Source organism: Limanda limanda, chromosome 7 (assembly GCF_963576545.1).
Source record: "Limanda limanda chromosome 7, fLimLim1.1, whole genome shotgun sequence".
Lineage (NCBI taxonomy): Eukaryota > Metazoa > Chordata > Actinopteri > Pleuronectiformes > Pleuronectidae > Limanda > Limanda limanda.
Window position 1 is genome coordinate 29004471 of NC_083642.1, and position 67400 is coordinate 29071870.

General features: G+C 40.3%; 3 protein-coding genes across 6 annotated transcripts; 2 read left to right on the top strand and 1 right to left on the bottom strand.

Annotated features, from left to right (window-relative positions):
* The first annotated feature begins 5669 nt into the window (after positions 1–5669).
* phc2a (polyhomeotic homolog 2a (Drosophila)) lies at positions 5670–12633 on the top strand. Its single transcript, XM_061074686.1, has 7 exons — positions 5670–5703; positions 6889–7051; positions 8347–8425; positions 9530–9641; positions 9805–9931; positions 11089–11320; positions 12479–12633. Exons 2-7 carry the CDS (start codon positions 6914–6916, stop codon positions 12631–12633), a joined length of 843 nt encoding a protein of 280 aa, XP_060930669.1. The 5' UTR covers positions 5670–5703; positions 6889–6913.
* A 2714-nt stretch (positions 12634–15347) lies between these two features.
* On the bottom strand, positions 15348–32702 carry kiaa2013 (KIAA2013 ortholog). Of its 3 annotated transcripts, XM_061073979.1 has the most exons (4): positions 31392–32702; positions 22012–22865; positions 21834–21920; positions 15348–19580 (listed from the first exon to the last, which is right to left on the bottom strand). In XM_061073979.1, the coding sequence occupies exons 1-4, from the start codon at positions 32338–32340 to the stop codon at positions 19530–19532; spliced, it is 1941 nt and encodes a 646-aa protein (XP_060929962.1). In that variant the 5' UTR covers positions 32341–32702; the 3' UTR covers positions 15348–19529. The 3 variants fall into 3 exon arrangements, with proteins under 3 accessions (XP_060929962.1, XP_060929964.1, XP_060929961.1); XM_061073981.1 differs by lacking the exon at positions 21834–21920; XM_061073978.1 differs by having other exon boundaries at positions 15348–21920.
* Positions 32703–36325: 3623 nt separating this feature from the next.
* On the top strand, positions 36326–59012 carry plod1a (procollagen-lysine, 2-oxoglutarate 5-dioxygenase 1a). Of its 2 annotated transcripts, XM_061074465.1 has the most exons (19): positions 36328–36718; positions 40173–40264; positions 40498–40631; positions 41697–41860; positions 43018–43130; positions 43924–43987; positions 46695–46792; positions 47986–48087; positions 48226–48357; positions 48891–49012; positions 49870–49974; positions 50155–50280; positions 50842–50983; positions 51212–51325; positions 52304–52369; positions 52534–52638; positions 53101–53247; positions 55443–55568; positions 58181–59012. In XM_061074465.1, the coding sequence occupies exons 1-19, from the start codon at positions 36628–36630 to the stop codon at positions 58334–58336; spliced, it is 2199 nt and encodes a 732-aa protein (XP_060930448.1). In that variant the 5' UTR covers positions 36328–36627; the 3' UTR covers positions 58337–59012. The 2 variants fall into 2 exon arrangements, with proteins under 2 accessions (XP_060930449.1, XP_060930448.1); XM_061074466.1 differs by lacking the exons at positions 55443–55568; positions 58181–59012 and adding an exon at positions 55067–55436 and having other exon boundaries at positions 36326–36718.
* The last annotated feature ends 8388 nt before the right edge of the window (positions 59013–67400 follow it).

Sequence of the window (67400 nt, forward strand, 5' to 3'; positions counted from 1 at the left end):
GCCGAGGTAGCTCAGTACGTAAGTCCACTTGTACTGGAAGTCAGTGTTTCCTGCCATATGGGGAAACTCCATCAGCTGGTGGTTGAGCTCTATAAATGTTACCAGAAGTCTTGCAGACAGAACATCTATCCAGTTAGAACTCTGTTTGACTTTGACTAAAGTATCTTCTACAGTACCCCAGATGTCCAGAAGTCGACCAATGACCACGGTAAAAGCAGAAGTACCTTTTTCACTTGTGCTGTTAGCATACATTGAAGTATTTAGAAATCCTTGAATGCTACTCTTCATCTCCTGGCAAAATCCAACCAACTCCACGCTGCAAGAAAGCCCGTAGCTGTTACTGTAACCTGCCATCTCACCACAGAGATGACCAAACACTGGAAACAGAACCTCGGAAAAACTGGCTTCCAATGTCTCATTGCCTGTGTGTTTGGCAAATAAATGTCTCATCTTTTGCAGCTTACTGACAAGTTGCAGGATAGCTATCGTCCTGCATGAAGTCAGCTCGGTGTAGGCGGCCTCTGTACTGTGCAGCAATTCAAAGTGGGAGCTAAGATCAATGGATACAGAACCAAGAAGGGCCAGCAGAGAGAGGAGGCAGGCTGTCAGAATTCGACGAACAGTGCGACTACTGCCAGACAGGGGAAATATGGAACACCTGGAACACAAGAACACAACATTGAAAAGCTGAAGAAGGGGTGTGGGTTCAGTGAGCTCCAAAGCAACTAATTCAAGACACATTCACATATGAGGTTGGTATGCTTTTTGCATTGTTGGTTTTGAACAGTTACAGTATACAATATCAACGTTAGTCAAGTATATGAGAAATAGGGGGTAGGATGTTCTTCAGACTGACACATTGAAGTACGGGCCCTAATCAATACATGAATTGCAATTACTTATTAGTACTACTTTTATTAGCCTCTCTCTCTCTCTCTCTCTCTCTCTCTCTCTCTCTCTCTCTCTCTCTCGTTCGCTCGCTCGCTCATTGTACAGGTATCTCGGACTCCACAGAGCAGCAGGATCCAGATCCACTACTCAACGATTATGATTGATTATTAATTAATAATAATAATAATAATAATAACAATAATAATAACCAGTGCTTATATCATTATTAACATCATAACCTCATATTATTTTCAACAACTGTTAATGGTCTCTTTCTCCTCTCTCCCCTCTTTATCACCCACCTGTTCTTTCTGCCTCATTTTTCTCCTCATCCCAACTGGTTTAGGCAGATGTTCAATTAAAGTCCAATTTTATTTGAATAGCGCGAAATCACAATATACATTATCTCAAAGCAATTTACATAAAAGGGCAATGTACTGCTCTTGCCGTTTAGAGGGACTTTTTCCTCTTCAGAGTTATCAGTGTTGGCTAGTGGGAACTGTTAGGTTTCTGTATAATTGTATAATATAAAGGGTGTTGACCCTACTGTTCAAAGTGCCCTGAGATAATGCATGTTGTGATTTGGCACTTAAATAAAATTGTCTAAAAGTTTATTTGAAAATGACAACACAGTGCTTTCCATTATGTGATTGAAGTCATAGGGATGAAGATGGATGTGAGAAGCATCCTGACCACTGACACAAATCCAATCTCAAGCAGCATCTGAATCAAAACATGACAATGTAAAAACTCTCTGGGGAGTTTAGTTCACCTGCAAAGCTGACGGTCACTGTCGGCATCCTGCTGCGTCCCCGGAGCGACCCTCCTCTTCTTTATGAATCTTCTGGTGAGAGAGGCCGAGGACCTGGTCCCAGATGTGAAACACTGTTCTTTCATCAAGTCCAGCGATGACATGAGACTGATGCTGCAGAGAGACTGTCTCACACAGTCTCTGCAGCGCCGCACTCAACACACGGCAACAAGTCAGCGGTAACAGCTTCACAACTTCCGCTTAGAAACGTCAAAATAAAGTTTTCAAAAGTTGATACAGTAGATTTTGTGTGGATAGGGTTGTACGGCAACATGGTTGAAACTGTGCCAGGGAATCGACCAACGTGTCACCAACACACGGGGATAACGGACTTTCCTGGTGATTCCCATTTTAAAACCATTCATCCAGCCTTTAACATTTAGATTTCACATCTATCATTTAGATTTCACATTTAGATTAATATTTAATATTTAGATTCAAAATTTCACAATTAGTTTTGAAATTCAACATTATATTTAACATTTAACATTTAACATTTAACATTTGGATTAAGATTTAACATTTAACATTTGGATTAAGATTTAAATTAAACATTTAGGTTGAACATTCAACATTTAAAATTTGGATTTAACATTTACATTTAAGTTTAACATTTAGATTTGACATACAGATTTAGATTTAACATTTAGAATAACATTTAACATTGAGGTTGAACATTTAACATTTAGAATTAACATATAACATTTACACATTCGGGAGGGCTGACAACTAGCTGACGTTGAGGGGAAGGTATTGGTGGAATGTCTGATGGGAGGGTGATCTTAATTATACTAATAATAATCATGATAGTAATAATGTGTAACACCTTTCAAAACTTAGCTACAAGGTACTTTACTGGGGGGATGCCTCTCCCAGGACAAAGACAAGTGCTGTAGATGCTGTGACTAATGTACACCTACAATATTGCTTGTAGAGAAATGTACTTGAGTAAATTGCAGTGGCACAGGATGATTGCACAAGGAAGTATATGGGATTTGTGCTTATGTACAAAGAAAATATTGAAATAAACGTTTCCATATACACACATGGACAAAATTGATGGTACCCTTCCGTTAAAGAAAGAAAACCCACAATGGTCACTGAAATGACTTGAAACTCACAAAAGTAATAATAAATAAAAATTTAATGAAAATTAATTAATGAAAATCAGACATTGCTTTTGAAATTGTGGTTCAACAGAATCATTGAAAAAAACAAACTAATGAAAATGGCCTTGAAAAAAATGATGGTACCTCTAGAAAAGATTGAAAATAATTTGACCGTAGGGTGTGTCCTCTAATTAGCATCGCAGGTGTCTTCAAACTTGTAATGAGTCAGTCTGCCTATTTAGGGTTAGGGTTAGTCAAGGGTTAGAAAAGTTGTCACTGTGCTGTTTGGTATCATGTTGTATAACACACTTCACATTGACCACAGAAAGCTAAGGAGAGAGTTGTCTCAGGAGATTACAAAGAAAATTATAGACAAGCAAGTTAAAGGTAAAGGCTATAAGACCATCTCCAAGCAGCTTGATGTTCATGTGACTACAGTTGCACATACTATTCAGAAGTTTAAGTTCCACGGGACTGTAGCCAACCTCCCTGGATGTGGCCGCAAGAGGAACATTTATGACAAAATGAAGAGACGGATAATACGAATTGTAACAAAAGAACCCAGAACAACTTCCAAAGAGATTAGAGGTGAACTCGAAGGTCAAGGTCCATCAGTGTCAGATCGCACCATCCGTCGCTGTTTGAGCCAAAGTGGACTTCATGGCAGACGACCAAGGAGGACACCACTGTTGAAAGCAAGTCATAAAAAACGAGATTGGAATTTGCCAAAATTGACAAGCCACAAAGCTTCTGAGAGAATGTCCTTTGGACAGATAATAAAAACACTGGAACCTTTTGGCAACTCACATCAGCTCTATGTTCACAGACGCAAAAATTAAGCATACAAAGAAAAAAACACTGTACGTACTGTGAAACATGGAGGAGGCTCGGTTATCTTCTGGGGCTGCTTTGCTGCATCTGGCACAGGGTGTCTTGAATCTGTGCAGGGTACAATGAAATCTCTAGACTATCAAGGCATTCTGGAGCGAAATGTGCTGCCCAGTGTCAGAAAGCTTGGCCTCAGTCGCAGGTCATGGGTCCTCCAACAGGATAAACCCAAACACACAGCTAAAAACACCCAACAATGGTTAAGAGCAAAACATTGGACTATTCTGAAGTTGCCTTCTATGAGCACTGATCTCAATCATATTGAACATCTGTGGAAGGAGCTGAAACATGCAGTCTGTAGAAGACACTCTTCAAACCTTAGACAGCTGGAGCAGTTTGCTCACGAGGAGTGGGCCAAAATACCTGTTGACAGGTGCAGAAGTCCCATTGAGAGTAACAGAAATCGCTTTATTGCAGTGATTGCCTCTAAAGGTTGTGCAACAAAATATTAGGTTAAGGGTACCATCATTTTTTGTAGGCCATTTCCATTAGTTTGTTTTTTTAAATGATTCTGTTGAACCACAATTCAAAAGCAATGTCTGATTTTCATTAGTTAATTTTCAGTACATTTTTAATTATTATTACTTTTGTCAGTGTCAAGTTATTCCAGTGACCTTGTGGGTTTTTATTTCTTTAACTGAAGGGTACCAACAATTTTGTCCACATGTGTATGTGCATATTCTGACTGTTATAATGATAATAACAAAATGCTATATATACATATGGCTCAATTTATACACACACCCAAAAGTATATATTACACACACACACACACACACACACACACACACACACACACACACACACACACACACACACACACACACACACACACACACACACACACACACACACACACACACACACACACACACACACTGTAGTCCAAACACCATAATATACAAATATAATACAAATAAAGAGTGAATATAAAATATTGTTTATGCAGTGAAAATTATCCATGTGGAAACGAAGTCAAGGTTTGAGCTTTTCCAGGGCTTTAAACTGTATTTCAGTCCTCTTCAGCAAATACAATTAAAGTGAAAGGTATTTTCTGACACGAAAAGTGTCAAAATCAAAATTTAAAATAGAAAATAAAAAATATATATATTATATGTATATAAATCTATATACATAAAGAAGAAAAAAACAATAGTGCAATTATGTGCAATAGTGCAAATATGCTAAGGTGCTGTTTTAGTGGAGTTATTGCAGATTGGAGGAGTTTCAAAGTCTTATGCCCTGGGGGATGAAACTGTCTCTGAGCCTGGTGGTGCGGGCCCGGATGCTGCGATACTGTCGGCCAGACGGCAGCAGGCAGAACAGTTTATAGCAGGGGTGAAGGGGGTCTTTAATGATCTGGTCGGCCTTCTTCCTATACAGCTGGGTGTAGAGGTCCTCCATGGATGGTAGCTCCAGCCAGTCAGGATAAACTCTATGGTGAACCTGTAGAAATTGCAGAGAATCCTGGCATCCATGTTGAGCCTCCGCAGCCTGTGGAGGAAGAAGAGCCGCTGTCTGGCCGTCTTCCTGATGGAGTCTGTGTGGTGGGTCCAGGTCAGGTTCACTGATGTGGACCCCGAGGAAGCTGCTGAAGCTCTGGGACTGTTGTCGTATTTTGTGTATGCTTCAACTTGGCTTTAATTTTGATGGTTGTTGCCGGAAGTCCTGCATTTGACTCGGGAGCGCGCGCGCACACACACAGACGCAGTGTGTGTATTTGAAATGAGGAGAGAGCTCAAACACAGCGTGGATATGAAAGCATCGCTAACTTGGCGGGTCCTGGTGTGACGGGGTGTCCGGGTCCTGCGCTCCGTGCAGCGGACACACTAGAGTCGGGTCGCCGGAGGCAGTGGGAGTCAATGAACGCGTTGTTTGGAGCCGTTGAACAAAGAGCGCTTGTTCCTCTGCCATTGTTACCGAGCGGAGCTTCTCTCCCGGAGCTGGCTTCACTCTGTGAAACTAACACAACTACTCCTGAGGGAGCGTGTTCTTTAAAAGCAGGTATGGAAACGTGTCTTTTTAAAACCCATTGTAGTTGAATATATCCACACAAGCGGCTAACACTTTGACTACCGGCTGAATGGGTTTGAAACGATGTTAGCGGTAAGTTCATGAAAGGCTGATATTCACAGAAAACTAGGGTCCTGAGCAGGCTGCATGTCCGTAAACTCCACATACATGTACTATACACCATTTAATGTGAAACTATGGACATCTGTATTGTGTTTAGCTCGGTGTGGAGTATAAAAGCAGATAGCTAGCTCTAACTATTCCTCTGTAAACCAGTCAACTTCATTCAAAGCTCTGCAGCCATTAAAGTCTTAATATTATTTCTTGGTATGACTGAATCAGTCGTTTCTACTTCAATAGGCTCAGTACTAAGCTGATGTGTCTCCATCCACAGCCCACTCTCTAAGTCCTGGTATCTGGTACCAGTGTGTCCTCCCTGTCATTCACTAATCTGCCAGTGCACTCTTTCTTATTAAGACTAACAGAGAAGGGATAAGAAAACATGTCAGATGTACTGTGACGCATTGAGAGCAACTCTTAACAACGCACATCTTAAATACGCTGTCGCCCAAAAGCTACAGCGTATCTAAGATTGGCTACTGCGTGTTTGAAATTGGCTTTGCGTGTATTCAAATTTTGCTACTGGTATACTTAAAATTGGCAACTGGCATAAAGATTGGCTACTGGCTTATTTGACATTGGCTATTGACGTATTTAAAATGGCTGTATATAAAATTGTCTACTGCCGTATTTAAAATGTTGTTATTTGGGCATTTAGAATATGTTGCTGGTGTATTTTAAGTTGGCTTTTGGCATATTTAAAATTGGTTACCAGTTTAAATAAGATTGGCTAATGGTGAACATGGTCTTGAGTCGCATTTAAAAAAGTCCCGGTCCATATCAACTCTCAGGATTTGTTTTACTTTAATAGTTAAAGTAATACAAATGTTTTATCCATTTTATGATACATGTTCTGCTAAATTCAAAGTGGCTCTCAAAGTGTCAGATTAAAACCTGCCATATTCCACATATAGTGACTGTGACAGTGTGAACCTTTGTGAAAACACTGGGAAATATCTAACTGGTGCATTATTACTCATGGCTGTTACTTGGGGCCAGGTACCAGGACTCTGTGTCCATTACATGTTTAGTTCACTTTGCTGCTTGTGTTGACAGGTGAGGGAAGGCCTGTGCACCAGTCATGACCTCTGGGAATGGGAAAACTAACAGCAGCCAACATAATGGAGAGCGCAAACCAGCCCAGGCCCTGGTCACGTCCCAGATCCTCACCCATCTGATAGAAGGCTTTGTTATCCAGGAGGGTGCTGAGCCTTTCCCGGTAAGTACTGGATCTCTGCATGTTTGTATCCTTTGGGGTTTATGTTCTCTCTGTATGTTGCTCAAAAACCCGCTGTAGTTATTTTCATCTGAATACTTCCATAAAGTATGGCACCAAAGAAACTAAGACTAATACTTGAGCCTGACTTGTGAAATCTGCCGATATGAGCCATTCATGAATGAATGAATACTAATGTTATTTTACAGAGTTATCAATTCGGAAGTTTTATTTGAAAGAATATATGTTTTTTTAATTTATTCAAGCATCCCAGTTTATATATTGGGTTTTAGTTTCAAGTATTATTTGTCATATGTAAATTAACACAGGGTCAACAGCACAGTGACATTTGTTGGACAAGGACAGGTCAGCTCAGCAGTTAAAAAACCTAACATGAAAAAAGTGAAATACCATTCACTGTGTTTGTGCAAAAAGAGCCTGTAAGAAAAAATAAATAAGCAAAATTTGCTGAACTGACTCAGACATCTCGTCAGTGCTGCCATCTTACAGCACAACCGCATCTCTTTTATAAAGTGCCTGAGAGACTGATTGACCAGGATGATTGAGAGGTCAATCTTGACAAGGTTTAGTGGAAGGTGGCGTCCCTTTATCCATGTGGATATGTTTTGAGACCATGACTGTGGGGTCATCTTGTAGGAGTTACGGGTGTAGTTGAGTTTCATCTGCACTGATGAGAAGCCACCCAAGTAGATACCTGGACTCAAGGTTGAGATGTATATTCAAATTGAGAGGGAATCCTAGCACCAACCCTTTAGGCACTCCTGTGGATGTGATAAGGATGCTTCTTCATGCCATGACACATTAAAGAAACACCAAGTGATGTGGGTTTCAAACCAAGAAAGCTCTTTGCCTGAACTGACCATATATATGAGAGAGTGCAGATAGCAGGATGGGGCTGCTTGCTAAACTGATCTGCAGCTCCAGCTGCTTTAGGGTTGCATTTAATTAAAGGGTTTACTAGAACAGGTTAACATACTGTGTTATCAAAATGAACGTGCCTATTTTGGTATGAAACGCTTTGTTTTAGCTTTTGGCCCACCGTGGGGTGGGACTCCCTATGCTGCTGACTAGTCGTCGTATCTTTGCAGAACTTTCACATATGGCACAGTACAGGATAGGACAATCCTGAAGGCAAAAATATGGGCACTTGAAAGCATGACTGATCTTGATCACACAAACAAACAAGAAGCCAGAGCACATGTTCATCTTTCTGCAAGTGTTCTGGTAATTTGCAGCACTATCAGCTGCTTTAGTAATGTTTTATTTTCTGTCTGCAGGTGGAACATCCATCGTTCTCTATTGAAAGCCTAAGGAGAAACACAGCGGACTCAAAGATGGACAATCTCTCTCCAAAGGGTAAAGTCCTTGGACTAGTAGAACAGCATAATTACTTATTTCACAGTATAGTATATACAGAGAGGTGCAGTCCACATTTCTCTTGTGCGTGTGTGAATACAATACTATACAAAACATGATGTTGTCTCAAGGCTGCACCTTCTCCCAGTATCAGGATATCTGGTATTTCTTTGGTTGGTTCATCATATTCAAGTGTATAGTTGTAATTACAAGACTAGCATAGGTTGGGTGCCAAGACCAATCCATAGTTTTCCAACACATAAAGGTATCTCAGATGTCCTCTCTAGAAATGTCTTCTGGGGGATTCTAAGGCATTCCCACACTAGATAGAATATAATATTTCTTCGGTGTGTCCTTGGCCTGCTCTGAGGTCGGATGACATATTCATTTCACTGGTCTTTTAACGGCGAGAGTCAGCGTGTTCAGACTACATTTGAATGTGGGTCATTGGTGTATTTTATCATGTATTAGTAAAGCTAACTCTTGATTATGAAAATGTTATTGCAATTATATTACACCTCATTATGTCGGTGTGTCTATAATATATATATGTTACTTGTTCTCATTGGAAATTTAATTTGTTTCATCACTCTTTCATTATTAATCTAAAGAATTGAGATGTTCGAAACATCTTCATGATGATCAAGTGAACTGTGAGGACGATGTTTGCAAGTTCGATTTTAAGGACTTACTCATAAACAGATGGATTTGAAGAAGTTCGAAAGAAACAAAAATCCGGACTCTTTACATCACCCTTTTAAAGCGGAAGTAAATGGTAAATGGATTTGTATTTATATAGCGCTTTTCTAGTCTGATGATGACCACTCAAAGCGCTTTACAGTACAGTTTCAAATTCACCCATTCACACACACATTCATACAGTGCATCTACTTGCAGCACTTTGTTATTCTATGGGGGGCCATTCAGGGTTCAGCATCTTGCCCAAGGACACTTCGGCATGCAGATGGTTCAGACTGGGGCTCGAACCGCCGACCTTCAGGTTGGAGGACGACCACTCTACCCCCTCAGCCACAGCCGCCACAGTACACTGTTGTTGTTGATTGTGTGTCCAGCTTACTGTGTGTTTTGACTTTTTTCACTCAGAGTTAAAGTCCCAGCAGGAGCCTATGCTAACCTGTGAGCTGTGTGGCAGGGTGGATTTTGCCTACATCTTCAAAAGGTCTAAGAGGTTCTGCTCTACCGTGTGTGCCAAACGGTAAGGAGGACAACAAAGACATTACCATCTTTTCTTTTGCTACATTTCCGCTATTCTCCGCCTGTGGTAGAAATAAGGGATGTTCTGATCAAGTTTGATAGTCGCCAACTTAGAAAAATAATCAATAATGCTGTGCTGCTCACCATGTTAACTTCATTTGTAGTTACAACGTGGGATGCACAAAGAGAGTGGGTCTCTTTCCAAACCGCAAAACCACCCTAGGGAACATGAAGAAACAAAGAGAACAGAACGGACAACACAAAATCTCCAGTTTAGAATCTAAAAAGAAGGTGAGACAGTTTTTGTAATGTAATGTATAATATAAGGAGAAATTATGTCCTCTGTATGGACCACCTGCACCTTTTTAAAATTATTTCAGCACCGGTCTAATACAGGTTGTCCTCTGTATCTGATCTTTAGGCCACCTCTACATCGGATCATGTCAGAGGCAAACATTTAAGTCAAATTTGTATGACTCCACCCTGGCTATACCCTTGCCTCTTAAACGATATATCTCAGGAACACCTCTAGGGAATCCTTTCAGCTTCAGTACAAACTGCCACTTGGACTCAAAAATGAACTGGTTAGATTTTGGTGGTCGAAGGTTAAAGGTCAAGGTCATGGTGACCTCACAAAAACCTTTTCTGCCTTGTGAATGTGTTATCTTCAAAAAATGCTTTGAGGAATTAAATGATTCCAGAAATCTGTCTGTATGTGGAATGCATATCTCGAGAACCCTTCATATTATCAGCTTCTCACCTGGAATGTGTATTGTAAATGGCCCAAGGAAGTGCAATGTTGCATTTGATACGATTTGGACATGTGGTATGTTAAATATTAATCAACTTTGAATATACAGACAACCAGCACCCTGTATCAGCAGAGCCTGGGAATCATCAACGTAAGCGATATTGTCGATCAAAACAAGAGTGTGTTCACGACAGACGACTCTACAGCTCACGGTTCTGTTTACAGACTCGAGCTTCACCGAACTTTGAATAAAGGTTGAACAGCTGTTTGTGCAGCAGCGCTGGCTTCAGGGTTCTGGGGATTGAGTTCCACAGCTGGTCTTTAGTTGCCACGACTCAATTTCTGCAGGGTCATTTTACAGCTTCAGAAAGAATGCTGATGGATGCAGCTTTCTTTCTGCTCACATAGATTTGGGTGGTCAAGGGTCTCAGGGACCTCACAAAACATGTTTTAGCCTCTATCTCAAGTCTGTCTATAGGAAATGTCTTCAAATTTTGAGCAGTGGTCACTTGGACTCTAGGATGAAGTGATTATATTTCAGGGGTCAAAGTTTACTGTGACCTCATATTAGAGTGGAAGGAAAATGTATGTAGACTGAAATTGTACTGGATAGTGGAGGCAAACAACCACTGTGTGGTATTTCAAGTTTCCTCTTGTTGTGAAGTGCTGTATTAAATCCCTCTGACTCTCTGTGCAGAAGCCTGCTGCTACTCTGTCCACTGGTCACTCTGTTCGACCTGCGCCAGGAGAGTCCAGCCAATGTTCAGACTTGTCTTGCTACAAAAAAACATCACCTCCCCTGTCAGCCACCCAGCGGGTGCCTGAGGTGCAAGGCTCTGAGCTGCCCCTGCTGCCACACAGCTTCCTGCCCAGTGTTCCCGACCAGTGGAACATTGAGGACGTCTACGAGTTCATCTCCTCTCGACCAGGTGGGCGCTACCTCAGCTGTCACAGGGCTACTTTAGGCTACATCCAAAACTCAGCTACCTTGAGTTACATGAGATTTCTGGATTAGTATTTTTTCTGTAATCGCCTAACTGGTTTGAAGTGGATGAGACGGTGGAAGAGACAGTGAATGTTAGAATCAAAAATAGAAAATTGTTTGCTGATGTTTGCACGTAACTTTATAACTATTCAGGGCTGTAACATGTCTGACAGTCAATTTGATGGCAAATAAAAGCCAAGTAGTTGGAAGAAGGTGAAAGCTGTGAGTCACGTTGAAGCAGGGCTAGCTTGCATATGGTGATTTCCTGGAGCCACGATATACCAGTGTCAACTCGATTTATATCTATCTAACTAATCCCATTGGAGAACTTTCATGTGTCTGTTTTTGTCCAACTCTCACTGTGAAAGACACAAAGAGGGAGAGGTTTTCCATGAGGGTCCACTTTATCAAAATCTCTGTAATTGAAATTGGGGCATGACTTGGATGTTAGGGAGTTATGTGGTGGTGATAGATGAGAATGTTTCAGTCTATATTAGGTGGTGTTATTATGTGGTTACAGCTGCGCATGACACTAGACAAACCTTTTCTGTGCTCAATACATCAGTAAATATGTAAAATCTAAAAAAAATTGCAAAACTGTTGTTAACTTAGCCCAAATGATGATGATACGGTGGACAGAATATTGCGTTTGCAGTAATTTTATATATATTTAAGTTTATTTTAGTCAAATCAATTTTCAGATTTTTCCAATGCTGACAATCAGAGATGTACTATCTGGTTGTCTATACCACTGATGGTTGTTTTATTTTGGTTTTCTTTGTGACAATTGGTTAACAAATCACTAATGGGTTTAATGTGTCTCCTCCCAGCTTAGTACATGACATTGGCCTGCCCACTCAGAGGTTAAAGGACATTTCTGATTTCCGATACAAGATCTGATTCAAGATCTGTATCTTTATTCCTTTCATTAATACGAATCTTCAAACACTGATACATTTTGTGATTCTATTAGCAACCATGGAAGTAAGGAAGGAAAAATGATGTAGATGGACATCATGCTGATGATACTGAGACATGAATCCAGTGGGGTTTGTGTGCATGGCCGTGGTGTAAACTGACTGTTGTTGGGTTGTGGCTGCAGGTTGTCTGGAGATTGCTGAGGAGTTCCGCTCACAGGAGATCGATGGACAGGCTCTGCTGCTGCTGAAGGAGGATCATCTCATGGCAACCATGAACATCAAACTGGGCCCTGCACTCAAGATCTTTGCAGAGATTAGCATGCTCAAAGACTCATAGCCTACTCCATGCACACGCACAGACGTACACAGCTCTGGACAATGTGCTCAGGATCCCACACGCTAACTACCTGAGTTGAGTTCAGGTTCTGGGTCGGAGTTGTTTGTTGGGTTGTTTTGTCAAGGCCTGCTGAGCACAAGGACACTAGCTTGAAAGGGTGGACTGACCTTTTACACTGATGACTTCACCCTGGCACTCCATCAAGTTCACTAAACTGTGACAAGAACAGGGTTTCATTGAGTACGTGATTCTTTCTTGTTAAGTATTCCTGTGCTCCTGCTGGAGACATTTAAGGTTAGCACCTGATTTGTTCTGGTATTTTCCACAGATGCACTGCTGCGGTCTCTTTGAACTCTGGACAGTTCATTCACTAAGTTGCTCATAGAAAAGACTACCGGGATACTATTGAAAATACAGACTACCTGCTTAAAGTGATACATCTTGTTTGCTTCTCAAAAGGTGGGTAAGATGACAGGCATGCAAGTGCAAGGTTAACAAAAACATTTACATTTTTTACTCTGAACAAAGTAAAAAGCTGACGCCCTTTGACCCATCACACTTTCATATAGAACCAAAGTATTTTAACACTTCTCAGTGTTTCAAATTATTTTGTATTTGTGACCACTGCCACAATGTTAACACTGACTGCCAAATATAGATTTTTTTTCTTTAAATTTAATGTCATATAGTTCAGTCTTATTTCACATAAAGCTGTGCGCAGAGCATTCCGTCAGTATCTTCTTGTCTCATGCTCTCTCTCACTCAACAAAATTGACCCAGCTGTATTGTCAGACAGGGTAAAAACAACATTATTTAGTGATAATGAACAGAAAAGTTCATGGGAGAAGTCAGATCTAATCACAGCTGTCACAGAATACCTTCAAATGTCAAGAGGGAAGTAAAGAACCTGGAGCTTTCCACTTGTGATCGGATCACCTGAGACCGATGTAAGTGTGAACAGGGCCAATGTTTTTATTCAGCAATATTGTGGCAGTATATCTTCCAGCCACCAGTGGCAGCACTGAGGTCAGCGGTGCTGAGCAGCTCCCCAGTCAGTGAGAGAAACCTGAATCTTACTTAGTGTGTGTTGTTTTCTATTTGATTGTTTAATGAGGTGCTCAGTGACTAAACAGTGTCAAGACTGTGTTTAGCACAGCGACTGGAGGCAGAGGGACCCTGACTAACCCCAACAGCAGTTGGAAAAAAGGACATCAAACAACTACAACACTGAATAATGACCCTGACACAGATCTGCAGATTGAGCCCCTTAGTGCTGTGTGTAAACAGAATTAACCACTCGGTACAGCGTTATCTCTGCTTCCAGTCCTTGTGATAAGCTAGACTAACGATGTCTGCACTGGGCACCCAGAAATGAAGCCTACGAGAAGGTTGGTTGGTTAGCAAATTCACCTCAGGAGTATTTCCCTCAATACAGCACCATCAGAAAATGCCTTGATTGGTCAGTTACTCAGTTTATTCTGGTCAAGAAGTAACTGAAGAATCACTCGGCTGAACACCGATCATGATTATTTGAATTTGTTTTTTGACAACGACTCAAATATTCCTCATCTAACAAAAAAATTATGTTTCATAGTCGAGGATGAATTATACTTCTGTTTCACTGTGCCTCTGTACGGAGACACCATACACATATGAAAAGAAATGTGACCACAACTGTTTTCATTAAACATTTCATTCATATCTTAATAGATAAGTTATTCTACGTTTTATCCAAGGGATCTGTTCATTCATTTAAGCCACTTGTATATTCATGTATGTATTGATAGAATGTATATTTGTATCAGCCATTTGAATGCAGATTACCTTTTGACTCTAATATGTCAAGCTCTCTGTCAGAACAAGTGAACTTGGATAAACTTAAATTTTCTTCTTCTTCCACAATGATCAGGAGTCTATGCACACGGAAACAGGCTGCCATAAGTGCCTGTGATGACATGTTGACGCAGAAGTATAATTCAGACTTGAAAAACAAGACCGCTGTGGATTGTTTGGAGTTCACTTTTATAAAACGTTTACCAAAGTCAAGTGAATATTACTGCTGAATTGGTGTCTTGAATAAAAGTGTTAAGCTGAGGTGGCCATTTGTGAGCCACAGTAATGTTGGACAGGGTTCTTACCACAGATGACAGACGATGCTTGAAAAGTTGTTGTCTGAAGTTTGTCATATTTCATTTAAATCTGCATCGAATTCATCAGGATCATAAGAACAGAGACCCATTTCATTTTAGATACCATCATTACTTAGTAATGTTATTAAAACAATTCCAAGATCTGTTTGACATGTGTGAACATAGTATTTGTTTGTTTAAACTATGTTATTTTGGAATCAATCCAGTTTTTTTAGTGGGAGCTGGACTGTAACAGTACTGGGGCCATGACTGTGAAAAATATTAACCTAAAACTAAAGGTGTCATGGAAACGAGATGTTTGGTGTGGTTAGTGATAGACACTCTTTTTGTCATTCTAAAGTTTATTTTTTTCACCTTTTTTTACAGAAATCCAGATTATTTTGATTAAAAAATAAAACCATTAGACATTGGTCTGCCTGCTTCCACTTTCAAAGTTAAACTATATTTGTCCATCAATGTTTTAATCGATAAGACCCTATAGAGGACAGGAGCATTACACCAGTGATGTCCCCTTTACATTAGTAATCAGAACACCATACACATAGTTCTCAGACAACATAATCATACATTCCTTCACAATAATGTGATTTATTTTCCAGAAAAAAAATCAATTTGACAAAATCATACACCAAACCTATCAAGTACAATCTATTCCTATAATGCCTCTGGCCATGAGCTCAATAAATTAACTTCTTACTTAATTTCTTCATTAAGGCAGACTCAGTAGTTTACAGATTAATCAGATAACCCACAGACAAAAAAGCTGAACAACCCCCAGTTATCCACAATCAGAAATCACATCAAATCAAATCATTAACTGACATGCCAGTGATTTCAATGGACAAAAGAAATTCTAACACAATTTCTATTTCTTATTAATATTTACCAATTGTACCCGCGTAACTTCGAAATAACTCAACGTTTTACAATATAAATGGTGTAGTTTTAATCCAGAGGGACAGCCAATATGTGGGAACTAATGCAGTTAAACTTTCTAGCCATTTTCCTGCCTGTATCGCAGCCAGTGATGTCACAGCAGATGTGTTGTGGAGGACTTAACACCCACTGTAACTTCACTGATAAGTACACAAGTGCAACAGGCTTGAATGTTTGAACCATAAATGGATTAATGTATCAAGTCAATGCTCAGCCTTACGGCCAATTTGTGGTACTCATATCCTGCCCACTCTTTGTATTATTTCCTTATTATTAATGTTTTCATAAGCATGTTGGGTTATGTGATTTGTAACCCAGCACGTCATGTTGGGTTATGTGATTTGTAACCCAGCATGTCATGTTGGGTTATGCAAAGTATCACTGACACAGTTTCAACAGTCAAGAAGTATGGGCAGTCAGACAGTTTTCAGTGAATGCTTAGCAAAGATATTTGTGTTCTTGGGCGTTAAATTAATTAACTTCCCAAGACAAAAGTAAGAGAGGAAGGAGAAACTCGATCTGTACACTGATGTTTCGTGATGTTTGGTTCACCTGGGGGTTTGTTTCCAGCCTCAGATCATCTGACTTCTGAAGCGGCGTCACCTGTTGGACTTCCGTTTACATAACCAAGGATATCCCTTTGGTCTTTACAGTATTATTTTAACCAATAAAATGTACAGACATTTAAAAAACAAAGCTGTAATAAATCGGCTTCCCTTGTCTGGCTAATCAAGCTTCTGCCAGTGGAGAATAGTGTTTGTGGAAGAGCTGTTCCAAAGCTGTTTTGTTCCTTTTGGGGATTTAGTGATGAGTGAAGTCATCTAGAAAAATACTTTCATATAATTGATGACAGGGAAAATTCAATGAACAAGATGTCAGGAAAAAAAATCTAAAGATCTGATTAAATGAGTGTCGAGGCAAAATAACTTTATTACAGAACAAGAGGGCTCACTGACTGTCTTGATGACAAGTTCGCTGACTGGTTTGATGTGTATGCAATTGGCCTTCACAGTCACCACATCTCAACTGAACACCAACGTTCAGCTGGGTTCCATTTAACAGCCTATATATATACTATCCATACCTCTATGTGTAGCAGGTCTCCAGCTAGACGTACTATCTAATGCTGTGCAATTCATATTAAAATTCCATGAGTAGAAACAAACCTGACATACCTTCAATCACAACCAAAGCACTATGTTAGCAGAGGAAAAAAACGTAGGGATCAGCCTTTGAACATCTTTTTCTCTTTTCATGCCATCAACCAACTACAACACACCATGAAGCCACGTCTTGTCTGAACAAATACTTTGGCCTTCAGACTTGTGCAATCTTGTTTACTTCAAACATACTGAATTCTTAAAGGCACTGAAAGCAACCCAGACTGCACCAATGGTCAATAAGGAACAAACAAAAATGTAGGAATTGGTAGGATGTTGCATGCGAGGCACATTGCAACAAACTGAATAGCACTCACAAATTTTTTCCAACCATGTAGGAGAACCTATGGTGACCTTCAGGTAAAGGCCCTCTTGAGAGTCAGTCTCTTTGGAAGTTCTGGGCTGTTGTCAGACAAGCACAGTTCCTGTGAGACTTTCTCCGCCTGACCTCCAAGTACAAACTTCGTAGAAGTCCAGGACTAATTTCATGTGTGAACACTAGGGGTTCCCCCGGTGAATTCACTGCGAACGAGTGGGGGGTGATGACTTTTCTAACCTGCAACAGATGCAATAAAAACCCTTCAAAAAGTAAAACAAATTTCCCGTCAAAAAAGCTGTGTCATACACGTAGAAGACACAGACGAAGATGTTGGCTACACCAACTCTCATCTAAATACGTTGCTGTTGTGAGGGTATCTGTGCAAAGAACCTCCCGCTGCATTGTGCTGGTGTGAAAGGCAAACTGCAGGTAAACTCTGTAGCTAATTGTCTGGATTTCAACCACAGGTGAAGGCTTAAGAGAGCAAACTCCGGAGAGCAGTAAATCTGAGGTCTGTTAAGCCAGCGACAGGTAAACTGCATGCAATCTGTGACTATCAAAGGTGAAATTAGTCAAAATTATTTCAACAAAAAAGTTGTTTCATTTTACCAGCAGTAAACTTTCACCATTCCCAGCCAGAGTTTTACGTTTTCTGGGTTGCATCAACACATTGTTGTCACACAATGATTAACATAGTGCTAATCTACAGGTGTTAGCATACTGACATAGCATAGTAAAGACTACTACTATGTTAACATCATGTTAGCTCGTTAGCAAGCTTAAGTACAGGCTGCTTACAGAGCTGCTAGCTGTTTACCATTTCATATCAAAATGTCTGCCATGAAAAAGGTGTAGGTATAGTTTCCAAGAATTTGGACTAACTGTTGAGTTGCTTTCTTGAAATGCTTTTCAAACATCAGGAAGAGATCTGCTTTCATTGTCATAGTCTATGTTCAATTTGAAACATTTGCTGGTTCCAGTTTCTCAAATATGAATATTGGCTGTTTTTCCATCTTTCCTGATATTAGACTCAATATTCTGAGGGGTTAAAAATATCTAGTTCAGGTTCTGAAGAATTCAGGACATTCAGTTTCATTTTAATCCTACATGAAAGTGTAAAGTCTCAGCATTAACTTGAGGTTTAAAAGAAACAAAAAAGAATATTTTGGGTGTGGAGATACAACCCTTTACAAACATGGAGCCCAAAGTTTAGGGGTTCAAAAGTAATTGGACAAAAACACATTAAACCAATTTTCGTTATTACTTTGATCAAGAAAAATTTTGGTCACAAGGTCACAGCGTGGGATCATGGGAGTTTTGGATTGTTTGCTTACAGTTTTATCTCGATTAGCTTTCCCTTAGTGATCATGGCTCAGGAGGTTTGTCTTGGGAGAATAATCCACTAATGGCCCTTGAAAATCACTGAACACTCAGTAATTTAATGTCAAAAATTATCTTTGGAGGAGCTGCCAGCTGAGCAGTGCCTTGATTGTCGAACCCAGTCCAGGATATTCTACCTCTTTGTTTCTTAGGTTGTTTTTTTAGTATTGTAGTCCTGTTTAATGACGACTTGTGACTGTTCACCCTTTTTATCAGTAGCCTAAATGTTAGTGTGTCACTTCCAGTGGACAGAATCAGCGCTATGTGGGACAGTTGAGGTGTAGGCTTTACGTCAAGAACTGTTCCCGTTCGCTCTCTTCACTGTCCTCTTTCCACCACTTGGAGGTTGATAACTTCTTATTTCATCATGCTGGTCTCTTCATGTGCGTTTGCATGGATTTATGAAGTCTTGTGCTCCCCGGTCAAACTGTATCTTTGACATTTTGGTTATTTTTTAGGAAGTGTCCAAAAAAACCTTTGATATTTGTGACAGATTTTTGCTTTCTTAGACCTCTTTATTTTTTCCTGACTTGCATAGTCGCCTCTTTACTTTTCACACTGACAATAAATCCATCTCAATAACCTGTAGGGTTGACACTGTAACAACAGCGGCCCAAGAAACATTAAGTAAACAAGTGTCTAATTACTTTTGTACCCCAGAAATTTGGGCAAAAGTTAACGCTGAAGCACAGAACCTTAAAAAACAAAACAAATCCAACTGTCAAAATACTTGGTGTAGATTGTACTAGGCCAGTTTTAACCTCCATGCCTCTGCAGCCTCTCACCAGCCGATTTGGAGGAGTATCTCTCCACACATCGCGGGCCCAAACAAAGAAAATGTCAGACCGTTTCAGATTCAGCACCAGCACACCCATGTTAACATCTTGCATGCTGCCAAAGCTTAAGCAGAACCACCGCTGCATGATGTATGTGTGCACAGCACTGCAGCATTCAAGCGGCGCTTGTGGTGTTGCAGCAACCATCCTCACTTTTGCTGGCGACCTGGTGAAGTCAGAAAAGGGGTGAAGGGTTAGAATGATTTATGAGCTGGGAACCTGACTAATAATATCCAACCCATCCACACTGCTTCTCAGGAGAGGAGAATACATAGACATGCTGAGGATGAGAAAAGTGTGAGTGTGCCAGAGAAAGGTGACAGGTCAATAGTGAAGAGCCAAAGCCAACCCATAGATTTCTTGTTAATTTAATTGAGTGGTTCAATATAAAACATCATCAAAAGGCAGGAAGAAAAAGGAATAGCAGAAAAGGTTCCTGAAAAGTGAGCACATGGTCCACGCTGATCAGAAAAGAACGTTTACCCTTCAGCACAATCTGCCCTAACGGTCCATCATGTCAACATGTTTTTTAAAAGGACATCTGTAAACAAGTAATCGTTTCACATGACAACAGACATTAAGGACTGTTAGGTAGCAACACCTCACTACAATGAGTTCCAATTGAGTCTTCTGTCGTTTGCAGGATTAATTTGATTTGGGTTGATCCATGACAACAATCTCACATGAACAGTAAAATGTATTGTAGCTCACAAGGAAACGGACAGGGAGGAAACAAAGCTGCAGGTTATCTAAACCACTTAATTTGGTGGTCAATTGAGTACATGTGAATACTACTCTCTTCCTGCACAGCAACAACTGTGTGCAGACAGTTTGGGTGATAAACTTGAGCCTCTCAGTTTTTCCCAATGTCGTTGTGAGTACTCTATCATTACTGATGGTACTGTTGATCAGACCTATAAAAAGCAAAGTAGATAATCAGGGAAAGGACCATACCAATGTTAAATATAATGTACTATAAATCATGATCATGTGTCTTCACTGCAAACCAGTGATGTAAGCAGATTTAAGGGTTTCCCTGACCATCAGCGAGTCAGTGCTCCCCATTGTGTCAGTTCCAGTGTGAGGGTCAGCATTAAAGCTGCTCTTACCTCTGCCAAAGTCAAAGGTACTATGTGGGGGTTTCTTATAAACAAACTAAAGCTCTGATTTTGCTCTTTAGTACATATTTGTTAAGTTACATCCATGTTTACAGTGGCCCGCAGTCTTCTTTTTCCTGACACCACCAAAAAAATTGTTGCATCCAGTGACTCAATATAAATAAAGACAACATGACTCCCAACAGTAAAGCCAGAACATATGCATTGACCCCCTGGTGGCTGGCTGCAGTCAAAAACCCCAGCCACTCCTTGTTAGCACATCGGAAATGGATCAAACTAAAAAGTACGCCATCCATCCATAAATTATTCTGCTTAGCCTTTAAAGGGGGGGCTGGTGTCAATCCCATCTGACATTGGGCGAGAGGGGGGTACTACAGGTCGCCAGTGAATCACAGGGTCAACACTCACATTTACATCTATGGTCTATTCTGAGTCTCTAATTGTCCTAACCCGATCTGCATGTTTTTGGACTGTGGGAGGAAGCTGGAGAATGTGCAAACTCCACAAGCCCCTGGCTGAACTGGGTCAGGTGTATCAGCAGGACCATGGTGCCATGGAATACTGCACAGACTCTATCTCCACATGATGTCCCCTATACAAGATGGCAGCACCCATATCCAGGGTAATTTAGCTTAATTTTTGTACAGTGGGGGGAAGTGGTGCAATACATTTTTAAACGCAATCTCTGGTTGCATTTAGTTTCAATGTCATGTCCTTGTATGTGAACAAGATGTAGACCCTAACAACATTACTCAACAGATCACCTTCAACGTGCAGCTTTTAACAGTCTTACAACCCTCAGCTTGTTCTGAAAAGTCCCTGTAATATGTGTATTTTTGTGTAAATGGAAAACACTGGTATGTTCCCTTAAGAATGCTCAGACAGGACAATGGGAATGCTGTCACAAAGTGGCATTAACGCGGTAAAATAATCACCTACTGACGTGAAAGAAAAAAATGACTCTTGTGCTTGTTTTTCTTCCATTGCAATCAGCAATTTTTTTACATTCCAAACATGGAACAGATGCTGTGCTAAGGTGATGCCATACATCAGATGGTTCATTGAAACTGTGAAGTCTCTGACTCTGACTGGAGGTTGCTACTCTACTGTCTTCAACTTCGTTCACATTTTTCATTGCTCAATCTTCCTTTTAGAGAACAGCTGTGGTGAAAAACTTTATCAGCCCCACCATTGAACAAGACCTGTGGAATCATGTTTTGTGATAGGGGGAAGGCGAGGTTTGTAAGGCTACTGTGCCAACCCACTCCAAGAGTAAACCACATGAGATAGGAAGTACTCACCGAGAGGGAGAAAGTAAAAACCAAGAAACCAACCAACAGAGAGTGCACTGAGAGAGAGAAAGAAGAATCTTTGCCAACACACGCAATCTCAAAAAAAGAGAAAAAACAAACAAATGGAAAAATATGAGCATAGTAGATCAGTTTGCAGTTTTTTTGTTTCCGTTGCCACAGTTTATACCTTGCTCCTGAAGAGGGGCTTAGCGCCAGGGCCACAGTACTCGTTGTATATGAGCTTGAAGAGGAAAAGATGGAAGAGAGTTATGAGAGAGGCCACGCTGAACCAGAAAAGGAAGGGAAGGCCTGGGTATCTTATGGCCATGTGCTCCTCATGGGCCAGGATGGCCTTAAGGTGGAGGGTGTGGCGCAGGTCTTGCAGGTGGCGCAGGTCTGTGGAGATGTAAAGCAGCGGTGTTATTGGCTGAGTGACCATCACTGGGAAGGTGTGACCTTTGATCTCTGATGTCAGCTCCACAGGCTCATTGAGGCAGCCCGCCTCGCAGGCATACAGCTTTACTGGTTTATCCTGCTGCTTCACTGACACATGAAGAAAAGGCTTCCCCTCCACATCCAGCAGCACTGCCAGGTTGATGAGGTCCTGGTTGTAGTGGATTCCTCTCAAGGCGTAGCTGTTGTGCAGCACGTCTGGATCGGCCTGAAACTGAAGGTGGTTCTCTGTGAACTGAAGGCCACCAAAGCTGAGCACCATGCCCTGCATTGTTCCGTGGGCCCCAGCTGCAATGAGTACCTTGCAGCCTCTCTTCTGCAGAGTCAAGGTCCATAGCGTGACCAGTTGCAGGATCTGGGCTGTACTGCTCACCCGCTCAGGCCACAGGTTCTCTGCATGCATGGTGGCATGGCCACTGAAGCAGTGGTCAGCGTAGTTGAGGCTGGACTCCAGCCGGGCACTCTCCTCGGTGCTCAGCCTACGGTCCAGCAGGGGAGCCATGGAGGATGAGAGGATGTAGTAGAGGGTGGTGTTCACCGTGCGGCTCGATGGCGTGTGGGAGTCTGTGATCTTCCTCATTTCAACACCTGAATGAACGAAGAAGCAAATGCAATGATTTATTACTGTGCGCGTAAGATGATGCAATAAGAAAAAAACACCATCTTAACACATCCTCCACTTACTGGCTTTTCTAGAGCTTTTGGCTATTTTATACAGATACATTGTCCATAAGATTTTTATTGTATACCTTCATTGATGTACTTGGGGAAGGGGATCAATCAATCAATCAATCAAGTTTTATTTGTATAGCCCATATTCACAAATCACAATTCGTCTCATAGGGCTTTAACATGGTGTGACATCCTCTGTCCTTAACCCTCAACAAGAGTAAGGAAAAACTACTAAAAACCTTTTTAACAGGTAAAAATATGTAGAAACCTCAGAGAGAGCCACATGTGAGGGATCCCTCTCCCAGGACGGACAGAAGTGCAATAGATGTCAAGACTCAAGTGTTAAGAAAACATCATCAGGATTAAAGTTTTTAGCAGCATCGATGAGGGTAAACATTTTTTCAATACTATATGTGAAGCAGTCCTGCTGCAATCATAGTCTCTGGTCAGCAGCAAGATCACGATCCAGCATCAGGATGGGATCCACTATAGTCCACAGTTATTGTCCACTGCCGCCAGTTAGAATCCATTATCAGCTGCTGCCTCGGTCGTGGTCCACCATCAGCCGATGCCAGCGCGACAAAGGATCCTCCATTACCACTACGATCAGCAGGCACGATACAGAATCCACCGAACTGGATCCACCATTGCGACCTCTGACGCGCGATCCATAATCATATCCATGGTGCAGCCACAGCTGTGGCCCTGCATTCGCGGGCGCTAAGGCACAGAAACTCCGGGAAAGGGGTCAAGTTAGTAACATGTACTGATGAGATAAGAATTACCTTGATGTGTTAGGGATGGAGAAAAGGAAGGAGAAGCAGGAAAGAGAAGCTCTGTGTGTCTTGTGTCATAAATTCCACTAATTAGCTCTAACTATAAGCTTTATCAAAAAGGAAGGTTTTGAGTCTACTTTTAAACGAACAGAGCGTGTCTGCTTCCCTAACTGAAAGTGAGAGATTATTCCACAGCAGTGGGGCTTGATGGCTAAAAGCTCTGGCTCCTACTCTACTTTTAGAGACTTTAGGGACGATAAGTAAACCTGAATTCTGGGATCGGAGTGCTCTAGTAGGTTGATATGGTATTAACATCTCTTTAAGGTAAAAAGGTGCCATATCATTAAGGGCCTTGAAGGTGAGGAGGAGAATTTTAAATTCTATTCTTGATTTAACAGGAAGCCAGTGTAGCGATGCTAATACTGGGGAAATGTGCTCTCTTTTCTTAGTTCTTGTCAGGACACGTGCTGCGGCATTTTGGACCAGCTGCAGAGTCTTTAACGACTTACTGCTGGAGCCTGATAATAGTGAATTACAGTAGTCCAGTCTCGATGTAACAAAGGCGTGGACTAGTTTTTCTGCATCTTTTTGCAAAAGGACATGTCTGATTTTTGAGATATTACGCAAGTGGAAAAAGGCGGTCCTAGAAATTTGTTTTAAGTGACTATTAAAGGACAAATCAGGATCGAAGATCACTCCCAAGTTCCTGACTGTTTCATTGGAAGCAAGGGCAATGTCATCTAGCGCAGCTATATCATTAGATAATGTTTCTCTAAGGTGTTTAGGGCCGAGTATTATAACCTCAGTTTTATCTGAGTTTAATAAGAGAAAATTGCGGGTCATCCAGGTTTTTATGTCCTTGAGACATGCTCGAAGTTTAGTTAATTGATTACTTTGATCAGGTTTTATTGACAAATATAACTGGGTGTCATCCGCATAACAGTGAAAATTTACCGAGTGTGTCCTGATAATGTTTCCTAGTGGAAGCATATATAATGAGAATAAAATTGGGCCGAGCACAGCCCCCTGTGGAACACCATGGTTAACTTTGGTGCGCACAGATGACTCATCATTAATTTGTATGAATTGGGAGCGATCCGAAAAATATGATTTAAACCAGTTTAGGGCCGTTCCTTTAATGTTAATTAACTGTTTTAGTCTTTGTAATAAAATGTGACGGTCAATTGTGTCGAATGCTGCACTGAGATCTAACAGAACAAGGACAGACACAAGTCCCTGATCTGAAGCTATTAGAAAGTCATTAATGACTTTTGCCAGGGCTGTCTCTGTGCTGTGATTGGTTCTAAACCCAGACTGAAAGTCTCCATATATATTATTTTCCTGGAGAAACTCACACAGCTGATTGGCTACAACTTTTTCTAAGATTTTAGAGAGGAAGGGGAGATTGGATATTGGCCTGTAATTTGCTAAAACCTCTGGGTCTAGGGTGGGTTTTTTGAGTAGGGGTTTGATTACAGCTATTTTAAAAGACTGTGGTACATAACCTGATGATAATGACAGATTTATTGTGTTAAGTAACAAACTATCTATTAGAGGCAGAATTTCTTTAAGTCATTTAGTTGGAATCGGATCTAAGATACAGGTTGTTGGTTTAGAACCTGAGATTATTTTGGTAAACTGATCACGGGTGATCAGAGAGAAGCTGTCTAAGTAATGGGAAGGATTCTCAGCCGTTTCTGAGATCTCTGTTGTTGGGAGGGTATTAGTGCCAATTGAGGGCAGGAGATGGTTGATTTTATTTCTAATAGTTAGAATTTTATCATTAAAAAAGGTCATAAAGATATTGCTACTTAGGGATCGAGGAATACTGGGTTCGGTGGAGGTGTGACTCTCTGTCAGCCTGGCTACAGTGCTGAAGAGAAACCTTGGGTTGTTTTTATTCTCTTCTATTAGTTTTGAATAATAGGCAGCTCTTGCTTTGTGGAGAGCCTTTTTATATTCTTTAACACTACTCTTCCAGTCTAGGAGATTTTCAACACTGTTGCTGGAGCGCCACTTCCTTTCTAATTTTCTTGATATTTGTTTCAACTCATGTGTCTTGGAATTATACCACGGAGCTAATTGACTATGTTTTACACATTTCTTTTTTAGAGGCGCTATTGAGTCTAATGTTAATCGTAACGAGTCTGCAGAGCTATCTACAAGGTGGTCAATCTCAATAGAGCTCTGGTTTTTAAAGAATTTGTTGTTTATGTCGACGGATAATACGGGTTTAAATGTAATCGGAATTATTTCCTTAAATTTAGCTATAGCACTATCAGGTAGACATCTAGAAAATGAGTTTTTTATTAGGGGCATATATTCAGATAATGAAAAATCGAAGGTTATTAAATTATGGTCTGATAGTACTGGATTGCGCGGAAGTACTGTTAAATGTTCAATTTTGACACCGTATGATAATACAAGGTCAAGTGCGTGGTTACAACAATGAGTAGGTTGATGTACACACTGACTAAAACCAATTGAGTCTAGTATTGAAATAAATGCTACGCTCAGGCTATCTTTATTATTGTCAACATGAATATTAAAGTCACCAACAATAATCATTTTATCGGTCTTTAGGACTAGGTTTGATAAAAACTCAGGGAATTCTGTTAGAAATTCAGTATAAGCCCCAGGAGCACGATAAACTACAGCAAATATGATAGGCTGTTGGTGTTTCCTGGATTGACGTGGAAGATTAAGAACAAGACATTCAAATGAGTTGTAGCTGAGTTTAGGTTTAGGATTAATTGATAGACTGGTGTTAAAAATAGCAGCAACTCCACCTCCTCGCCCGAGTTCCCTGGGAACGTGTGAATTTATATGACTGGGGGGAGTAGATTCATTTAAACTGACATATTCATCAGGATGCAGCCACGTCTCAGTAAGGGACAATACATCTATATTGTAGTCTGAGACTAGTTCATTAACTAAAATAGCCTTTGAGGACAGTGATCTTATGTTTAAAAGACCACATTTGAAAGTCTTAGTTTCCTGTGTTGTTCCAGAGGTTGTGTTAATTTGTATAAGATTATTGTGAGTTCTCGCTCTGTTATTGTGTAATTTAAATAATTGAATTGGACGGTAGACAGAGACAGTCTCTATGCGGTTGGGTGACTGATCCAGAGGGAGCGCAGAGAAGTGTTTAGCACTGCAGCTCTGCATCCTGGTCCCAACTCTGGGTTGTCATGTAATAGACTGGGTAATATTCCTAGATAAGAGAGCTGCTCCATCCCAAGTGGGATGAACGCCGTCTCTCCTAACAAGACCAGGTTTACTCCAAAAAGTTTGCCAATTATCTACAAAGCCCACACCGTTTACAGGACACCACCTCGACAGCCAGCGGTTAAAAGACAGCATGCCACTAAACATGTCATCACCTGTTGTGTTAGGGAGAGGGCCAGAGAAAATTACTGTGTCCGACATCGTTTTTGCAAAAGCACACACAGACTCAACATTAACTTTAGTGATCTCCGACATACGAAGCCGGGAGTCGTTGCTGCCGACGTGAATTACGATTTTACTGTATTTGCGATTAGTTTTAGCCAGCAGCTTCAATTTGGATTCGATGTCGCCGGCTCTGGCCCCCGGGATACAATTGACTATGGTCGCTGGTGCTGCTAACCTCATGTTTCGTCAATAACCAGAGTTTGTTTCTCAGCGGGTGCGTCGCTGAGTGGAGAAAATCTATTTGAAACGTGAGCTGGTGGGTCTTTAATCGTGGGCTTTCTAAGGGTAGCACTATGCCCCCTTCGGACCGTCACCCAGCCACCCTGGGCTCCCGGCTGCCCGGGGCAGGTCGAGGGACTGCTAGCTGAAGCTAAACTACGGGCTGAGCTACGTGGCTTCGCTGCGGCTAGCACGGGCCGGCTAACTACAGCTAACGGGGGTTCTAAGCTGAGGAGCCGAGCTTCTAAGTCGCTAAGCCTCGCCTCCATCGCTACCAACATACTACATTTATTACATTTACCACTACTGTTAATGGAGGCGGAGGAGTAAGTAAACATGAGACACTCGGAGCAAGAGAGAGCGGTGGAGCGAGAGGGAGAGAGAGAACACATCGCTGCTAAAACTACGAGGGTGAGATTTAAACAGAACACAGACTCACAAAGCACCAGAGTGTAGGGGCTGGTATGTGAGGGTGCTTAACTATATACCGGTGATTTTAGCCGTAGTAGAACAGAAAGACAGTTGTGTTTTAGCGGAGGAGCTAATTCAGATAGCGACTACACCACCCATGGCAATAACAGGAAGTGACGCAGCACGCTTACCGTAATGACGTCCGTCTCCGTCAGTCCCTTCAACTAACACAGCCCAATGTGTTGATGATTTGATTTAATCGATCTGTGAATTCTGAGTATGATCTTGTCAGCAGACCCCTCAACTATTAACAAATGAACACGACTTCAACAACACAGATCTTTTACATGACTCTGTATCTACAGTCATTAGAGGCCTCTCCTTTTTTGTGAACAGCAAACTCCCTATATGTGTTTCTTTAAATCTGTAATAAGTAGGGGTGGGAATTGGCAAAAATGTGACGATTCAATAGTATTGCGATATTTGGGCCACGATTCAATATTATTGCGATTCTTAACATATTGCGATACAGCAACTATTGCGATTCGATTCTGCGATATATTGCGATTCATGTCCCCCATATTATTCAAAGGCATTACAAAAAATGAGGAAAATAAGACTGCTCCACTTCAAATGTCACATTTAATTCTGTGAAGACCATTGTTTTCTACACATTAACTGAAGTGCAAAAACTAAGAAAGGGTAGTGCAAAAACGTTGTCCTTGAACATTCAGGACACAGGACCTTTGTAATTATTTTCTGAATAGGAGACCTCTCACATGAACGCTGAGCTTAAAATTATTTAAATACAATACAATAACATAAAGCAGACATAATAGAGTAACATAAACCTGAGAATAATCATATAAATAAGAGTAGCTTAGAGCTTCAATCAAATTGAGAAAAATAAACAAAAATGTGTACTACTAGAGTCGTCCAGTTGACTGCAAGGTCATGACCCAAAATGTTAAATTCATTTGGGAATATTGGCCTTTTTGTTCAGAAAAATGAGTTGGTCAACATGCTCAGATGTTAAAGTGCTCTTCTGGGCCGTTACTATATCTCCTGCGCCGTTACTATATCTCCTGCAGTGGAGAAACCCTTTCAGCAGACACACTAGTGCCTGGAATGCTCAGGTATCTTTTAAACTCTGAACTCTCCTCGTCATGCTTTGCCAGCCAGAGGCTGTTATATATATAATTAAATATTGCAAAAATTGTAAATAAATTATTAAAAATGGAAAAAAATTGCAATTATTTGTGCTACTGTATTCATATAGTCTCTAACACATTTGAATGTTATATATTGACCATAGCAATTGAATGGTTTGTGTTAGGTTTTTTAAACTCTAGAGCGAAACAAACAAACAAATTAAACTTCTTGTACAGGTCCTTATAAGTCATGATTACTGTTGGTGTTTATTCTTAATGTGTAAAGTGACTGCTGGCCAGCGTGGAAAAGGGGGGATGACCAGTTTTGATACATTTGTGGTTAATTTCCCAGCCCTAGTCGATGGAGATAATTAGTCTTGCAGGTGTCTGTAATTTTCTGTGTATTTGTGTGTGTGGTGCAATGAACCAGATTCTGAGTCTGACAGGTTGACGGGGTAAATGTGAGATTCTTGGTTTCTGTTGCATTTTCTTCATTACCAGTAATAAGTAAAAGTATTGTGTGATAATCATCAACATTCATACATGGTAAACTGTGGCACTGGGTTACCACTAAAATCCTATTCAGGACTGAGGTGAATAAAATCGGGGAAGAAAATACTACAGATATAAATATTACAATACAACACTAAAAAGACTGAAGGACATTTTGGATTGACATTTTTTTTATATCTTGTGACAAACTACTGTGACCTCATCCCTGGAGAGCAACAAACGATTTCTTTCAAAAATACAAAAAGGTTACTGTGCTGTATTAATCAGGTTTATATGTTTGCCAAATGACTTGGCCTTGAGTCAGAACTGTGGAGTTAGAGGCAGGAAGTAACATATTAATTCTGCTGCTGAGATCTCGTGTTTTTGTTTAAAGCACACAGATTCGTATTGAAACTTATAAAAAAGCAACCAAGTGAAATCCTCCTTTGTCAATGGACCATCAAAACCACTATACAGTTATCACCATGCCTGCTGAGGATACCATCCCATACAGAGCCAGTCATAAAATTGGTAATATTCCCTTTAAGTCTGTCTCAACAGGAAGAGTGTGCATGTGCTAAAAGCCAATTACAATAATCAAAGATATTTTGGGCTTTGGTTTCCGACTCGTTGCTGAGATCAGTATTTATCTGATATAACATCACATCACTAATTCTTCTTGTTGAACAGCACTTAGTGATTAGTGAATGTTCAGGCACATGCAATATAGTGGATAGTGTATTCGAAGAAATTCAACATGTGTGGAATGAATCAGAATTCTAAGCTAAATGTTTATTCTATTGAGGTGGCAATGAGCCTCTACATAGCAGTGGCCATTCTTAATTTCTGCTCCTTCCAGACTTTGATGCTGCCATTTTGTCTCTGCTTCTAAAAAAAGGAAGATATTTTGTAATTTTACCACTTGACCCATGTTTGACCATATTGGAATCAATAAGAGCTGAAATCAATTAGCAGAATTGGACCAGTCTTTCTAAAAAAGTTTAAACTTTGTTCACACACACTATCTTAGAAACCTAAGATATGTTCCATGTTTCTCATATTGCAAACTCTGCATGTTAAATTTCATTAAGATCTTTGATGGTGCGGCCCAAAAGTGTGACCTGTGAACAATATGATCACAGGATTTAATAGAACAGAAACACTAGAGATAATGTCCAGTTATTAGGTTGTGTCAGGCTGACGATAAACTGTAAATGGTCAGAAGAATTTTATTGAGTGTATGGCAATTTTCGGGGGGGTGGGGGGGTAGTTTGTTTGATGATTGACAAATGAACATGTGATGCAGATAAACACGTAGAGGGTTTGTCAGACAGAAGACTATATGTAGTTAATGTTTGATGAGCTCAGTTTGATTGAAAAGTTCATTTATAATCAAGAGAAATATTGAACAATGTGAACAATATATTCATAAAAAGACATCAAATCTTTAGTATATATTTCTCTTTGTGTTGTTCTGAGCTGAACTGATAGAACAAGAGTAAAATCATCAACACTGTCAGGTGTTCTGTGACAATCACAGAATCTTAGATGAATAAAATTCTCTTTTCTGTAAGAATATCTGCTGCTCTCTCATGTTTCTCACTTTACTGTCCCTGTCAGGATCATGCAGGAATGAGGAGTCGTTTTCCAGTGATCAGATTGGTCAGTAGTAGATGGGCTGTTGCCAGGATTTTATTTGATCCTTTAAACCGTTTTACAGGCTTTTTGATTGCCCTTCCACACATTTCAGGCAAGTTTGAAGTATTTCACATTGTCTGAACATTTTTGATTTTTCTACCACAATCGTCTCATTATAGCATGGTAATATACTTTAGTAGTGTGTAGTATGTAGGGTTCGTAATAGATGGATTAGAATCTAATGGAACTTCAGTGTGGCCCTTTAAAGCACAGCACCAGCTGCTGCTACTGCTTCAGCTCACCTGAAATGAAGAGATCCATCCACGCTTGCTGGTGATCTACAACCAGCTCATCCACACTGGCTCTAAGCAGCTCCCCCAGTTCCTTTTTGGCTCCTTCTCTGAGGCTGATGAAGGTCTCCTCCAGCTTGGAGGGCTCGATCGGCTCTGAGGTCCACACCACTGACACAATGTTGTCTGTGAACTCTGACTTAGCAGGGACTTGAATCCTGCTGTTCAGCTTCTTGGTGACCACCACCACCAGAACCATGTGATTATTCTCCACAGGCACTTTGCCAGAGGAGAGCAGTATTTCCTTGTCCTCCAGTTTCTCCACACTGGTGGAGAACTTGCTACCGTAGGAGGGATTGTCAGAGGAAACGTCCAGGGAGGTGGGCCTGTCAGACAGGTTGTTGATGTGGATTCGCTGAAGATAGACGTTGGGTCTGCTTCTGTGGGCGATGAACTCCTCTCTGATGCTGACACAGTCCCGGGATGACTGCAGGGAGGCACAGCGCACCGACAGCACGGAACCTTTCCGGAACCACAGCATGCTGGCCTGAGCCTCGGCCCGCTTCCCCTCCAGGTGCACGCCGACTCTCGGTGAATATTCAGTTGGGTGGACCGGGGCTGAGCCGGGCTGCGAGGACGACGCCACCCACAGTTTGTTAGAGTCAATGTCAATCAAAATGTGGCCGTTACCTGATACAAACGGCGTGTCAAGTTGTTCCTGAGGTGTGCTGTATAGTCCCTCTCCTCGGTCTACGAGCGACTTCCACCGGTGGATTTCCGCCTGTAGACACTGTCCTGCCGCCCCGCCAGGCATGGTCGAGCTGCTGAAGAACCTCCACCTGCGCTCCGCTCCCAGGTACCAGTAGAATATGAGGAAGAGCAGCAGTCCTATCAGCAGTCTTCTCGCCCAGCTGCTTGACAACAAGCCCGGTAGCCCCTTTAGTCTCTGCTGGAGCCACATTTTGTGTTAGAATGATGGATGCCCAGCCACGAGTGGAAACGCTACCCACGGGGTGTAAATGTCAGGGTGTCACATTGAATTCGTCTCCCGCTCACAACATGTTCCGGGCTCAAAGCTGACAAACTGGCTTCGCTAGCATCCGGGTAGGTTAGCTTAGCTAGGTGGCTAGGGCCGTGAAGGAAAGCTGTCGGAAATCAACTGTTATTTCTCGCATCGTGGTTGCAGTCCTCTCACTCGCCGGGTGTGTATGACCGTCAGCACAGGGTCACATCTCAGCGAGTTTCGTTGCTGACTTTGCCTTCAGCTTGGAGAAAGCCACCTGTCGCTCCTCGCTGCAGCGACTGACACTTCTGGTCATATCTGTGCTTCTGGTATCATGTCACAAGTGTCGTAAAGCAAACCTGCACAGCTGTGACCGGAAATGTCGCAAACACCAGTTTGGGTTTCTGAGTACATAGTTTTATTGAATAATGTGTATTTGAGTAGAAAAATACACTGCATGAAAATAAAAACCCAGCACTTTTTTGTATTAAGTCAAACTATGTCTTCAAGCACTTTGAAATTAGTAAATATTTTGTTGTAGATTTTGTTGGAAGTGAACTATATTATTGTTTAAATCTACATGAATATGGACATCCCTTCTATTGCTTTACTTTTACTTCCTATTTCTGACATTCAAAGTTAGAAAACATTTCACATAGAATTTTATTTTAAATGGCCTTTTTCATACCATTTAATTTCCACATGATAGTAATTGAAAAGTAATATGAGTGCGGTTTATTTAAAACTATTTTGGTGCACCTGAGTAGAAACCTACACTGTAGTACAAAGGCGAACGTCAATTATACACACAGTGAGACAATGGTCTGATGAGAAACTGACTCTGGAATGTTCTCTTCGAGCTGAATAGGGAGGACAGGGATGGTGCCCCACACTCTATCACAGAGAACGTCAAGTACAACAATACAGTTGTTTGCTAACTAGGGGGGGGGGGGGCAATTGTTGGGATGATGACTAAGGTAAATTAATAGGTAGCAAAACAATTGTCTATTTCTGGTGAACTCACAGAGCATTACCACCTATAACCACTAGAAGGCAATACAGTACAAAGATTTCCCCTTCAGCTACATACGCCACAAACTCTGCAAGGCCTATTTGTGGAACGTTACTTCCAGGGGTCTTCATAGACAATATTATGTTGGCTCTACGATGAATGTGATCAATCCACTTTGGTCATCAACAGTTAAATTGTCATCAATTTACCTTCAAATACCTTTGAACATGGAGAGAGATATCTGCTTTACCATTAATAAAGAAGTGGACTACATATAAGTAAAACACATTAGAAGTATTTATTTACATTATTGTTGTAGTTTTTTCAGTACAAGCACTAGCACAATAATAAGAAACTATGTAGTATCTAGTGCTAGTAACTTGCATGAAGTAAAAATTCATATAACAGTAACTATAACTGAAACATGACAATATAATGGTATAATGCAAATAATAAAAGGGCTGTGTATTAAAATTCTTCAACATTGCACAAACAATAATCTGCCTGCAAAAACAAACAGTAAATACAAAATCTGTCTATTTATACAGATAAACTGAACATTATAACATTAACATAAAGATGTTGTGCAGATTAATTTTCTTTAAGTGCAAATGAAAGTGCGCACATTCACCAATGAACTATGAATAGCGATAGAATGGCAATAGCAAGAGGAAGAATAGAAAACGAAAATGGACATTTTTCCTGTCTCTCTTTTAAACCAGCAAAGTGATCAATATCCCTTTTATTCAAATCAGGCATATTCCTGAATAGTTCCCTCTCCATGGAAAGCATGCCCGAGCATTCAGACATTGCAGGCCCATTTAATTTCGCAAGAATGTCTTAATTATTTTTAATAGAGTATTTTAGAGCAATCTGGGCAATTTTCACCCTGACTGAAATCGCACAAAAGGGACGCTACTTCATGGAGCGCTACTCCAGGGAGGACAACCTTACACTAATTGGACAATGACATTTGGAGGAAGGTCAAATGGTCTAGAGCAGTCACTACTAGTGTAACACATGTGGTAGAATATGATAGAAAAAATTCCCTCCTTCTTCCCCTTTGTCGGTGCATCACCATATCACTCTTATGAACAGAACACACATGCTTAGGATATGGAATGAGGAAGAGCTGCAGAGTGTGCAGAGAACAATAGCGTGAAAAGATGAAAGACCAGCCGCAGCAGAACAATGTGAGGGGAGTCTCCAGGAACTATATCAGGGCATACGCAATGGAGTGGACATTTAAAGCCATACTCAGCCATATAGCTGCTGAGAAGTATTGGAGACTTATCCACACAGTGAAGTGGGTACCACTGTCACCGCACAGCAAGAGGGCTACTTGTTTTGCACGTGATGGCTAACCATGGCTTTTGTGTGGGGAGTTTCCATGTTCTCCCTGTGCCTGCATGGGGCCACAATGGAAGACGGAAAAAAGTGGTCAAAAGGGTGGGCTCTGTTCTTGGATTCCCCCTTGATACAGAGGAGATGGAACGAGAGAGGGGTGATGGCCGAGCTTTGCTCCTTAATGCAACACTTCTCATATCCCCTGCAACATCTTGCATCAGCAGTAGCCCCTTATCTTATCTTATTCTATCTTATCTGATCCTATCTTATGAAATGACCAGACGCCAGGCTGGAGTAAAATGAGCAAAAGTTCCAGGAGTCCCATGAAACCCCAACACCATATTTCACCTGCTTATATATTTCACTGCCAATTTAACTAATGGAAAAATTGGTTTGGATTCGTGCCACATAAGTACACCAATTTTAAGCAGGTCTTCCATTATTAGCTAAATGTATGGCTTTGTCTTGCAGAGGGACACTGTGTAAAATTTAGTTTTAAAGGGCAGTGGAAGTGTATACTGAACCAAACACATAAAAGGAGCCCAATAGTAAAATATCAGGGCTTATCAGTAATTGGTTAGTTTGGCCCTGATCAAAAGGAAAGAAGGAATGCTGTGGCCTGTCCTTTGTGAAGAAATGAGGCTATCATCTCAGCCAGAGCTCTAAAACAAGATAATCCTGACATATAGCCTGCAGGGAGCAAGCTGGGACATGATTCAACGATTCAGTCTACAAAATCAGGGGGTGAGCATCTAGTAGGGTGGTACAGTGGAATTCCCCCATGTTTACACACTGTTCTTTATGATTCAACCCCTCACTATTGGTCTCTAAGCGAATTGTGAGCTGTAGTTTGTTATACATAAATCCCCAGTCAATCATTTAATAGGTGAGTAGTTGATGCATGAATGTGTGTCATTCACCTGCACATGTTCATGTTGTACATTAAAAGACATCACTTAAAGGGGTATTTCCTTACTAACACAGAGTCCTCACTAACACAGAGAAAGTGAAACATATAACTTAAGTTCCAAGATGGTTAAACTTACTCCCTGTCACTTACTAACTTCAAAATCCTGCTGTTTTGTAATGGCATATATTTGTTTTACAATTTGGGTTTCATATCTTATGTAAAGCACTTTGAAATGACTTGTTGAATAAATGTGTTAAAGGGTTCAGTGTGTAGAATGTACGAGATCCAATGGTGGAGTTGTATGTTGCAGCTGAATACCCCTCACCTCAACCTCCCCTTTCTAAACATGAAAGAGAACCTCTGGTAGCCTTCAAAAGGTGTTTAGTTTGTTCAGTCTGGGCTACTGTAAAATAAAAACGAGGCGGCCTCCATAGAGGACCTGCTACTGATGTAAGCATAAAGGGCTAATTTTATGATAAATAAAACAACAATTCATACAATTTAGATGAAACCCACTAGTGAAAACATCACTAGAATTATATGGTATTCAATGTCCTATTGGAGAGGAGTGTGAGAGCACAGTAGTGTGGTGGAGGGAGCAGACTACAGGCTACGTGCAAGTGATCATGTTCACAGAACAGCTGGATCATCTGTCTGTAACAGAGCAGGGTTTTTCCATCTGGGCAGTGGGCGTTGGGAATGTATGCAGCCCTTGCCTTCGGGGCTTCGGGCATTCCAAATAAGCGAATGATAAAAAACACAAAATATAGAAGTCAAACTACTGTTTTATACTAGTGTTGTTTTACTGAAGCTGTAGTTTGTTTGAACAACTGTACGATAGAGAGGGGGAGGGAGAGACAGACGGACACAGAAGGCGGTCCCGGCAGACCACACTTCTGTAGAGTTCCCCTCCACAGACTGGAGCAGAAGGAAAAGTGCTTCTCCTCAACGGGACTCCAGCTTTCACTTGGCAGAAATGACACTCTGGTCGTTGCTGTTGTTTCCAGGAGTTATTCTCTGTGCTCTTCTCCCTCTGACACAGTGTGAGGAGCAGCGGTTCCCCGAAGGTAAGTCAGCAGCACCCAGCCGACACAGCATGTGTGGGCTCGGAGCAGCGCTGCGGGACCGGGGCTGGCTCCCCGGCTCATGTGGAAAGAAACGCTCTCCCTCTCAAATGACAAACATGTCCGCTAGAAGATTCCAGCAGAGTTGTTAGCTGATGCACAGTATATGAGACAGTTTTCACCCTTGGCCTAAACAACAGTAGCCTGGAAGGGAAAGCTGAGATTCAGTAGTCAGCCCTCCCCTGCGCTCGGAGCGTGTAGTGCTAATGCTAATTTAGTTTGTAAAAGTCCTGAACTGCGTTATCTGTGAACCTGTGTGTTTCCCATGTAAACGAGTGCAGTGGTGAATGGAGTCGAACATGGTGCTGTATAGATATGTGGTGCTGTACAGGGAGCTGTGGATGAGCTCAATGCCTCCATGCCGCTGACGTGGACGGGGCTGGTGTTGGTGCAGACGGGTCAGCTCTGCTAATGACATTAACGTTAGGTTAGCTCCGGGCTAGACTAGCCATGCTACTGCTGCCAATCTCATGGGTGAGATTGGCAGCAGTTTGTTATGGACCGAGTGTGAAGAGTTTATTTTAACAGGTGACCTGGTTCCTGAGGAGAAGTTGATCAGGGCAGTCTCCCTCCGGGCTCTCCTGCAGCCACAATCCAGTTGTTAGGTAAAAAATAGAGTAAAGTTGAGGAAACATTTAATCAAACGATTTGAGTAGGGAGTCATTCAGTGAAATGTCCTGAGTTCTTACAGAGAGAGATGGTTTGAGTGACCAGGATATCATCTTGTAGTTTCTTCATAGATGGAACAATGAATGAGTACCACGAGCCAGGTCCTTGCATATTAGGAGGATATTGTTCTTTATCAGCCGTTATAAAGCACTCAGTAATGACAGGATTCTGCAAGTCAATCTTCTACAGCCACCAGGACTAGTTTTCCGTGATTACCTCACAAGAACCGCTCATTCCCCCGTCCATGCAAGTGTAAGTTAACACTTTATTCAGATAGGCTATTGTTTCCTGTAAACTACTTTAAGCAGCGATGTAAATTTGCTTATCGGGCTAAACACTGTCATCGGATTGCAAACCACAACTTTGAAACTTTGGAAATAAACTCTTAATATATAACATTATATCAGTATGGGTTGAGATTGTGTAGGCCTACATCATTTAAAGCAAATATTCAAAAAGTAGATTTAGTAAATTCAGACCCAGTCACAATGTAAGCACCAGTTTGGACAGTGTCACATGAAAACGTGGAAAGGATATGACTCTTGTCGGCGTGTTTGTTTATCCCAAAGATGAGAAGAGTCTGGTCTAATTAAAGTATTTATTAAGAAACAATGAAAAGTTGAACAAACATAGCTATGAACAATTATCACAGCCTAGGCTAAATCAGTTAGCAATAGGTAGTCAATAATGGCCCCGAACAGAAGGGGTTTGATATAATTATAACAGTAGATTTAATGTGATTGGTTATAAAATATTGGAGGGTTGTCACCGCAAATAACTTTGGATCTCCCTTATTGGTCCAGCCGCAGTCCCACGCCTCTTGTCACTGGGATCCAGGAAGTGACAAGGAGCCACTCTCAGTGATGCTCCTACTACTCTGATAGTTGCTAGGCAACTCTCTCTACCCTGATAGTTCGATGTTGTGTTCCATAAAGTAGCCTTGAGTAGAATGTGGTGTTTCTGCTCTCTCGGCTGTACCAACTAAATCATAACATTGTCACTCCTGCTCTCTTATCAAGACAGGTGTGAGACTGACCATCGTTTGACCCACACACCTTTCTACCTAGTTTCAAGATTGAACATTCTGAGAACCAGAAAAAGGTTATTGCTAATAATCTGTATGAAGGCCTTAATCTGGCTCAAACTGTTCATGCCTCCCCTCCTGCCTTTTTTGCAAAGAGTGAGTGCCGGTGGTGTTGTCATTGGAGAAAAGATTATTGTGTTCCTGCTTTATCTAAACAATGTCAACAATGTCTATGGCCCAGATGGGACAACTCCTTGAACTCTGTCTGATGTCGAATGCAGCTAAGGAGATTATGCTTTAATATCAAAAGTTAAGTATGAGAACAAGTAAAAGATTCATGATTAACACCAAGCAGCAACGGTTATTAAAATAATTTGTATGAAGGCATAATATCAAGCTAAAACTGTTCCTGTCCCAACCTATCTTTATTTGTTAAGAGTTCAGTCGGACACAGAGAGAAACTAAAATATTGAATCCTGACACTCTGCATCTTTTTTAACAAATCTTTTATGACTGGATTATACGAGCTCTGTAATCGAACTTAAAGAACGATTGGGTTACTTCTATTAATGCAACCACAATGAAACGTTTGTCTCCTGAGGGACAACTCAGTCAGCCAACTTCAGCCCTATGCTGTGCATGTCCATGGTGAGGAAGTTGCTGTGTAGATTACAATGTTAATATGCTTAGTACCCCAAGAATAGTCATTCTACCCCAATAACGCCTAATTGAAATTGTATATTCTTATGTAACTACAACTGTTACAAAGTTCCACATCAGATTTAACTCTGCGTATGCTACTCACTTTAAAGTGAAATCAATAGTTGGGCTCTTATTAATTCACACTCCCGTTCACACTTAGGGCAGAGCTTGTGATAAGTGCTTTGTTATGGAATATAAGGAGCCATTTTGCTCCAAATATGCATGCTAATAAGTAACTAGTTTATGGTGAATAAGTGTAACCAAGAAAATCTGCAGATACACAAACTACGTTAAAGCCAGTGTTTCCTTTGAGGTGATGGTTCACCTGACCGTTACCAGTGGCAGCAGTAACAATGGTATCATGTCAAAAGATTTGTAAAGTTATGTGTTTCTTAAAGGCTGTGTCGCAGTTAAGAAAGAACAAAATACAGGAAGGTTTCCTTGTTGGATTTTAACAAGGATGCTACAGCCCAGCTCATTCATTGAATTGAACTGAAGATATTATGGACTTATCTTCAGATGTAGCAAAACAGCAGTTGAAAGAAGAAAAAAAGGCCTCCATACTGCTCCTTTGGTGTCATCCAAGTGGCCCTAAATCCCGACCTTCATATTTTCAACTCGAAATGGGGTCATATAGGCTGTGTTTTAAAGCCTAAATGTCTGCTGATATCTTCTGTTTCGAGTTGAATATTAATGTTGGATGACACCACACGAGCAGTATGGAGACATGTTATTTGCTTTATGTGTTTTTGTTTTTTTTACATATGAAGATAAGTCCCTTATATCTCCAGTTGTATTTGATTCAGCTGCTACTTGGTTTACCCCTGAAACTCCAGAAGTGTTTTGTGGTCTCAAACTCCTTACCCAAACCCCTATGGGCATAGGGGTGAGTAGATAATGAGCGAATTATAATTTTTGGGTGAACTATTCCTTTAAGGCAAAAGGAAAAAAGAGGTGCACAGAGCCTTTTCTTGAATTCCTCTTTGATATTATGTTTTCCAGAGAAACTTCTTGTCGTGACAGTTGCAACCAAAGAGACAGATGGCTTCAGGCGTTTCTTGAGGTCGGCTAAACACTTCAACTACACTGTTCAGGTAGGAACCCCTACAGCAAGTTCCTCTACTACTGTCTAGACATGAAAGCCCCTCTCTATGCTTTAAAAGGAAACATATTAGTTTGGGATCGACATAGTTTTATACTGAGTATAACTTATTAAGAAATGTAAGGTATTTTTATTTTAGTAGCAGAAAAGAAGATAAATTAATGATAAATACAGTATATTAATTTTTTTCCAAATCTCAGTGAATATTTATATGAATGTTTTAAGGTTCTTGGTCGGGGTCAGAAATGGAAAGGAGGCAACTACACATCCGCTCCGGGAGGAGGCCAGAAAGTGCGACTTTTAAAAGCAGCTGTGGAGGAAATGAAGAATGAGGACAGAGTCATCCTTTTTATTGACAGGTACACTTTTACATTGTACTGGACCTCACTGATGCGATGGACTGAGTAGCACCCAGTTACTTAAAGAAGATTTTGCTGAACATTCTCCAAACCATACCAGACAAGAGGTTTCATGGTGTTTAATCTATCCTTCAGGCAGCCATGATTTACATTTATTTCCACTACAACATCACGAAAGCTGTGTCTGAAATGTGTCATATCTTACTTTACATGCAGTTTTTGCAAAAGCTGTTTGTAAACCAGTGTTTTTGGAGTTGGGGTTGTTGTTTCTCTGTGTCCTCAAAAATCATTTCAAGAAATAGTTTTGTATATTTCCATTGAGACTGACATCCATAATCTATAGGTGGAATTTACGAATTAGTTTATTGATATCAATCATTTTGTTTAACTTAATCCAAACATTTGTTTTCAATGAATACTTGTGTACTTTTTCACACTCAACATTAACATTAACTTCTGAATAAGTGAGCAGTTTTAATGTGGTTTACAAAATTATGTATGGCGCGGATTAGGACTGTTTTTAGCCAGTTGCAGGTCAGAACAAATCTACACCTTGATAAGCAATATCCAAATAAACTTAATTGTAGTAAGAGTTATCACTTCATGTTTGTTGCAGGTGTTCTTTGGCTGATTTGCTTGGCGAAAACTCAAGTTGGGAGTTCTGGTGTTAGAAATGATTTGGTTTATGGATTTTATGACTTCTCATTGCACTCATTGGCAAAAAAGCGAAAAAGATGTCTCCTCTATTGTAGAACTTTATCTTAAAGCAGCCTTAAAAGTAATGGAAAGTAGTATATGGGAAAATATGTAATGGTTATTCTACTTACACTTGTATTCATCATGAAATCAAGAGAGAGTATGTTTATGTTATGTTTATTTTTATTCAAACAGTTCATTTTATGCGATTAAACACAACCACTGGCAATTTAACTGTCCAAGTAAAAAATTCTGTCCTCTAATGAAGGCAACCCCTCAATTTACTTTAATTATGTCATTGGCTTCACACACACACAGCTGATACACAGTGCAATAAAGTTTTCTATTTTCACTCCCTGTTTGATACAGCTATGATGTGGTTTTTGCCTCGGGTCCTAAAGAGCTGCTCAAGAAGTTCCAGCAGGCCAGACACAAGGTGGTGTTCTCCTCTGAGAGCCTGATCTGGCCCGACAGACACCTAGAGGACAAACATCCTCACGTCAGGGAGGGCAACAGGTTCCTGGGCTCAGGAGGTAGGTCAATCAGTCCTGTCCGACTCACAGTCGTGACAGGACACATAACTTTCACCATGTGATGAAATTAATCTGTTTTATTTAGAAAGTGCTTCAAAAGCAAGAGATGCAGACACTCATTTATTTCCACTGGTGATTGCATTCTTGTTATTTTTTATGATATTTTTGTATCTCCTTTAGTATTTATTAATCTAGTTTGTTTATTGCATTTATTCAACAACAATTGTATGGATTTCATTTTATGTCTTGTATTTTATTGTCCCTGTCCTGCTTCAAAACCAATTCCGGATGAGCCCTCATTTTGTCAAGAATCGATGTGATGAATTTGACACTGATTTCTGACCTACTGTGCCTATCCGCTTAATAAAAATATTAAAAAAAAAAAAAAAGAATCGATGTGATGAAGACTACACAGATAATGTGTGCAAACAATTTTTTTAACCAAAAAACCAAACTACTACTGGCTAGTACCCTGTCTGTGTTTGAAAGCAGCACTGACTGATCTGTTTCTGGTGTGTGGCAGTAAGCCGGAGATCCTGCATAACATTCATAATCAAATAAAGATCAGAGCACCTTAACTGTAAAGCTGCAGTCACTTGAAATTGTGCTTTTAGAAATCCATGCTACAGTCACATCTTTTTATTTATTTAAATAGTTAAAAACTGCAGAGTGAGTGCTCTCATCAGCTTCACAGTTGTAACTCTAGATGTTAAGATTAAGTAGAAATTACCCTATACATATAACATATTTAGCGAATTCAAGCCTTAACTTCAGGCCTTAATCTTTGACAACATTTGAGCTACATAAAGCTCATATGCGACCTTTCTGCTTACACCATTTTCACATAATGTGAAACTCTTGATAGCTTTATGCTCCCAGGCCACTGGTATGATCCCAGACCCTTGGTCTTGTTTTGTAGGAAGGATTGGCCATTTCTTTTTATAGCAAAGAAAGAGCAGGTTTGTAGTCTGCAGTCAGCAGTCATAAAAACAAGCTATCATTTAGTTATGGGTCCTGGTAATTTGAAAGAGCGGACTGAATATGACAGAGTTCATGTACATGGCGATAGATGTAAATGTGTTCGATGTACAAGACTAGAATCCTATCAAACTTTTAACTTGAATCTTGTGTTTGCTCTGGGTTCGCTCTGTCCTAAGGTTTCATTGGCTACCTCCCCAGCATCAGAGAACTGCTTTCTGACTGGACAGGTGAAGACGATGAGAGTGACCAGCTGTTCTTCACCAAGATTTACATTGATCCAGCAAAAAAAGTAGGAGTTGTTTCACTGTGGTGTTCAACTTATGGATATGCACTTTGATAATAAGATGTATTAGAATAGAATTGCTGATGTATCACAGTTTTAAATGTGTTGCATAATGTAATATTGTGGTACATAATTGTATCTCATTATGTGCTATAAAAATCCTCAAAAACTGGCTTTAATTTTAGGGAAAACCAAATCATAATGTCAGAACGGCAGGAATCTTATTTCCCTTTTGCTATAGAAATATGTTTTGTCATGTTTTACTAATTCTAACAGGAAACATTTTTTTAGTGACTTATTTTCTGTCACTTCCATTATGCAGTTTTTCGAGCGGTGCTAAGATGCTGTCAGTGAGACTCTGTACTTTCTGCACTTTCTGCATTTTCTGCACTTTCTGCACAGATGGTTCACATTAAAATCTACCAGTAGCTCAGCATAATCTCTCCTGTTCCTGGTGGGATTTTAATTTGAAACATCTGCAGGAAGTGCAAAGTCTTAATGAAAGTAGTTTTAGGATAAACAACAAAACAGCAAAGTAGACAACTTGAATTAATCTCTGGATGAAAGTAGTATTATATTAAAAGAGAAGAGTGTGGAGTGTGATATGATTCTCTTTTCATTTTGATGGAATTAAAGCTGTGGAGATACATTGTAGCAAATGCACCGTGTGAGTCATTTTCATCTCCCTGTTCTGCTTTCATTTTAAGGGTCTTTTTCTCAAAAGTCTTTTATATGAGAATTTATGCCATTAGATATGATAATTACAAATAAAATGAAACTGTCTATTTTTATGTTTCAGAAATCCATAAATATCACAGTGGATAATAAATGCAGATTGTTCCAGAACCTTCATGGAGCCCTCGGTGAGTGCCTCTATTTTCCAAGTGCAGCCAATGAAAATTTTTAAGCTGACAGAACATTTCAATTCACTTAACTTAAATTTTATTTGAATTGAACATTTTGAAGGAACAAGCTACAAACCTTATTACATTATTGAGAAACCTAGCAGTTCACACATAAAGCAGCACTTTGGCTACAGTTGAGAGAAGAAAAACTCCCTCATTAACTGGAAGAAAGTTCTGACAGAACCAGACTCAATGTAGGTGGCCATCTGCCTCGCCCCGGTTGGGGTGTGCAGAAAAAAATGGGGAAAAGAGGGGAGAGAAGAGAGATATATAGTAGAATAGTGTCCGATCAAATACCTGTAGAATGAGGACAGAGAGAGAGAAAAAAGTAAGTGACATGTAGTAAAATAAATGGGGGGCACAGAGACATAGCGAGAGAGATAAGTGCTCAGTGCATGATGGGAGTTCCCCCCGTAGTGTCGGCCTAGAGCAGCATAACTAAGAAAGATGGAAGGGCCTGTTTTTGAAACGTTGCCTATTGGGAGGCAACATTTTAAAGTTTGGGGGAACACCAGCAGACATCTTTTGTCGTCTGGTTTTTGTCACCTCTGTCCAGCACCTAGTGTTTATCAAGTTTGGGTGTGTGTGCTCTTGTATATTATCTGAAACTCTCAGGACTCCCCTGTTCAGAACCAATTATAAACTTTATCAAAAAGGAACATTTTAAGTCTAACTTTAAATGTAAAGATGGTGTATGCCTCCTGAACGCAGAGTGGGAGCTGGTTCCACAGGAGAGGAGCCTGGTAGCGGAAGGCTCTACCTCCTATTCTACTCTTACAACCTTTAGGAACCAAGTGAGCTTGTGTTTAGGAAGTGAAGTTATCTATCGGGACAATACAGTGCTATGAGCCTTTTATGTGCTTTTAAAGTGAAAAGTTCCAAGTTCAGAACCTTTTGGAACTCCATAGTTAACTTTGGTGTACATGGAGGAGTCATTGCATGAGCTGAAATATACTGCAACCCATTGTGTTTAGTTAACTGGATGCAGAGTCTCTCCTTCTTTGTTAGAAATGCTAAGGGCACACTTCCAATAACACGTTTGAGAAAATGTATGTTTCTTTTCATACAGAAGGAAACGTCTGGATTATATACATCTTGTAGGACTTGTTGAAATGACCTGCCTCCTCTCCTGCATTCACTTCTGGGAGTGCACACTATGTCGGCCACTGAACAGTAGAATGTGTTACTGAATTTTTAAGCGCTATCAAAATTAAACCTACTGTTTATGGTTATAGTTACAGCTACAATTGGTGGTTTCCTTTAAATGTGACAGTTATTCAGCTATGGTGAGTAGATTAACTCTTTCTTCGTGTGCTTATACTTTAGTGATGATCAGATATCCATCTTTAAACTAAATTCCAGGGAAGCAGAGGAACAGATGCTACACTACAGTCACAGTATAACCCAGAGTTCAGTACTGATATGAAGCACATAGGATTGTTACAGTAACAGGATTTTTTTCCTATGGAATTTAGCTGAAGTTTGTTTAGACCACAGTGCTGATTATTCCTCAGACTGATTTTAGTTGAATTCATAAGAAAAACTATTTGAATAAAGAAACATATTTGTCATTATGCTTCTATTAATAAGAACCAGTCACTGTGTCTGCAAACCTGCTACAGTGAAGGAACAACAGACATTCGTGAACTAGGATCTACACAGTTCTGTACTTTCCCTAAAGTGAAGTTTAACCTGAAAGGTTTTACAGTTGTGGCAATTTCAGGCTGCACGTTTAAACATGAGCTGAAATCTATGCAGGACATTTTTTCCTTGAGAAAGGAATTTGAGAGTTCTCTGTGAGACAGATGTGCCAAAGCTCGCAGAGATAACATTGAGAGTCCATGGCATGAATAGTGTCCCCTAGGAAATCCTCATACCACAGTCTTTCACTGTGAGCTCATCTACCAACCACTGTTTTCTGTTTAACATACATTTTACATACAGCCAACAATGTTAAAACCTGTAACTGGTTTAATTGTTTTGCCTGATTGGTGTTAGCTGTGGCCTGTTTGAATTACTTCATTCTCAATCATCACAGATGTAATTTAAAACTATTTTGTAGTTCCAATGATTTTCAATGGTTTCTTTGCTCAAATAAGTAAAAAAAGAACAAATCACTTGTTAACATTGTTTTCCTATAATTTTCAAGTTATTTAAAGACTTCCTGTCTTTAAAGTTGGCAGGCCTAAACTCGTCAGGCAGGGAGTTTCAGAGACTCGGGGCCATGACAGAGAAAACCTGGTCACTCTGAGTAGCCAGCCTTGACCTCAGGTTGTGACTAGATGTAGGGAGTCAAGAGCTGCGAAATTTAAGTGGAGGCCAGCCCATGTTAAGCTTTGAAAGTTATAAAGGATTGGCGTGATATAGTACCCATTGTTTGTTTTAGTTAAAATATGAGCAGCAGCATTTTGAACAAGCTACAAATGAGCTACTAAGGTTTGACTAAGGCATGTCCGGTTAAGGCAGATGGTCGCCCACGTTGAATCTGGTTCCAAAGTCACCAAGTGCTTACTCATTGTGGGAACAGTTGGGTTTCTCTATAATATTCTAAGGTCTCAAGTCTCAACCTTACTATGTAAAATGCCTTGAGATAATGTATGTTGTAATTTGGCGCTATGCAATTAAATTGAATTGAATGGTGCGTGTTTGTGTGTGTCTCATGCAGATGAGGTGGTACTGAAGTTTGAGGATGGTCGTGTACGAGCCAGAAATGTGCTGTATGATACCTTGCCTGTCATCATCCATGGGAATGGACAAACCAAAGTATTGACCTGTCAAACCACACTGTCTCATCACATGCTAATCATATCAGCCGGATACATTTTCCCTGCGTGTCATGAGAAAAGACATTTTCAATTATTGATCAATCGTTGAGCAGCATCTCAGATCGAGGATTTTAAATAACACTGAATTTACAGCATTTAAACAGACCATCAGTGTTTTACCAGGAAAGCTCATGTGTTGTTACATCTGTGGCTCTTTTGTCATGCAGCGTTTTGGTTATACTAGTGGTCATAGTTTCGGATCTTTTCTGCCAAGTGCTCTTCTATTTGGTCCATATTCGTTCTTCTAAATCTTCCGTGGCTTCCGCAGTTTCCGGGATTGAAACCGGAAATGCGACTCCGGACGGGATGTAGTAAGCAGACCAATCACAAGCCTTGCGGGCTGCGTGAGGCTTGCGTCGCTTTGTCGTATAGTCAGAAAAATTGGCGGACGCACGCAAGCCGCAACACGCCCCCCGCAAGTACGCGAGGGGCATGTGTTGCGTCGCTCGCGTGCGTGCGTGCGTCCGTAAAAAGCGGAGTATAAATCGGCCTTTAGTGTGACCATCTGCTTTACCTATGATATCACACTGATGTTCCTGAAATATCTGATTGGCTGTGTTGAAGTAAGATCTCCATCTATGCTGGACAATGGTACTCTATTAGATTACTGCAACACTAGGTAAAATCATCATGAAGCCACATGACGGTTGGTTGACTGGCTGGTTCACTGGCTGGTTAGTTGACTGGCCAGCTTGTTGGCTGGCTGGCTGGCTGGCTGGGGGCTGACTTCTGTACTACAGCCTAGTTTGCCTTATGAGTGAGCTAACAACTTTAAGGGCTTATTAGTTTTTTAGCTGTGGAGCACAATGAACAACAAAAAAAGTTTCCCTCCAAATGTCATGATTTGTCAGTTTCGATGTTCAGTGCTGTGTTGTTCATTCCTTCACACCACTGCCAACTAAACGCCATAGGTCTGTTACTTAGTGTGGCGGTGCCTCTGCCAGCTCAGCTGTACACGTCAATGTACACCAACTCACCCACAGTGAGGGAACACCTCTTGGAGCTTTAAGATGTGTTTAGTTCATAAACTCAGTCTTAACAAAGTATTTGTAAAGATATTGAACATTTTTAGTCTTGTATTCTCTTCTTATATATTAGATTGAGCTGTGATACCAGGCATTTGTGTTATAGCTCCAGATCAACTACCTGGGTAACTACATCCCCAACACTTGGACATTTGAGACTGGATGCACAGTGTGTCATGAAGATCTCCATCCTCTCACAGCTCTTACGGTCTGTTCACAGGCTCTTCTCAATCCTTCAAATATTTACGATTCAGGTTTTGGGAGTTTTCCCCATCAATGTTTGGTGAAAAAGTAGAAGTAATGCATCTTTTCTCCTGGTACAATGATGCATGTTTTTGTCCCACAGGAGAGTGAGTATCCACTGGTGATGATCGGCATCTTTATTCAGCAGCCCACCCCCTTTGTCGCAGTCTTTTTTGAACGCCTCCTGAAGCTGCAGTACCCAAAGAACAGGCTCAAGCTCTTCATTCACAGCCAGGTAACAGGAGGAGAGTTCATACATTTACATCTCTCTAATGACCCTGTTGAGTGTTTTTGTTGCAACTGTTGCAGCACAATAACTTCATCTGTTATCAAGACCCTGTAAAAAGAATATGACACCAGTATAAAATAAAGGCTTCAAATGAGCTGTGCAAAAAACATTTCAGTGTTAAGTGTAACTTACGATAGAATTTTGCGATGAAATACAAACATTTGCATAAATTAGATAAAAGTTTATTTGAACCCAATTGATTCTTTTCATTTTCAACACTCAGGACAGATTGAATGACTTGTTTTCAGTGCTAATAGGAAGTGCTAACTTACTAACAGCTAATGCAACTTGGCCTGAAAACTGATTGACTCCATGATATTATGATAGCAGTGCAAACAGAACTAGAAGCTGCTCAGAGAGCATCTTTCCCTACCAAGTGGAGTCGGTGCTGCTCTATGTGCCAATAGTAATTCACACTCCTTATAGACATATACAAATGTAATTCTTTTTCTATTTGTTCATTTCTGCTCCTCCTCCAGAAAGCTCATCACGAGGGTCAGATCAGCTCTTTCCTACAGGATCATGGAAGCCTTTATGGGGACGTCAGGCTCTTCGGGCATGAGGAGGACTTGGACGGAGCTGCCTCCCGTAACCTGGGCTTGTGAGTCCCATGTAACTAGGGGTTGGCTTTGTGACTCGTCTTAAGATTCAAATGATTCTAAACAGACTATATCTCTTTAGAATATATGCTTGTATCATTTATTTACTTCATCTTGTGTTATAAAGAAAACGTTGATACGCACATAATAATAATAATGCTTTCTTTTCTTAAACACGTGATGTGAAGTTATCATTTTTTGTCATTGTTATTCATGATGATGACAAAAAAATCGATGAACTCATTCCTGGAATCACTCAGTCATCCGTCAATGTTTCTGTAACTGTTGCCCTTGGAAACTCGAAGCCTCAATTTCCTAAACATTGAGAATGGACTTCACAGCTCAGTAGGAAGTGTCTTGTGTATTGTAGTTGAGCCATGGAAACACTGTATATGTGTTAGTGTAAATGTCTTATTCTTGGTTTTTTTTATTCAGTTGAAGAGGTTTTGTTGTTGTTGTGCAGTCGGTAGAGGTAACATATCAGGCTTAAATAATTGTTTCAGTATATAATTATTATAATAATATAATGATAATAATGACAGCTCCTACATACTCTGCATCTGGGTATAATTTAAAACTGCTCTGGCTCTCACAATTTTGACAGAAAGAGTTACGAAAGGAAAGCAAATGCCAGAGGGATGCTGTATATTTAAATTTCTGAGTAAAAATAAAAAGTTTGACTTCTATAAATCAATTTGACTGCTATTAAAAGAGTATTACATGTTGTTTGACATTGTCATACAGCTACTGAACATTAAGGTGGCATTGTTGGGGTAGCTGTCATCACATGTGGTGTTTGACATATTGTTCATTTGGAGTGTGTTCCAGTGTTACACACAGTTTCTTTCCCTTCTTTCAGTGATATGTGCCGGAAGGACAAGGACTGTGACTACTTCTTCAGCCTGGACATTGAAGTAGTCTTAAAGAATGAGAACACACTCAAAATTCTCATTGAACAAAACCTGCAAGTATATTTATCAATACTGAAATATTAATAACAATGTGGTGCTAGCTGATGTCTTGGGACTGCTCTACTCACAACCACACAACGTAATCTCTTTATTACACTAATTTGACTCGATCCTTTATCACAGCCTTTGGCAAGATGAAGAAATACACTTATGCTCCTTTTATGGTGTTTCAGTCCTATCGTAGCACCGATGCTAACTCGACCTGGTCGACTGTGGAGCAACTTCTGGGGAGCTGTCAGTGCCGATGGCTACTACGCCAGGTCAGAGGACTACGTTGACATAGTTCAAGGACGCAGAGTGTAAGTTGCTCCAACATTGTTCTTTAAAGATTTGAGATGCGTGTTTAGCAACATAAGACTTATGTTGGCAACACTGACACTGCAGTCTAGACACTGAAACAGAGCCCTGCACAGTGATCATTAGACAGAGGTGAGATTTGTGTAGGAAATATCTATAACATCATGGGTTTCCAAGTGGAATCCTTTTATGTGGTTCTTTTTAATGGGCACCAGTAAAAGAGGAAACTTAGCACCTAGAGTAAATTATCTGAATTGAATTAGAAATGCCTAACAAATGTGCATCTATTAGAAGAGAGAGAGTGTTCATTGTCTTACGATTGTTGTTTTAATGACAGATTAAAAACTGAATTGAACAAGGTAAGGAAGTGATGAAATGAAAATCAGATCAGGTCAGGAAACATGGAGGCTTCTTACATAAATATAATTATATATTCTTATTGAACAGGGGAAGGAACAACTTGTGGATAATAGGGGCTGTCTACCGTATTTTAACACAGTCTGTTTGTGATATTAGATCCTTGTGTTGGTGTGTAAATTGTCTAAGATCGTTCTGGTTGTTAGGGGTGTGTGGAATGTCCCGTATGTGTCCAATGTGTACCTGGTGAAGGCCAGCATCCTCCGGTCAGAGCTCACAGACCAGGAACTGTTCAACTCGCACATCTTAGACCCAGATATGGCTTACTGCCAGAACGTACGCAGCAAGGTGGGTAACAGAGAAAGAGAGGTAACAAATTTCATTAGCATCTTTACATGAATGGACTGTATATGAACAATGAACAGAATCTTAACAGTATGGAAATTATAGTTTCAGTTAGTTTTGACCCATCACGTTTTATCTGGAAGGGACCTAAGATCTAATGAAAAATAAATGTTCTTAGTTGTAAATGTAAAATCGTCCATAATAATATTGGACCTGTTAATCTTCCTCCAGGGAATCTTCATGTATGTAACCAACTTGCACAGTTTCGGTCGTATCCTGTCAACAGAGAACTATCAGACCAACCATCTTCATAATGATCTGTGGCAGATCTTCGAAAACCCGGAGGTGAGACCGCCGATTAAATGGCTGCTGATGTATCAGATGTATTTGCATGTTCATATTACTAATGATAACATCTGTGAGCTTTTGGTTGGTGCAGTTGCAATAAATCTTTTGTATAACATTTGACTTCAGATATATTTTATAATATAAAAAACAGCAAATATCTCCATTGTGTGACTAATAAAGTATTATTTATCTTATCTTTAAAATAACATACATACATTTAATTTTCATAGTTCATAAAGTATACTACTGTGGTGCCTGTTCTCTTGTTCTGTGTGGATGCTCTGGAGCTACTCCAGAATTGTTCCTTGTCATTAGTGAGTCCTCAAACAGTTCTACAATATACTGTCACTTTTTATTGTTTGTGTGCTGAGCTTTTTTCATTTACTGTCTGTGGTGCAGAGTGAAGCTAGAAACCTTTGTTGAAAAAAAGTGTTTTCTTCTTTTTGTCATCTTTTTTTCATAAATATGTACATGTTCTGTGCGTTATGAAAATGATCTGGCCAACTGTTCACCTGTTTATTCACTTTTGATTAATAGTGAATGTATTGCGTGTCCAAATCGCACCAGACAGATGGTAAATAAGTACCATATTCAATCATAAGGTGGTTCATGAGTGTACATGATACCAGAACACGTTAGGCCTCAGACCTTGATTCCATAGGCCAGACATCGTGTTACCTGATCTACGCTCATATGTCCTGGACACTAGAGAGTAGCAGAGCTGTGAACCAATCACCACCTGGTGGTGTGTTGGGTCAGATGATTCTGGAGGGTTAGGGTTAGGGTTAACCGCATGGACGGGAAACAAAACTGTGTAGTGAGGCTGATCTGGGAATGTCCATGTTCAGGACAGGACCACAGCTATCGACACAAACCACAGAGATTCCACCATTCTTTGAACATTTAACATTGGTAACATGGGAGACGTGCTGCGTGATTGTACTGAACAGTGTCGGTGGTGTGTTTTGGTTTCAGGACTGGCAGGAGCGCTACATTCATGAGAACTACACACACATCATGAAAGATAAGCTGATTGAAACTGTGAGTTGCCCGACACTGGGAAGAAATTCCTTCAGTAGTAAAGAAACATATTTCCAAAGAAACAACACTATTTACAGTATATTTACATGAGTGTGTAACAGTGTGGTTGTATGTTGTATAAATGATGTCACTGGTTAAAATGTGTTGTGTCTCCTGTCCACCAGCCTTGTCCTGATGTATACTGGTTCCCAGTTTTCTCTGACATAGCTTGTAACCACCTTGTTGAGGAATTGGAAAACTTTGGGAAGTGGTCTGGAGGAGCCAATGTGGTATGTTATCATATCAGTGTGTGGGTTTGTGTAGCAGTGTGTGTGTGTAGCAGTGTGTTTTTCATCTTCTTTCATGTGTAATGTGAATGTGAAGATAAATCATTGGGTGTTTTAAGAAAAGATCAGATGAGATAATAGATGAACATAGATGATATGGATAAAATAAAGGTAAATGTATTGTCATAGCACATTTTAAGGAGGATAGTAAATACAGAAACATCAGTAGAAAATGTATTAATAAGTAAACAAATCTTAATACAAGTAAATATATAAAAGAGTGACTTTAAATTATGTTATCAGAATATATTAGAGAATTATGCATAAAATATATACATATTTGGAAATGCATCAGATGGCAGCTCTGATTTAAATGCCAAAATAAATTTTATTTGTCATTTATATGACAGAATTGATTGATGGAATTCCAGTGTTTTCTAAACAGGTTGATTTTTGTGTTTTCAGGACACCAGAATCCAAGGTGGCTATGAGAACGTCCCCACCATTGATATCCACTTGAATCAAATCAACTTTGAAAAGGAATGGCAAAAATTCTTACTGGAGTATATAGCACCGATAACAGAGAAAATGTATCCTGGTTACTACACCAAGGTAAGACTTCATGGTCACACAACTGTCCCACGAGATGAGAATAAGTCTGAGCTGAACATAAATGAATTGACCTCTCCTAAATTCCAAATGTTAGATGAGAGTCAGTTTACTTCCTGAAATGTTGATATAAGCTGACTTGTCTCCAGCTTTGTTGCAGGCTGAACATGGCTGTAGTGTTTTTTTCAGGAGGAAAATTTTTGTCTATTTTCTTCATAAACAATGTCAGGTGTCTGGCTGCTCGTGGATCCATTGAACAGAGTGCAACTCTCACGGTTCAGGTGAAAACTGAGCCACTTGCTAAATAAGACAATCGGTCCTTTTATACACACATTGCTTTTTCTGTGAAGAAGGCTACTTTTCTTGTTTACTCTAGTCTAAACCAAACCAGCTGCCATATTATCGCCAGTGCAATTTTACACTTTGTCCACACCAACACCCTTAAGTTTTAAACACACATCACTTTTGTTTACAGCATCCACACCACTCTGGAACGTTCCAGCCCCTCAAACAGAGACTTTAGAAACACTGCTGATCCCATTTTTGTAAACTTTTGTAGATTTTGCTCAGAGAAAAGAAACCCCTCCTCTTTCTTTTCACCATCGTTGTTTATTATCCGTAGTATTTTCTGTAGTCAAGCAACAAACAGCAGAGCAGATATTCCACTACCTGATTATGTCATTATTAAGATTAGGTGAGATTAGGTAAGATAAGATAATTTTTATTTTAAAACCGAAACATATTAATGTGGGTGTAGATTAGATTGCATTAAGTTAGAGGTGAGACATGAACAACCATGTTCACACCTGGGCAACATTCCAGCTTTGAACAGGCTGCATGAAATGTCCTATTAACTTCAGAAGAATCCCACTTGATATGTGTGCCTTCCAACCTGATGAGTCAAAAAGTAGAGGTATCTGTTCACTCAGATACCTGTTGCTATGAGACACTTGTGAACCCGTCCTTTCATGTTATCAACAATGTTCAAACATTGTAACCTCTGCTTACTCCCACTGTGCCACTTTATAATCAATAGTAGTCAAAAGCTGTCAAAAAAAAGTGCTTTTGTATGGGACTATTTCTCGCAGCGGATTCAGCCTCATCAGGCTGAGTCATTATAAACTACAGTGTATGTTCATGGTGATGAAGGAAAATGTGCAACACTCTATCCTCACTGGTGATTTTATAGTCGTTGTATCAGATGTTTATTTACCACCAGACAAGAAATGCTCTCATCATCAACTTGTTTTACTGTTTTACTGGTTTACTTTTTATACATATGAGCAGAACTGGGTTATTTGTGTGATTCCTAATCATGGTGCAGAAATAATTACAGTCATCAGATGTCTGATTTTGATTAGTGATTTATCATTTATCTATCATCTTTGATGTTTTATCGAGTTACTGAACAATGCAGAGGATCATGTGTAGGCCAACAACTGTATGTAAAGGTGGACCATGTGGCCCCACCCCCTCTCAGTGTAGGAAAACGGAGCGTTTCCTAGAAACTGGTGCTTCTGATTTCATGAGGAGCCAGAGTCTGCAGAGAGAATGGATACACCCACCCCACCAATCATAAACAAACTTATTTGATAAATGGACTCTCAGTAGGAACTACCTAAAGTGACAAAAATCCTCTTGACCTGAGCATGTTCTATCTGCTAACATGGAGGGGGCAGGCTTGCTGACTTCATTTTGTCCAGATGTTTGGGAGCTGTCATGTCATCCATCTTTATATCCAGTGTCTGGTAAAATGTGTCTTTTCAGTGGCTCCTGAGCTGCTGCTGTTTTTTCTGCTGACAAATATGTCTTCTCTCATCAGTGTGCCACTCCCTTGAACTTTGTGGTGAGGTACAAACCTGACGAGCAGCCGCTGCTTGTCCCTCACCATGACGCCTCCACATTCACTATTAACATAGCTCTCAACAGCAAAGACATTGACTATCAGGTAAATGAGGAGGAGCGGGCAGGTAATAGATGTTACAGGACATGAGGATCCAGGTGATCTGCTCCTCTCTCTCTGCTTCTCTGCTCCACCTCTGGAAGTGAATGCTTGATTAGGAGCCAAGCTGATGCTTGTCTTTACTGAGCAGGAGCTGTGAGGGGTGTACGTCGTGTACACACACTCTGGGTCCGGCCACATGAGCAGTTTCTATGCGAATGCTTTGCATGACTCCTCTCCGTCTGTGTGTTTGCAGGCTCAGTTTGACTTGGCCTTTGTAGTTAGATATAAACCAGATGAGCAGCCCTCTTTGAAGCCACACCATGATGCCTCCACATTCACTATTAACCTTGCACTCAATCAAGTCGGCCTTGATTACCAGGTGAGTGTGTTCAGACATTGGTAGCATAGCACCAAATGTTATTTACTCAACATATAATCACATGATCCACACACAATTATGTCAAACCAATTGGTCATTTAAGTTCACCATGTGTAGCTATGTTACATCATGTGGTGCTTGTGTCCCGTCGTGTTTGTGAAATTTAAACCCACAAATTGAAAATAAATTATGCACAATGTCATAGAAATATATTGAATTCTATTTCAAGGTGGAGTTTTCCTTCAAAACCACATAATATGTTGCTGTAAATCTGATGAATTGCTTGACCTCACAGAGTGGAGCATTATCTAATTTGGAACTAATTAGTGGAGAAAACAGACCCAATAAAGATTCTGATTAGTTATTTATTCAGTATTTATTCATCATCCAAAACGCTTTCCTTCATATAGGATGTGTGCAGATTGAACATGTTTTGCACTTTCAGCTGACCTCTGTCTATGGGTCTCTAGGTTAAACTAGTCACTCTGGAGGACTTTATTCATGTACTGTAGTTGGGAAGCAAAAATTACCAACTTCTTGTTGGGCTCAGGCTTTATGTATATCTGGGCATGATACACGTGATCAATGTTCAAGGGGCTGGTGTTTATGGGGTGTGGCCGAGGGATTGAACCACGACCATTATGAAGTCTAGTCAGATGGATCCTTGTATTGTGTGGAAAAATAATACAGAGGAAATCCATATAAATAATTATCAGAACAACATTGATGAGCATAAAGTCTACATCTCTTCTTAAAATGACCACAAACTAATCAATAAATAACACATACACACTATAGAAGGAGTTACTGTTCCCTGTTTTAAGGTGAATATATCAACTGGGAAGAGCTCAGAAGGTCTCAAGAAGCATGACGCTGAAATCAGAGTCATATCATTGAAAATGGAATGCCCTCATTGTTCTGGCATGTTCATCATCATCCTAGTGTTTCAAACTTTCCCTGTGCATCACTCCTGTTTGTGAGTCTGTCTTCTTTGCATGACACATACAGCTAAGCTGGATCTGTGTGTTAATTGTTGCATCCATGTTGTTTCCCTGCATCTCCAATAGACTGAAGCCATGAATACACAGTGTTATCACATCATCGTAAATGAATTTGAACTGAGAAGCAAAAACTGCTCAACACTCACTGTCTTTTGTGAAGCTCAGCTGATGTTACATTATGGAGAGTGAAGTCCTGTATCATTAATCATACATATTAGAGAATTATATGTACACATGTAGCTTAAAAAGCAGGTATTACTGTCAGGGCAGCACAAGGAAATACAGGTAGATTAAATACATTACACTGCTAAAAACTGATAATTTTGTGTTTACTATTATTATAATTTATTACAAATGATTTGTAGTAATTTCCACTCAGCTGTTTTCTCACTCTCTTTAATTATAGCCGTTTTAAGACATGGACAAGATGTAACGTATGCATTTCACTGTGGAGATCACGTGTTTTGTTTGCAGTACAACAACACCGGCATCGGCCCAAAACAAAAGCTCTTGACATCTTTGTTGGTATCTTCTACGTGTACAACACTGCTCTTTCATCTTGAGATTTTTGTTTTCTTTTAGTTTTTTCACATTTGTGAGTTAGAAACATCATCAACCCCACTCGATCTGAGATTATCCAGAGTTCAGTGCTGAAAGCAGCATTAGTCAACATGTAATGCAGGGTTTTCACAAGAGAGGGAAACGTGTGCAGGAGGTTGAGTGTTAAAATAGGTTTTGAGTCTGACATGACAACTGACACAGTAAACATGGAGGACGTGTTGAGTTTGCATCAGTCAGGGTTCAGGAAAAATAGATATAAAGACTTCTCTGTCAAGGAACCACATTTTCCGAACTGCTCTGCGTCATGTGGTCAGTGACACTGTGGCTGATGACTGGTGTTAAGAGCAGTGGATACTCTGGATAGGATTGTGTCAATTGGGTTTTTGTTATGTTGCATATTACAAATTTAAGACCTGGGAGAGATGATTACAAATTATGGTAAACTCCAACCTGCGTCAGTGCGTTCGCTCCACCACAAACCGGAACAGCCTCAGTGCTGCTTGTTGTACGACAGGTGAAGAACAGTTCCACAGGTGATGTAATGATGGTGATCACATGTCATTTTCATGTGATCAGAGTGGACACCCGTGTGGAACACTTTTTTTTGTCACCATTAATTTAGTTAAGGAAACATTCTGCTGCCAGGAAGTTAATAAACAGTGTAAATGGTCCGCGAGGTGATTCCTATTAAAGTGGAACAATGTGGAGTGTGACTAACCACATTTAATGATGAACAGTACCCTGATGGTTCTATTTAGTGGCAGGTAACCATAGAAACAACACCAGTGACTCCCAACCAGGGGTACTTCTACCCCAGTTCAATGGTAGCTCCGCTTCTGTTGCTCTCAGTATTAGAATTCCGTATGCAAATCGAAGCAAACCCACTGAAAAGACTCAACTTAAACAACAATATTCACTTTCAACCCTTCTATACAATTATATCATATCTATACAATAGCACATTTTTAAAAAATGGCTGGAACAAGCACAACCAGCAATTTAACCTTGTTCCGCTGTCAGATGTTAACTTGTGTCATGCTCTGACTGCAGGGTGGTGGATGCAGGTTCCTCCGCTACGACTGCTCCGTAGACGCTCCTCGTAAAGGTTGGGCCCTCATGCACCCGGGCCGCCTCACCCACTACCACGAAGGCTTGCCAACCACCGCTGGCGTCCGCTACATTGCAGTGTCCTTTGTGGATCCCTGAAGATGACGACACCCCACCAGATAGTCCAGACCAAAGGGGACAAGCGCTCAATCACAGCCGCTCTGCATCGTCTGATTTGGAGTGGTGACCATGTTTGTTTGTTTTTAAAGTCCAACATGACCATTTCTTTCTTACTTATAGATTCATACACAACTTATGGCTCTAATCAACCTTTATCAGCAGTGGAGTTTCAGAGATCTATCATGTAATGAGACACCAACATGTAGGAGGTCATTAAAATACAACAGTTTTCTTTTTTTTGATCGATCTAAAGACTGGTCTGGAGTTTGGTGTGGAGCTTTGCTTCTAGCTCAACGTTTCTAAGGAAATCACCAGTTCAGCTCAGACTTTTTAAACATGCTTCTGTTAAAACCTTGTGTTGTTGAATTTACTTCCATAAGTTACATAAAGTGCCTTTTTATACTCAGATCTGTTCTTTTTAGAGTTTTTAGATTTTTTGTTACCAAAACCTGGTTTGCCTCTTAATTTATTTTTATTTGAGTTTATTTGATAAAACCCACTCCACTATTTTGTGAATTTGCATTCTCACTGCTGTTAGACATGCATTTCTCTGCTTTCACTGAGGTCAGTCAGCTGAGTTTCTGGTCTGAGTAACATATTCACACACTCGCTGTGCTTTAAACACAACTTGAATAAAACAGTTTACCAAAATGAAGTGATTCTGAGCTGTGATCCCTGACTGAAGCTTCTCACAGATGTGATAAGGAAACTAAGAACACAGACAAGCTTTCTCTGCTCAGAGCAGCTTCACATCAAACAGTAGACACACAGGCAGCAGGTGATGTGGTAGCATCATGTATCCGTTATAGGGATCAACTCAAATGTGATGGTTCACTTTAAAAACTCTTCTAAAGAGTGGCTTCATGCAGACTGAGTTCACTTTCACTCAGTGATGTCATCATAACAGCACTGTGTCTGCTTTGAACCAGAAAACACTGGAGATTATTTCAATTGAATGTAAAACTGCTTCACATCCTGCTGCTGTCTGACATCTGTGTGACATCCTGTTCCCTTCAAAAGTTCAGTGTGTAAGATATGTATTGGCAGAAATTGAATATAAAATAATCTTCGTGATGTATTCATCAGTGTGTTTCACCTAAATTGTACTAACAGTTGTTTTCTTTACCCTAGAATAGGACCTTTATATATAATACTTTATCAAGAGTGGGTCCTCTCTGCGGAGATCGCCATGTTTTTTTACAGGCTCTCCTTCATGTTTAGAAAGGGAAGGGTGAGGTGAGGGGTATTCAGCTGCAACATGTAACTTCACCACTAGATATCACTAAAATGTACACATTGAACTTTGAATAATAACTTTATTTAGAGAACTTACAACAGAAACAAATGGTTAAAATACTGAAGGCCATGAAGTTTGAAGAGAGTAAAAAAAAAAAGAAGCAGATTTTTGTATAGAGTGCAATCATGTATTATATCAGGGCTTGGGGTAATACAAGCATGTATGATCATTTCTGAATCCTGAAATGGATTCGATAATGATCCTGAGACGGCATAAAAACTAATTGGACAACCCTCAACAATAGTTGAAATAAAAAGCAAACAGAGCTCATGGAGTTTCAAGAGAGGGATCCCCCTCTCAGGCTGGACTGAAGTTCAATAGATGTTGCATGTAACAGCACATCAACAAAATATTTTGATTCACGAGCAAAAACATTACAGGTTACAGCCATCAGAAATCCTAATTAAATGTCCATAATCATGATTGATTCATCAACTTTATTAAGAGGAAAGTAAAGTGTAAAACACAGCGTTAAAATGTGAACACTTCATTGAAATATTAAGTTCAAGAAACTACGTCAAGCTTTAATTGTTTCCAATATACAATCTATGTACAAGCACAGAGACACTGGATCACAGGCGGAAGCGATCAGAGAAGTTTGGACTTTGTGGGACTGTGAGAGGAACGTCACTCTTCTTAACCAGAACAGGTTTGAAGTGTTTGACGGGCTGAGCCTTGTGAACCTGCAGAGGAGAAGGAAAGAGTGTCACACACACACAGACACAGACCATCTAATACAGCAGCATAGAAGTCATTGAGTAAAAACAGAACATTCAAACTGGTAATTGCAGGGTTCATACACATTTTGACCAGTGGATTTCCATGACATTTCAACAACTTTAAACCAAATTTCCGTGACCAAACGTTTTGTGAAATCTCGGTGTATACATGAAAAAGCGACAAAATGTAGTATTTAAACTAACAATGACAATTCCAAGCATATACCTGTATAAACAGTATACCTCAAATGACACAGATGATTGGGAGACAATAGTTTGAAAAAATTTACTTTTCCATTTGTAGCCAAGCATGGTTAAACCTACACTTGCCTGGTAAAGTGCATTATCCCGCCTGCTTCCCCACCAAACTTTTCCATTAGAATGAGGTAGTATGCCTGTTTACATTTTCTAGCGTATTTCTTTTAAAAGCATATGAATAATTTAAAACTCAGCATAAATGAACGACATGAAAATATGAATATAACACATTTCCATGACTTCAACTCAATTTTTTCAAGCACTTTTCCAGGCCTGGAAATAAACATGTTACAATTCCATGTCTTTTCCAGGTTTTTCATGACCGTAGGAACCCTGATATTGGTTTTAATGCTGAGGCTCGTCCATGCAACTGATTTTGAAATATGTTGAATCTATTAACAAATTAGTCGCACATTGGTAAGATAACAATGGATTCTCAACTGCTGCTTTAACATGTATATAATATATCATAATTTTCATTACAGGTTAAATATACAGCTACACTGTTGTCTCATAGTATTTTCCCTCATCTCCTCTCAATGAATGGTGTCGTGTTTGAAAGTGACCTGTTCTTGCCGCAGCCTGGTGATCTCCTCTTTTTGTCGCTGCTCCTCCTCCTGTCTCTGCTCCTCCTCCATGAGCTCCCTGAGAGCCTCCTTCTCGCTGACCAGTCGCTCTTACTCCTGGCGCTCCCGAGCGCGTCGCTCTGTCGACAGCTCAAAATTCCCCTAAGCTGTGGAAGAGTGAGTGACTTTAGAGAGCAGTGACAGATATCGTCAAGAAGACAGGAGCACAGTGAGTTCACAATCGTGAAGGAGGCTCCACCTGTTAGGAACAGAGTCCAGTGGAAACTCTACATGTAGCTCCATCAGGCTCTCGGTGAAGAGGAGAAAATGAAATGTTAGTCCTACCTGCTGCAGCTCGCTCTGTCTTCTTGGGCTGGAAAGGTTCTTTATGAGTGACGGTGTTGGGTCTGGCTTTGAATATTGCTGCTACCTCCTGTTGCTTCTGCTCTTCTTTCATCTACAAGGCACTGTGATCGTCTGTGAATGTTGTGAAGAATAAAAGGTGCTTGTGTGCGTTCACAGGCAGATCCATCATACCATCAGCTCCCAGCGACTGTTCTTCACATAACCACGTTCATCCAGGAGAAGTCTGAAGGGCTCCGGCTTTGTGGCCTCCAGCTTCTTCTTTTCAGGGAGATGCACAGACTTAAAGTCTGGCAGCGGCTGGGCCTTGAAACATTCAGAGGACAGTGATTGAAAACTTGCTCTAAGACATCCAGCATAAAGACTAAGCAGCTGGAGAATTCTCCAGTTGGACAGACCATTTATTAGATAAGTACTTTCACATTTCTGAATCTAAACAGATTCAAGTGCTGGGAACTACTATTTGCAGCATATTATCTGCAGACCTGAAGATTACAGTTTGATGCCATGCTTTAGGGTAAGTGCTTCTTATTGTGTCAGCGACCCAATAGGTCATGATGAATGATTGGTTAATCCAAATCAGGTGAAGATTGAATCTAATTGGGACAGGGTCACCTTCTTCGGGGGTGGATCTGAAATAACAGTGACACAGATTTCCTTCAAGAAGCAAAGTGAACCTTGATCCCATTTAACAGTCATTTTCAAATGGCACCAACTAACAGCTCGTTATTCAGCACATTGAACACTGAACTGACTTAACTGCAGCCACACAAAGTCAGTCACTAATATCCACTCACTGCCAGCCAGAGCAGCTTTGTAGCTGACCTCGTTCTGTCTGCGGTGCAGAGCCACTTCATTCTGGAGGATCCTGATGCGCTCCATCTCCTGATCTTCAGAGCTGCACAGCCTGTTTAACACATCAGCAAACATCTCAGTGTCATTTAAAGTCAAATCTCCACTTATACACTCAATAATAGTATATATATAACATTGCAATGTAATTCAAAGATATTATATATATATATAAATAAATAGTCTTCTCACTCCGTCTTTTGGAAGCTGCGGTCCCAGTCTTAGGTGCAGTCCTAGAATTTGTCTGTACACTTCTGCGGAGTCCAGTCTTGGAATTTGTGTTTACACTTCTGCGGAGAACACCACTAGATGTTCGAGCTGGTCTGGCAACAAACAAACAGCCACAGTAGAAAACTTACACAACCAAAAAGGGGATACAAACATAGTTAAATAACTAAAAAAGAGAGCAGGTTCACATTTGGAAGTGCAATGTTAATGATCCAGTAGAGGAGATAACATTTTGCCCACTTATGATGATACTTCCCTAAAACCTGAACAAGCGAAACAGATCCCATTTTGCTCATTGAATACTAAATGCAAAGTGCAAAAGATGTTGAGGGTGTATACAAAATAATGAAAAATGACTGTGTCTCATTAAAAATGATTATGCATATCGTGTATCTAAAATACTTGTTTTGAAACAGATGTTGATGTACCTTGTAACTTTTTTCTTTTCAAGTCTTTTGTGTGTGTGTGTGTGTGTGTGTGTGTGTGTGTGTGTGTGTGTGTGTGTGTGTGTGTGTGTGTGTGTGTGTGTGTGTGTGTGTGTGTGTTTGTGTTTGTGCGTGCGTGTGTGTGTGTGCTTCTGTGGATATGTGGATCTGGGTGGCTGATGCATGCAGTTGTCTTCATACCGAGAAATCATGTATTGAACAAATGTTAAGTAGCTATATTGGTTTTATCTTGAACTATTCATGTTCAGTTCACAGATGAGAACTGTCAGGACCACAGCAAGATAATTTTAACTGCAGAATGGTTTATGAAGTTTATGAGTTGTTATGGGTATGAACTGCTGAAGCTTGGTGACACTAGGATCCATCAACTAACTCAATTCTACACCATAAGAAACTGTTAATTTGATACTTTGAATCATGAAGTTAATATGAGTTCTAATATGGGATTTTCAAACAGAAGACATTTAAACTTTAAATTCTTTATTCTTAAAAACTTGATTATATTAAAATTAGATACACTGGCAGATTAAAGTTTATCTAGTCAGATATTCATCCAGATCAGTGATTCCCAACTTACTTGTGACCTGAGTTATTTTTGACTCTTCAGTCTAAATGCTGAAGCACGAGTGATGACAGGACCTAGAAGGACAGATCATATTACTCCTGCAGCTTCTCTGCATTGGCTCCCTATACAATTCAGAATAGAGATCCTGCTCCTCACACACAAAGCCCCTCACAATCAAGTCCATTCTTATATCAAAGAGTTCATAACACTGAATTGTTCAAATAATAATAATAATAATAACAATAAACTTTATTTATATTGCATTTTTTTAAAGACTTTACAAAGTGCTTTGACAACAAAAGAGTATCACATGAAAGCAAGTCTATAAAAGTAAGTTTTAAGAATTGATTTGAAAAAGTCACTGACTCAGCGAGCCTTATCTCGTCAGGTAGTCCGTACCAAAGCAGAGGGGCCCTGATGTTCAACCTCGACTTTTGAACAGCCAGTAGGGCTCCACCTGAGGATCTAAAAGGCTGCGTGCAGGCACATAAGGGATCAGTAATTATGTGCTGTAGCTTACTTCACTTAAAACTCATTTCTATGACCACCTTCTTTCACTTGCATAACATCTCAAAAATCAGACATGTCCTTTCTCAAAAAGATGCAGAAAAACTAGTCCGCGTCTTTGTTCCATCCAGACTTGATCATTGTAATTCCTTATTATCATGCTCCAGTAGTAAGTCGTTAAAGTGTCCTGACAAGAACCAAGAAAAGAGAGCACATTCCTCCTGGATTAGCTTCGCTACACTGGCTTCCAGTTAAATCTAGAATATCATTTAAAAATCCCCTCGTCGCCTTCAAGGCCCTTGATCATATGGCACCATTAAACCTCAAAGAGCTGATAGTACCTTATCAACCCACTAGAGCACTGTGCTCCCAGAAGTCAGGCTAACTTGTTGTCCCTAAAGTCTTTAAAAGTAGAGTAGGAGCCAGAGCTTTCAGCTATCAAGCTCCTCTCCTGTGGAATCATCTCCCACTTTCAGTACGGGAGGCAGACACCATCTGTACGTTTAAGAGTAGCTTAAAACCTTCCTTTATGATAAAGCTTATAGTCAGAGCTGGTCCAGGCTTGTCTTAGACCTGCTCTGAGTTATGCTGCTGTAGGTCTAGAATGTCTGGGGACACATGACACACGGAGCTTCTCTTTCCAGCTTCTCCTTCATCTTCTCCATCATTATCACATGAAAGAAATTAATATCTCATCAATACATGTTACTGACTTGACTTCTTCCCCGGAGTCCCTTTACCTTATCATCCGCAGATCCAAAGGCTGCAGCTGCGGCCACATGGTGGATTATGATGGTGGATCGTGAATCAGAGATCGTGATCGTAATGGTGGATCCTGTATCGTGGCGGCATCTGATAGTGGTGGTGGACCACGATCAACGTGGCAGCTGATGGCGGCTGTGGATCATAACTGTGGACTATAGTGGAATCAGGATGGTGGATCCTAATTGTGGTGGCTGCTGACCATGGACTATGATTGCAACAAGACTGCTTGATACATAATATACAGTTGCAATCAGAAATATTCAACCCCCCAAAGATTTTAAGGATTTATCAATGACAGTTTTTCAAAGAGCATGATTCGGATGACTTCTTTATGAGTTGAGTGATAAATAAAATCAACACAGAAAATGCATGATGTAGTATTTGTGTGTTTGTGGCTATCTTAACAGTATATTTAGTTAAGATAGCCATGTCACAATTATTCAACCCCTATATAATACTGTTGTTTTTAAAGCTGTCTGACAGTTTTTATGGCCTAAAGTGGAGTTGAAACATAATTAAGCCTTTGGGAACTCTATATAGATCCTTAATTTTCTTCAGCTGTGATGTATATATAAACCCCACCCTTGAAGGTATTCAAGGTGAGTTGCAAACATGGGAAAGACAAAGGAGCTTCCACAAAAGCTGAGAGAGGAGATTATTTCATCAAACCTGAAGGGCCCTGGGTATAAGAACATTTCCCAAAAATGTATATTCACAGACACACCATTGGGAGCATTATAAGGAAGTTTAAAGCTTATGGAGCAGCTTCAAACCAGCCTGGCCGTGGAAGAAAGCCCAACATTTCATCAAGGGCCCACAGCAACTTAGTCAGAACAACTCAGATAAACCCCTGTGTGACTGCAAGACACCTACAGGATGACCTGATGAAGGCTGGTACAAGTGCTTCAGTGGCAACTATAAGACGTGCACTGAATAAACAAGGACTTCATGGCCGGACTCCAAGACGCACTCAGCTCTTGACCACAAGGAACATCAAAAGTCAACTAGAATATGCCAGGAGGAATTTGGATAAGACGACTGACTTTTGGGTGACAGTTCTATGGACTGATGAAACCAAACTGGAACTGTTTGGACATATGGACCAGCGGTGTGTCTGGCATGCAAAGGCCAGGCTTATGAAAATAAGAATACCATCCCCAAGGTCAAGCCTGATGGTGGGTCGTTGATGATGTTGGGCTTCTTGTTGATCGTGGCATCATGGATTCTCAGAAATACCAGGCCATTTTAAGGAGGAATGTGATGCCTTCTGTTGACAAATTAAACCTTGGTGATCATTGGACTTTCCAAAAAGACAATGATCCAAAGCCCACCTCCAAGTCAAGCAAAGCCTGGCTTGGTTGAGAAAAAGATCCTGGCACATCCTGGAGTGGTATTCACAGTGGTATTCACAGTCACCAGAAATCTGATTGAAAATCTTTGGTGGGATTTAAAGAAGGCAGTTGCAGCACGGAAGCCATGAAACATCACTGAGCTAGAGGCTTTTGCACGTGAAAAATGGGCAAAGATGCTGATCAAGAGGTATAAGAAGCTTGTCAGGACTTACCGAAAAACGTTTGTTAGAAGTTATAAAAGCTAGAGGATGCGCCACAAAGTACTGAAGCTGGGGGTTGAATAATACTGAACATGCACATGTGTTAAAAGAGTAACATTTTTCATTTGTACAGTCAACTTCTGTTGTCAAAATAACTCAAATATGTATCAATAAATATCTTTTGTTTAATGAGGTTTTTTGTCATTTATGGTAATTATCTGTCTTCCACATCACTATAATGTCTTTTGAGGTGAGGGGGGTGAATATTTCTGATTGCAACTGTATCTCCTCAGATACTCGACCATCACCGACATTAATCCATCAATTCATTGACCCTCCATTATGCTACAAACTGTGTATTCTAATAAATAATGCAAATACCCTTATCTTGCTGATGTTCTCCATTTCATGTGACATCTATTGCACTTCTGTTTGTCCTGGGAGAGGGATCCCTCACATGTGGCTCTCTCTGAGGTTTCTACTTTAAAGGTTTTTTTTGTAGTTTTTCCTTACTCTTGCTGAGGGTTAAGGGCAGAGGATGTCAGACCCTGTTAAAGCCCTATGAGACTAATTGTGATTTGTGAATATGGCCTATACAAATACAATTTGATTGATTAATTGATTGATGGTTTGAGGAGGCAGACACCATCTCTACATTTAAGGTGACATTTAAAACATTCTTTTTTGATAAAGGTTAATCTTGAACCATCCCTTAGTTATGCTGCTATAGGTCCAGACTGCTGTGGGAACTCCCATCATGCACTGAGCACTTCTCCCTTTTTTTTCGTCTCTCTGCCCCACATTTATTTATTTAACATTGTCTCTGACTTTGTGTTTTTCCCCTCACATAGTCTCCTCCTCTCTCTGCAGGTAACTCTTACTCTACAGCTGCAGGATTCAGACAACAACAAGAATTTATAATTAT

Coding starts and splice junctions, on each gene's coding strand:
- phc2a (XM_061074686.1), top strand. CDS start 6,914: ATGACCTCTGGGAATGGGAAAACTAACAGCAGCCAACATAATGGAGAG. Junction 7,052..8,346: donor AGGGTGCTGAGCCTTTCCCG/GTAAGTACTGGA, acceptor TTCTGTCTGCAG/GTGGAACATCCATCGTTCTC. Junction 11,321..12,478: donor GTTCATCTCCTCTCGACCAG/GTGGGCGCTACC, acceptor TTGTGGCTGCAG/GTTGTCTGGAGATTGCTGAG.
- kiaa2013 (XM_061073978.1), bottom strand. CDS start 32,340: ATGTGGCTCCAGCAGAGACTAAAGGGGCTACCGGGCTTGTTGTCAAGC. Junction 22,866..31,391: donor GATGGATCTCTTCATTTCAG/GTGAGCTGAAGC, acceptor TCGTTCATTCAG/GTGTTGAAATGAGGAAGATC. Junction 21,921..22,011: donor AGCCCCTCTTCAGGAGCAAG/GTATAAACTGTG, acceptor TCTTTTTTTGAG/ATTGCGTGTGTTGGCAAAGA.
- plod1a (XM_061074465.1), top strand. CDS start 36,628: ATGACACTCTGGTCGTTGCTGTTGTTTCCAGGAGTTATTCTCTGTGCT. Junction 52,639..53,100: donor GGTCTGGAGGAGCCAATGTG/GTATGTTATCAT, acceptor TTGTGTTTTCAG/GACACCAGAATCCAAGGTGG. Junction 53,248..55,442: donor ATCCTGGTTACTACACCAAG/GTAAGACTTCAT, acceptor GTGTGTTTGCAG/GCTCAGTTTGACTTGGCCTT.